This window comes from Microtus oregoni, unplaced genomic scaffold, assembly GCF_018167655.1.
Source record: "Microtus oregoni isolate MIOR12 unplaced genomic scaffold, Mior012 000012F_ref0000307, whole genome shotgun sequence".
Lineage (NCBI taxonomy): Eukaryota > Metazoa > Chordata > Mammalia > Rodentia > Cricetidae > Microtus > Microtus oregoni.
Window position 1 is genome coordinate 45,930,478 of NW_024543071.1, and position 71,247 is coordinate 46,001,724.

Consider the following 71,247-nt stretch of genomic DNA (forward strand, 5'->3'; position numbering starts at 1 on the left):
TTCCTCCTGTGAAACAAGTCTTAAACCAAACCAGAAACCAGTTGGTGACACTCATAACATTTATACCACCATTGCACACATGGCCATGTCTTGTCAGCCCAATCATTATTGCAGCTCACATGGTTCACACCCAAATGAGATTGTTGCTGACTCCCCTGCCCGCAGCAGCCTGCCTGACACTTTCCAGTACTGTGAAAGACAACCAGCAAGGTCGAAGCTCCCAGGCTGACCCTAGTTTGATTCCTTCATGTCCTATGAACAGAGTATGTTGTACCTTTAGCAGTAGAGTCTTATCAAGTTTTGTCAGGTAACCAAGAGCAATGGCAAAGGCTGTATTCTTCTGGAGGTCGTTGCGAACTCCCTGGCCAAACTGAGGGGAGGTATTCCATACCTGGCACTCAGTATTTTGCCTGACAAACAATGGCTTCTGAGAGAAACATTAATCCCCATGGAGGGTGACTCCACTTAAACCCCCCTCTCTCTCGTGTGTGTGTGTGATGTATGTCTTTTTCTCCATATATAGGCATATATTCTCCAAATATATACATATGGATATATTTGTCAATGAGAACAGTATATAATACTAATGAACGGATACATTTAAATGGGAATGTAGAGCAGACGGGGAGAAAAATAACACTTAAGAATGTTTAGAAACACCAAAGATAAACATTATAATTGGAGACATATATATAGAGAGACACACACACATGCATGTATATATTAATTTCTTCCTTTCTCCTACTGAAATAATACATGACCCACTTATTTTACAACTTTGACTGCTTTCTACATAGATATTCTAAGTGAACACTAAAGGTTATTTTATTTTCTATCATTTTGTTTAATTGATTTATGTATTATTTATCCATATAGAGGCTAAATCTCAGGCTGATTTTATGCTCATTGTGTAGCTGAGGGTGATGTTAAACTTCTCTGGGTATACTGTGTGCACGTGGTGTTAGTAGCGTACTTATGTGTTACATGAATGGGGGTCAAAAGTCTGGTTCTAGCGTCTTCCTCAATCACTCTTCACCGTATTTGCTTGTGGCAGGATCCCTCAGTAAACCTGGAGCCTGCTCATTTTGCTAGTCTGGTTGGACAGCAGGCCACAGGAATCTTCCATCAGTCTTCCCAGCACTTGGATTACATGCAAGTTAGGAGACACCTAGCTTTTGTGTGTGTATATATGTATGTATGTGTGTATATATGTATGTATGGTTTTTTTTAATGGGAGTTTAAATGGTGAATTGGAATTAGGCCCTCATGCTCATACAACAAGAGTTAACAAACTGAGCTATTCCTCAGCCCTTGAACTTCCAATCTTTCTGCTTCTTCTTCACCAGTACTTACCTTCTAATCTTCCTGTCTCTACCTCCCAAGGGACTAGAAGATTGTGCCATTATGTGCAGTTTGTGAGATCCTGGGATCAAGTTCAGGGCTTCATGTATGTTATGTAAGCATTCTACCAACTGAACTGCATATACCCAGCTATCTCTAAAGGCCTGCTTTCTTCCCTTCCCTTTCTTATCCTTCCCTTCCTTTCTCTTCTTCCCCCTTCCCTTCCTACCTTCCTTCTTTTCACAAAATAACAAATTTTCCAATGACATTTCATACATATTAAGTTTTGGTTGATATATCCCCACAAACCTCCCTCCTTTCTCCCTGCCCTGTTGCTCTATGGCTTCAATATTTCCCTTTGCTTTCATATTTTGTTTTCTTTGAAACATATTTTTTTCACACACATATAGTGGTGTGTATGTGTGTGACCAAATTTATTCAGTGACTGGAGCGTGGGGATCAGAACGAAGTGGTCAATTTTCTTCTTCTAACTTTTTCATTCCAGGGTCTGAACTAAGGTCTTTATGTTTGGTGACAAGTGCTTTTAGCTACTGAGCACTTGACAGGAGTCCTTATACCACATTTTCTATTACTCTCCTGGCCCTCTTTCCTAAAAACTCCCCTTCTTAAGGAGCCCTTTTCTGGTTTCCAGATATCTGTCCATGTTTATTCCCACCTAATACACAGACAAAAAAATTTAAATATGGCCTTTTTCTCTCATTTGTCACTTCTGTCAATATTATTTCAAAAATATTTAGTTTTACTACTTTATCGCTTTACACATTTCATGCCGAGTCACAAGCTTAAGTTTTTACCAAACTTTTTTATCCTTATATGATTTTTAAGAACCAGAAAGTAAGTTGAATTACAAAATTTGAAAACAATCCCAAACTGTATAACTCATATCACTTAAAACTTTTATCTATAATTTTCAAAAGAAGACAACAACAGCAACAAAAACAAAATCAAAAGAGGTAACTCATGTAGCATGTTTATACTGTAGGCACTTAAAAAAAATACGTTACATGTTTCAGCTTGGAGTCCTCATGTGGTGTTCCTCAGGAATCGGGGTTCCTTGAGGAGACTGGAAGGATGTGGGATCAGAAAGCAATCTCACAACCATAATAAAGCATCAGACGGCACGTTTGTTTACACTGGGGGAGCAGCTTGTTTACAAACCTTAGAGACAGTGGAGGAGTAGGTGAAAAGGGGTAGTAAGCTGGGAAGGAGCTAAGACTCACGCGTTGACAAGCTTACAGAATCCTCTCCCTCAGTTCTGTTTTCAAGATGTCTGCCAGAGTATGGGGAGGTGCTTCTCCTGCTCGCTCCCGTCACCAGAGGGTGTATTCTTGGAACACAGTCCAGATAGAGTGTGAGCTCTGTGACAGTTCGTGAAATGCTAGGCAGAACCCAGCCAGCGGATTGTTGGTATTTTCAGTTCAGATCATGTATTTTTAAAATGACCCATGTCCTAACATTAATCTTAATTAGTTAATTAAGCTCCCTAAAGTCACCCAAATCAAATCCTTCTTTCAGTGCTTTTCCTCATTTGAAATTTTACACATAGAACTGAAGACTGAGTTGCCTAATGCAGTCTCCCAGGGAAGACGAAACAAGGCCACATTCTGAGTTCCCACTAGGAACAACTCTCCTTCTCCTTGTAGATTTTGTAATGCATTCTTTGGATTGTTATGATGGTTTTGTTGATGATTTTACTGTTTAAGTGGCTTTCATGCATAATCCTAAAATCTTGTCTGGTGTTCCTAACAAAATGATGACTTATCTACCTCATAGTGAAATACATGTATGTTGAAACACCTCACTCTCATGTACACATGCCCACCCAGCTCCACAATATGGCCATAATTAAAAAGATAATAAATATTAATATATAAATTAAAATGTCAATATATAAAATATGTATATTGACACATGTATAAATATATAAATAAATCAAGATAGCAGGAAGAAAGGGATTATATCAGATAGAATCATACCCACTCTGAGGTTTTCCAGAGTTCTAACCCAAGACTGTCCACTTTAGGCTGACCTATGCGGATCTTGTCTTCTGGACCAGCAAGAATGGGGAGGACTATTATCTAATTCTGTAGACAACCATACTTCAGTTTCAGTGTACTTTATACGAGAATGTAACAAAGAGAGCAATGATCTGAGGATGGTTGTTGGAGTTCAGAAAAAGCATGTAAATAAACAGCAATCAGCACACATTGAATATTAACAGAGCAGCCCTTTCTTAGAACTTTCTTAGGACAGACAATTTAAACGCAATTGCCTGGCATGGACTATAGATTATATCTGGGGAAGCACTAATGAAAGGCAGAGGGTCCCAGATTCGGGCTACACTGCCCAGATTGGGTTCTATAGCTATGTTCTGACATCCAACAAGAATAAACTGTCTTATAAATTGAATTTAGATGTTTATCACAGGAGGCAAGAAATCACATGCAAAAACAACCAGGAGAACAAACGCACCTGAAGTAAAAGGCCCTCTGTCTTTTCCCCTGAATCCTCTCTCACAGTTACCCAAGGCCTTGTTCACCATGTTCCAACATCAGTTGTAAGTGAGCTTATTTGGATAAACGGGCTTTGCAGATATAATTGAGGACCTAGAAATTAGAATGTCATGAATTAACTCTGTGATGATAAACCTAACCGAAGGCACCCTCTCAGGACAGGGAAACAAGAGAGATGGAGGAAGTCAGGAATGAGAATGGGGTAGAGGTGGGATTACATCCTGATAAGCCCGCCCTAAATTGAGAACACTGGAAATGCATTCTGGTGCTTGGGTGCCAACTCCGGGGCAAGGAGCTAAAGGAAGGAAAGAGCCTGGTAATCAAACTGTTTCCCTCTCCACTTGTCCGTTTTACTGTACCCTAGCTGTGCTTTCGCAGCATCTCTGTATCCTCCGGCCTGTGCAGGGGCATTGTTCTAAGCTTCTCATTTCCCCAGCGACCCACTTTGGGTAAAGAATCAGAAGTCAGCTGGCTTACTTGAGATTTGCAGTAGGGAAGGAAAGCAGTAGAACTTTGGAAATGGGACCACATGGATGGATTCGAGTTGCTGTTTTGGGGTTATGTGCGTCACTGCTCCATCTCAGAAGACATCCTCCTGTTCACCATCGGCTTCCTGTGGATGTGTAGATCATTCACTGCCTCTCTGTGAAAACTCTAAAGTGGAACCCAGCTACAAAGGAAAAAGGGGAAAAGGCTGCAAGTACATTCACAGATTATTTATAGCACAATATCGCCCCCTGCGGGAGATAATCAGTAAGTACACTCTTTAAAAAGAGCCACCCTCCTGGAGAACAACCTGTTGAAGCTGATTCCTTTTTTCCATGCTTTCTTTTCGTGGTATGAAGGAATGCATCCTCACCAACTAGCACAAGGAGCATTCAAAAGGCCCTTGGCAGTTAACTTATTGAATCTACTCTGAAAAGAATAAAAGGGAGGATATAGATATGATAAAATAAAAAGGTAGGTTATTGAATCTAATTTTAAAAAGCAACTGCTAGTTTTAAATATTTTACATTGAAGTATACTTTTATATATTATATACAAATTTTGTCTATTGATACAAGTTTGTGATTAATTTTTTAAAACTTATTGTACATATATTTCTAATCTTGTTCAAGGAAGCCAGCTGTTTCTGCCATTTCTCACATTTTTTGTAAATCGCTTGCTTGCACTTCCTGCTTACTCAGTTAATAATATTGTATTATTGGATCTCCGAGGGAGTTGAAGACTAGATAGTTATAGTTTTCCTTGTTTATCAGACTCAAAAAAGAAACTCACTAAAGAGGTGTAAAGTGTAAAAGGTTGTGAGACATTAAAAGATAATTTGATAATGCAAATTAGAATAGAAAGTGAATTAGGTACAACCTTTTTGGACTCATTGAGATAGGTTAGAGATGGAGTATTTTCTCTGAATTTGTCAAATGCAAATGAACTAGACATTGTTGATGCATTTATTGCCTGTATATATTGTATATAGTTATTGTACTTACTGTATATAGTTTTTCTTATAGTTATAGCCTTTTTTTATTTTAGACAAGAAAGGGGAAATATAGTGGTATAGTATTTGTGTTTTAATAAATAAAGCTTGCCTGAAGATCAGAATGCAAAGCAGCCACACTAGTCAGCCATACGGGCCAGGGAGTGGTGGTGTGAGCCTTTAATCCAGGCACTACAGAGGAATATAAGATGGGAGGAGGGCTAGAGAGATGGCTCAGAGGTTAAGAGCATTGCCTGCTCTTCCAAAGGTCCTGAGTTCAATTCCCAGCAACCACATGGTGGCTCACAACCATCTGTAATGAGGTCTGGTGCCCTCTTCTGGCCTGCAGGTATACATACACACAGACAGAATATTGTATACATAATAAATAAATAAATAAATATTTTAAAAAAATAAGATGGGAGGAATCAGATCTCATACCCAGTCTCAGTCTGAGGATTTGTAGAGGCAGAATCACCCAGTTCCGTGTGACATGGAGGTAAGAGTCAGTGCCTTGCCACTTTGCTTTTCTGATCTTCAGCTTGAACACCAATATCTGTCACTGGGCTTTTATTATTTGTGCCACACACCTCTGTGAGGTATTTTTAAATCTAGAATATTTTCTAAAGCTCCAGGGCTTCAATAGTAAGAAGAACACAAAAAGGAGCCTAAGACATGAACAGATATTTAATCAAAGAAAATATGCAGATGGCAAATAGTCACCCAGGGACCTGTTTAGCATCCCTACTATTCAGCCCACATGGGGAGGGGTTACAGAAATTACACGCCTATCATAAAGGTTAAAATAAAATACTCTGGCATTACATGATACCGATGAGGGTGTAGTGGCATGACCAATATGTTGTTAAGAGAAAATACAAAAAGGAAAACTGACATGGTTAAAAAGTATATATGAATGGTGCAGCTACGGCAATGGAGCTTCATGTTCACTCAAAATCCTGTATGAGAATTTCATAGAAGTTTTATTTTTGATAGTCCAAACTATTGTGGGTAAACAGAAAAATAAACTGGCATACTGGTACCATTGAACAGTATTTGTCAATAAAAAGGCACATAATTGATAAACATTAGCTCAAATAAATTTTCAGAGAATTGAGCTTAGTGTAAAAATCCAACCCCTCAAAGACTAGGTGCTCAAGTTTCCATTTACGTAACATTCTTTTTTTTAAAAAGCAAAACAAAACAAAACAGAAAACCAGAGGCTAGAGAGACGACTCAGTGCCTTATAGTAGCTGCTGCTCTTTAAAAGGACCTGAGTTCGGTTTCCAGATCTGTGTCAGGGGCTCACAACTGTCTAGAACTCCGGCTTCTGGGGTCAGATGCCTCTAGACACTTTTGGCACCTGCACTCTCTTTCTCTGTCTCTCCCCCCCCCGCTTTTCTCTCTCTCTCTCTCTCTCTCTCTCTCTCTCTCTCTCTCACACACACACACACACACACACACACGCACAGAGACATACACATGTGCACGTGCAAGCACAGAGACACACATACCTACACATAATTAAAATTAATAAAATGAAATGTTTTTAAAATCACAAAATCGTACACACGGAGAGTGTGTTGACGACAGTCACAGGATGACAGTGGAAAAGAAGTGGGTGTGTTTAGAACAACATGGAAGAAGTACAACCTGGGGGATTTGCTACATATCGTGTGCACAACAGACAATATATAACGCAAGGATAGACCAATGAAGAATCATGGCGTAACATGAATATTTTAATTGTTGTTATCAGTAATAATGCCTATTATAGTTTTGTACAATTGGATATTTATAGCTTGATAAGCAAGGGGGAAGGAGATACCTGGAATAGCTCTGTCTCTTCAACCAAGGGCTTCTATCTGGCTTTTTTATCTGGGGTCTCGCTTAGCTGGAACCCAGCTTCTTGCAATGAGGATGCCATCAGCATGGCGTAGGTCCTTGGGCAGAAAGCTCTATGTGAGTAATCAGATGACAGCCTCTGTGAGTAAGGAAGCCCAGCGGACTCCAGCCCCACCCCTCTGATTCCCAGCTGCCTGGAGCTAACTTCTGCAAGCCAGACTAAGTGTCCTCAGACGCCTCCCTCGAATGGCAGATTTGATGCAAAGGAAATGCTCGCTGCTGTTTTTAGCCACTAGTTTCAGAGTGGTTTATTACACAGTGATGGATGATGGGGGAAAAGGTGACGTTTACTTTAATACTTCATGAGAGAAAAAAGTTTATGTTCATTGAAATTTGTGGGAACAATGATGGTATTTCAAAAAGCATCACCAAACTGAGCAATTCAAGCCTGATTTTATTCCATTAAACCTCAGGGAGGTTTCATTATAAACACCATAACTCCAAATTACATATTGAGTATGTCATTTGCTTAAGGAGTTTTATACCACTGATAGCTATAAGACATAATTTTGGTGATATATATATATATATATATATATATATATATATATATGGTTTGGATGTTCAAGTGTAATGCTGTTTGAATTTTAGGAGTTTGTGGCCCAGATTAGCTGAAGTTAGGATATCTTTAAAATATTTTTAGCGTATCACACATACATAATTATTATTGACTTTTAATTAGAAATTATTATTTGAAGGCTGGAGAGATGGTTCAGTGTTGAAGATGGAGAAGATGGCTCTTCTTGAGGACCCAGGTTCAACTCTCAGCACCCACATGGCAACTTACAAAAGTCTATAACTCCAGCTCCAGGGAACTCAAAACCCCTGACAAAATACTAATGCATAAAACAACAAAGAAACTGTTATTTGAAAATTGTTTTTATGAACTATAGGTTAATGTGGCTTATTAAAATACTAGTTTTGCAAGTATATTTGTGTCAGTTGCTTGTCTCGTTTCTATGGTAACATCTGAAAGAGGGAAGTGCTACTTTTCGGTTCCTAGTCCGAGGGTATAGTTCATCATGTCAGGGAAGTAACTGAGGGAGCTGGTCGGGTTGTGACCAGTAAGGAAAAGGAGGGATGGATACTGGCACTCAGTTCTCGTTCTCCCTTATGTCCCGAACTGCAGCCGGTGAAATGGCGCTGCCTATATTTACGGTGGATCTTCCCACCTTGATTGACTTGGCTCTAGCTAAGTCCTTACAGGCATGCTGGGACGGTTTTCTCCTGAGTGACTTTAGATCCCGTCAGGTTATCAATCAGTATTAACTCGCCCATCTAATTACTGATGGAAACTCCTCTGTGTATTCACGCCCTCTAGCAAATTACCCAGGCGGCGAATTCTCTCCTTTAACTTTTGCTGTAATCCCTGCTGCGGTGTTAGGATGGCAGACCCAGGAAGGCTATAGGATGGACACAGAAAGTAGGGGTCTATGCCGGGAGGTGGTGGCGCACGCCTTTAATCCCAGAACTCGGGAAGCAGAGGCGGAGGGGTCTCTGTGAAGTTCGAGGCCAGCCTGGTCTACAAGAGCTAGTTCCAGGACAGGTAACAAAGGCGCGCCCGGGGGGTCGGGAGGTAGGGATCTATCTATTTCTTTCTGTTTCATGTTCATCTTTCAAGCAGTTAGCTATTTCTTAATACTTCCTCCACCCTCACCCCCCACGCCTAGATTAAGCGCGATCCACCTGGGAATTCCTGGTTTACCTGCTCAGGAGCAGTTTTCTGCTCGTCTCCTCAAACATAAAAAGAGCATATGAAAGTCTGAAAAGGCAATTGTAAAAAAAAAAATCACAATCTCATTACCAATATAAAAATATCCCAAATTCTATCTTTACTTTATCAGAATGAATTCATTGTACGTGTGGTTTTACCCACGGAGAAAGGAAGCGTGTGTTCCCTGACAAGGTTAATATGTAATTCTCTTAGAAATGTTAACTTTTTTCTTTTTTTGAGACCTGGTCTGGATATGGGGCCTGGAATTCTCATTTTCTTGCTCAGTCTCTCAAGTGCTGAAGTTACGAGTGCAGGGTACCATGCTCAGCAATAATGTGCAATCCAGATCTCAATCCCTAACTTTAGTCAGAACGCAATTCAGAATGTTTTCCTCTTTAGCCGTTAATGATCAAAATAAGCGAGTCTAGCTTGTGTTTGTCCTGCTCTCTTCTGGTTTATTCACAGAGACACTGCAGGATAAACCAGTTTAGCCTGTGCCATCTAACTCTAACAATAGAGAAACAGTCCAACAAGACCTTTTCTGCTCTTATTTGGCGCTGGCTCCCAGTGGTCACCAGTGTGTGGCCTTTGACCTGTACATGAGGTTTCCGACCAGCAGGGGGCGAGAAAGCTCTAGCGCTCTGGTGCGAGCGGCCAGGAGGCGTGACTTCTTTATCCTTGACCGACAGCTAAGGAAGGATGCAGGCGAAGATGAGGTAATAGCAGGCAGAACGAGGAGGGCGTGGGATTGTTCGTGTGTGTGTGTGTGTGTGTGTGTGTGTGTGTGTGTGTGTGTGTGTGTGTGTGTGTGTGTGTGTGTGTGTGTGTGTGTGTGTGTGTTTGTGTGCGAGTGTGAGTGTGTCCGTGCGTGCGCGAGCCGGAGAAAAATGCGACCCCCGGAGCTCGCGCCGCAGATTCATTCGGCGCTGCGCTGAAAACGGAAAGAAAGACAGAAAGTTCCATTTTCGAAGAGATTGCAAAGTTAAGGCCCGGCCGTGGCCGCTGGGGTCGGGATGGCGCGCGTGCTCTCGGCACCCGGGGATTAGGGAAGCGTCCGCGGGAGCGAGCTCGCCCTGGCGCATTGCCGGGGAGGGGCGACTCCTTCTGGAAGGCACTGAGCCGAGCCGCAGGGAGGGGGAGCTGTGCCGCCGCGGTCGCCGCGCTCCGCACCGAGAGAGGGCGGAGGGCGTGACCGTGCGGCGCGATCCACGCGGACGCCCGCGGAGCCCGAGGCGCAACTGGTGCGAGGCGGGTGCAGCGCCGCTCGGGCCGCGCGCCCCCGGGTGGCTTTGCAAGGCGGGGCGGCGAGGGCACAGGGCCGGGCCTTTGCATGAAGCCGCTGGACCCTTCGGAGCAGCGGCGGCGGCAGCGGCGGAGCCCGGCGGAGCGCGGTCGGAGGCAGGTGGCCCCGGGGTCCGTGTCCCGGTGCCTGCGGGGCTGCGGACTCCCCCATGGGCCGCAGCTGAGGCTGCCCGCGGCGGCGGGGCGCGGGGCGGGGGGCGCGATCCAGGCCCGGAGGCGGCGGCGCCGGAGGAAGCGCAGGAGGCCGGGCCCGGGAGACGGGCAGCGGCGCGCCACAGCCCCGGGCTCGCCATGCTCCTGGCCTCGGCCGTGGTGGTGTGGGAATGGCTGAACGAGCACGGCCGCTGGCGTCCCTACAGCCCCGCCGTGAGCCACCACATCGAGGCGGTGGTGCGCGCGGGTCCCCGCGCCGGGGGCAGCGTGGTACTGGGCCAGGTGGACAGTCGGCTCGCGCCCTACATCATCGACCTGCAGTCCATGAACCAGTTCCGTCAAGACACGGGTGAGCCGCCCACAGCCCTTCTCTATCCCGGGAGCTACCGCCCTCGTGGTCGTGGGTTGTGGGCAGTTTCTCTTACTGGTGTCAGCGATCGGTGTTGAGGGCAGGTGCTTTCCTTCCCTAGATCCTCTCAGGATCCCATGACCATCTCCAAATAAATGTCCTTCCAAGTAGTTTAAAGTGTCTTGATTAAGCAAACTCAGCTACAGCTTAACAGCAGGAGACCCCTTTATACCCCCTTTCAGCCCCTAGTGCCTCTTTATGCAGGACCTTTAGGACTTTGCAGCCCCCAAGCAATGCTTAGAAAGCAAAAACATTGCTGGAGCCCCTTGGCTGCTCACACCTGGCTGACCCTGCTTTGTCTCAAGCACCCTTGTTGCTACCACAGGTTCCCCTTTTAACCTTGCTGTCTCTGGCCCTCCTCTGTGAACCCAGCTTTCCCAGTGTCTAGTCCTGGGTGTAAGACTTGGGGAGACAGAGTGATCCCCTGACTCTAATTGCAGTCTAGTGTGTGGAAGTGTGGGAATGTTACTGGGAAGAGAGAATGGAGCCAGGGGTTTCAGGGCCGGAACATCCTGGATGTGGTGGCATTCACAGATGCCTCTGCTTGTATACTCCAAGCGCTGAAGCAACAGGCCAGAGCAGATGGAGAGAGGAGGGGGAAGGACTGGGCTCTGGAATGCCTGGCAGGGAAGCTGCTCCCTTTGTCCGTGGAGGAGGAGGGAGAGAGTAGGTGGAAGGCTAAGAAGAAACTGTCCCCAGTTTTGTTTTTCTTAAGTAGCATACAAGGGCCACTCTGGCCTCCCAAGGCACTGAACTCTCGTCTTTACATAAAAACCAGGTTGCCAGCGAGACCACTAGGAATCTCCCAGCTGTGTGGCCTTTAGCCTGGAATGGAACTGCAGAAGTTGGAATATGGGTTTGGAGCCAGGAGGGAGAAGGAAATCACAGTTGCTCTTTCCCCTGGGTCTAGTGTGTTCAAGTTTAATTTAACTGATGACCTGGGACAAGTTTCTGTCTCCAGAGAGTAATCTTTTTAATTGGGGGTCATTTCTGGAATTCTGGCTGGCCTTTCCCAAGGGGGTAGCTGCAGAGCCTGGAGAAGCAGGTGTGGTGGGGAGGGAGAAGGGGAGGAGGGCCCTGTGGCTCAGGGAACAGCTGCTGGACAGGTCCTCTGAACTTCCTAGGAAAAGCCTCACATCCTGTGTGCTAATTGGAATTGTCATGGGAAAGAAGTTTAGTTCCCCCCTCTCGTTATCCGCGGTCACAACTCTGAAAAGACTTTGCCAAAAACTGAATGACCCTGGCCAATGGAAGAAAACTTTCTGGGGGGGGGGGGTTCCAGAAGTTTCAGCATCTGGCAGGCCTGAGCCTTCACGGAGAAAGTGGGGAGGAGGAGCTGAGAGGAAGAGAGGACAAAGAGGAATGCAGGGAGGTGGGGTAAGAGGATTAAATGTAGGAATTAGATGCCATTGTGCATTTGGGTAGAGGAGGTAGAAGTGAGGCATGGGGACCTCAGCTGGAGGGCGTGTGTGGGGGGTGATGGAGGAAGCAGCTGAGCCCTGGAGGTGGGATCAGCAGACCACCTGACAGGGAGTTCCAGGCCTGCTCAAAATAAAACAGCAAGTTTAGCTCTTCTATTTCAGACTGTCTGTGCAGCATATGGAGAGCCATCCTAGCCATGGGCCGGCCCCATCCCCTGCCCCACTGTTAGGAAGTCAGAGGTTCAATCTGCATTGGGGCCTATTTAAGATGGACACAGGTCTAGGAGCAGCCATGACCTGGATGTTGTTCTCGACAGAGTGAAGTTGTAGAGGACCTGAAGTGAATGACAGTATCTCCTTCCCAGGTTTTGGCTGCTGGGGGCTCTTCTTGGGATGCACCCTCTTGCCCACTGGTTATGGCAAGTTATTTAGTTTCTTCTGTTTTAGGTCTGAGGCTGAGAAATAGTCACGGTCCTCGGCAAGACTCTGCCGCTGAGCTGTTTCTTCTGCCTCTGCACCCCTTTCAAAAATATGATCTAGGTATTTCCTTCAGGCTGGCCTCAAACTGGCCAACTCCCTGCCTCAGCCTCCCAAGTGCTGGGATTGGTTACAGATGTGCACCACCTCCTCCAGCCTGAATCCTTTTAAAGTTTGCCTTGCGTGTTTCACATCCACACTGCTCTGGCGTCGTCCCTCTTTCCTGCATCAAGTTCACTTTCCTGGGCACCTCTCTCCTCCATGCCAAGTGCTAGGCTGGGATGCTAAAGGCGTCCATAAGGCTGAATTCCTAGAAAGGCTGGGCCTGCCAGGGAGCTTGTCAGTGCAGATTAGAATTCCTTCATGTCAGCGCTGACCCCCTTCTGCTGCCTCCTGCGTCCACACAAGACCTCGGTTCCTCTCAATGAAGACCATTGATGAGACCGCGACATGTTAGGAACTTTAAGCCACCAGCTCCCAGGCAACCTTAGCCAAGCCCTGGCAATGTTTAATTAAATTACTCACTGTCCCCAAGCCACACTGTAAAGCTGGGAACCAGAAAAGTCCCTATAAAGCCAGACAAGCTGGAAGTCCCCTGCCTAGAGGCAATTCCTTTCCCTTTGGTTGTCTTGTTTTTATAGGCATTTGACATGAGAGCTTTCTCTTTTCAGAGTTGTATGCCTGGATACCTAGTGAGCTTGGTCTCTTCATTCCTTCGAGCTCTTGACTGCATCCAGACTGTCTCCAGGGAGATGGCTAGGAGGTTGCAGACACCCATCTGCCCACTTCTGTTTGCCCTGGGTTTTCCTTCCCCAGACTTTTGCAAATAGGAGCTGATTTGCATTCTAGGTTACTTTGCTCTAGGCGTTTGGGCTGGAGAATATTTAAAAAGGTAAGGAGGGAAGGGGTTCTGGACCAGTCTGTATGCCTTAGTAGAGTCCTCTCTGTGCAAAGTCCTCTACTGTCATCTTCCTTTTCTTTTATAGTCAGGCCTTCCCATATCTGTCATCGATTGAAGAGAAGCCTTCAGAGTCCCTTTCCTCCAGCATAAGCATCTGCACATGCATACCCCAGACCCCCGCACCAACAACAAAGCTAATGATAATAGATTGACACAAAAGTGAAGAACTTCCAGCTCAAAGCTTGTAGTGCTAGCCTGTCTCTTTTTATCTTTAATGAGAAGGGCCCAATGGAGTGAGTGGCACTGCAAGACTGGACGGAATCCCTCCTATCGCGTACTAGCTAGTGTGGACACAGGAATGGAGGGGTTAGGCATAATGGTTACCAAGTGGGTACTAGAGACGTGTCATGCCAGGAAAGTTGCACGGGTGTCTTGTTTCAGCGTCACGAGGATTATACGAAGACTAGTCCCGTTTTATGGAAAGAGGAGCAAGTTGAAACAGCTTAAATTGCTCAAGAGTTCAAGTTACTTTGTCAGTGACAGAGCTAAGAGTCCAGTGAAGTGTCGCATGTATGCTTGTTGCATTTGTGGACATTGTGGACTAATGTCACGTGCAGTGGTAGGTATGGGAATCAGGAATAGAACATCCACAAATTTGCCCTTATGGAGCTTTCTACACTGAGGGTGAGCTGAAATCGTGCTGGTATGAGAAGCTGAGAGTTTAAAGTGTAGACTATAAAAACACAGGTGTGGGTCACCTGTCAGAGATCTCAGCCCATGCCTGGAGCAGTCTTCTAGTTCCCAAAGACAAAACATCTCCAATGCTTGGAAGTGAGAAAACCATTTTTTTCCTTCTCTTCCTTCCTCTTTGGTTTGTGAACATCCTCTATGCCTGCTGTATTGGAAACCTTCTCCCTGGGTCCTCACACCATAGGACCCAGGTGGATGGAACTCCTTCAGATTGTCTAATCCACTGTCCTGATTCTAGAATAGCCCAGGCCTAGAATATTCCAAATAGAGAAGTCTCTAGGAATAAAACATCGTCTCTCTTCTCTCAAACTTTTTGTTTGGAGGTTATATATGTTTGATTACTACCCTATAGGGCTAAACCAAATTCAGCAACTTTCTCTCCAAAAACCTAGCTCATCTTTACATCCCTCTGTTGGCTACCATTTTGCACTCTCCTTGTGGTCAACCTCAGGATTCTTTGACTCATCCTCTTATTCAGAGCCTGAGTGGCTAATATTTCCAGGAATGCAACATGTGTGCCCCGCTGGCTAAAATTTTGATGTGGATAAAGAGAACTGGATTCCCAGACCAAGGCTCTTGGGTCTTGGGGTCATTGCTGGGTCCCTGGAGGTTGTGAACAAGTGGCCTTGACACCTCATTTGCAGAGTGTTCAGCTGCCTGTGCCCAAGGCCCTCCCAGTCCTCTCTGTAGGGTCTCCCCGCCTCTCTTTTTGCTTTCTCTAACACTTGTCCACCCACTCTGAACTGATCAGGAGAGCAGCTTTGGTCTTATTACTTATACTTAATACTCTTCACTAGCTCTTCCTCACCCTGAAACAAAGCCCATCACAGCTTGGTGTTCTAGACCTTTTATGCCCTGGCTATAGTTTGGTCCTCTGTGCCGTAGGTTCTCCTGGTAGTTCTGTGGTTTTCTCCACCCCGCCTATTCATGTGATTCCCCTTGGAAAGAAGCCCTTTCTTTCCATTTGACTGTTGAAAGTCTCTGTATCTTTCAAGTCTTATGTCAGTTGTCATCTATTTCTTCAAAAGTTCTGCAAGCCATCATTACTCCATTTATTAATCACTATATTAGTGGGTCCCTCAGGCTCAATAAGTGTCAAACCTGTGGGACAGAGCTAGGGTAAACGGTTTGATGCTCACTGTCATCAGATTGAGGATCTAGGGAGAGAGGCGGATCCGCATTTTACGAGCCACTTGGATAAATACGCAAACTGCACGCTGAGATCAGTGCTGTTAAAAAGTGGGAACAGGATTTGACTTGGTCACAGAATTTTCATTGGGGTGAAAAGAGCCAACAAAGAATTTGGTGAGTGGTTAGGAAGGAGGACCTAGCATGGTGAAGGTTCCCAGAATCAGAGACCAGCAGCGGGAGAGACTGGAGGCCAGCGTGAAAGAAATATGTGTAGAGTATGTGGGGGAAGGAGCTGTAGAGGTGGGTGAAGCAGGGGTTTTTGGTCCTGGCTGAAGAAAAGAAAATTGGGGGAAGATGTAAGCAGAGAAGGTGTCCAGTCATTTTTCCTGACAACTGGAGTTCCCTTTGTCCTTTTGGCTCATTTTGCATCATAAACAATCCCTTCCACGTTTGCCTTCTCACTCCCTTTGCGATGCTAAGGAATGCCGGAGTTTTGCATTTTCCATAGCAACTAATGGAATGCAGAGCAACCTGCGATCCCTGAGTAAATCTGAGAGTAGCCAGAGTGTTCAGCACAGTTTATGGTGTTTTAATAACGCCAGACCTCGCCTTAGGGAGTGGACTACAAAGAGCCACACAGCCGTATCCCTGCCAACACTCAGCACCTACAAGGAGAGTAAGCCTAGACCTCTTAAGTGTGGACATCTGAAAACTTTCAGTCCACTTCTGCACCTAAAGCTTCCTGAGGCGTGGGGCTGGAACTAGTGAGCGGACAGTGGCCTAAGAACTAAAAGAGAGAGCTGCAATAGGTGAAAATTACAAGGGCTTGCCAGTGGAAATGGAACTGCAATGGAAGACATGAGGATTAGGTCTGTATCTGACAGAAATAGTGGGCAATGCAAAGGATAGAAGAACATAAACTAGGAACGTGTGTATGGAGCCAGGACGTGGCCTAGGGAGTTCAGAGACAATGTTCAAACTTTTACAGGATTGATAACTTTATTGGCTAAAAACTAATTGATCAAACAAACAAAATCACTGCTTTTTAAGTGCGTTTGGAAGCTCTAAACAAGTGCATTGCCCCTGTTCCCTGGAGGGCATTTTCAAAGGTGTCATTAAACTCTCTGAACTTCATTATCTTATCTGTAAATGGTGTTTTATAGGATTGCCATGGAAGTTGTGTCTGTGAGCAACCAAGAGTAAAGACTGAATAGGGGCAAGGTGATTTCATATCTTTTCTCTTTCTCCTGTGTCTCCCCCCTACACACACACACACACACACACACACACATGTCCTCTTACCGTACTTTTCCTATAACATCTCAAGAGTGAACTGCAATAATAATCACTATTTGATTGAGCAATTGCTGCATGACAAGTTCCTGCCTGTCTTCAAATCCACCTGTTACAGCTATGCATAGTCCTAAAAGATGAGGAAAGAAGGCTTTCCCCCACAGCAGGAAGGAATGGAACCTCCTCCATGGACCCTGCGCTTTGTTCCCAAGAAAGCTGACCTGCTGCTGAGGAAGGAAATGGAGGCTAACCCGGGAACTTCCCCCTCCATCCTGATACCCTAGGGCCCCTAACAGAGTCCTGGCCCTGAATGGAGAATTGTTCTGCTTCTCCCTCCTGCCTCTGAATGTTGATGTTTTGGGTTATTAAGGGGCTTGGAGATGGGGTGGGGAGTAGGTTATGACCCTGGCAAAGGCCTGAATAACCATTGTTCCTTTCTTTCCCCCTTGAATGGCATTCTGTCCCAGTCATGGTGTTTCCCTCTGGATTGGGGGAAGGGGTGGGTCAGAGGCCAGGGAAGGGGAGCCTTTTCCCACCACTTCCTCAGATAAAGTATAAGCTGGCAGGTGTAGGGACCCCAGCATCTCAGAGCCCCCTTCAGCCTTTAGCCTTGATGTTGATGCCATGAAATGAGTCCTGGTTGGACACAGAATTTGTTACTAGGGTGGGGAGAGGGAAAAGGTGTAGAGATTCTGGAGCCCAGTTCCCTTGTGGGCTTGCTGGGTCATCTGTGTGATCGCCTTATCTCGTTATCCCCTTGGTTCTTCCAAACCCATAGGGAGACTATTAAAACGGAGAGGGTGCTATCTTTAGAAGGGTTGAGTTTCTTGGAAGAAAACCTTAGATAATTATGAAATTATTCTCGTGACCATTGAGAATGTTATTACTGCTGATAAAAGACTCAGTTCCCGGGAAATAGGTGAGAGTTCTCTCAAGATGATGCCTTATCTCCCAATAACACGTTTTCATCTTAACTTCTGTTTTGTTTTTACATGTATTTGTTTGGCAGGGTAGGGGATGGGTTGAGCTGCGGCATGTGTGTGGAGGTCAGAGGGCAACTCCTGGGAGTTAGTTTTCTCTTTCCACCATGTGAGTCCTGGGGGCCAAATTGAGGTCATCAGGTTTAGAAGCACGTTCCCTCCCCCTGAGCCATCTCACTATCCCACTTTTTCCTTCTTTTAAAATGTGCTCCAAAAGAGCCGTGGTCAGCTTCATTTTCACAACTCCTGACCTTTTAGATGGAAGCGAAGTTCTTTCTTCTGGACTATCATGGCTCTGTGTTTTTTCCTCCATAGCCCTGGGTGCGAGGCTCTTCAGAGGGGCCGGGGTGGCATAAGAACTCTTCTCTGCATGAAGGCATTTCTCCCCCAAGTGAGAGTTACCAGATGGTCATGGAAATTAGTGCCTGTTTGTTTGTTTTTTGCAAAAACTCCCAGGGAGAGTTGCCTTATTCCTCTGAACAAGAGTTGACTTAAGGTATTGTATATTAGCTGGAAAGTGAATTGATTTGTCTCCAAATCAATATACCTGAACCCTGAGTTTGGAGGTCCATTCTGCTGCCTGGCAATGCTTCCCGTGCCCTCCATGTGGCTTCATCTGCTTCTACCCTGGATTGTTGTAGACTCCTGAATGAGTCTTATTCAAAACCCTACTAGGCAGTGCAGGGGCTGCCATGCAGTAGGACTGCAGTTATGCTGACCTGTGAATCTAATACACATCAATGGTGTTCTCCACTAACCCTGACGCCTCCCTCCTCTGTCTTCGGCAGGGACCCTACGTCCAGTTCGCCGCAACTACTACGACCCATCCTCAGCCCCTGGGAAGGGTGTCGTGTGGGAGTGGGAGAACGACAATGGTTCCTGGACACCCTATGACATGGAAGTGGGTATTACCATCCAGCATGCCTATGAGAAACAGCACCCCTGGATCGACCTCACTTCCATTGGCTTCAGCTACATCATTGACTTCAGCACCATGGGCCAGATCAACAGGCAGACCCAGCGCCAGCGCCGTATCCGCCGCCGACTAGACCTCATCTATCCCATGGTCACAGGCACTATGCCGAAGGCTCAGTCCTGGCCAGTCAATCCTGGAACGACCACTTCCCCCCCTGCACCATCCTGTTCCTGTCCACAGTGTGTTTTGGTGATGAGCGTCAAGGCTGCTGTGGTCCATGGGAGCAGTGGGCCCCTTCAGCCTCCAGGAACTCGCAAGAACATAGCTCCCTCTGGAGTGGGCAAGCTGCCCCCACCACCTGGCCCTGGGACGAAGCCACTAGATACTTCCGGCACCATGCGGGGCCCAGGGAAGACTGCTCCATCACTGGTGATCCGGAGACAGGTCTCTAATACACCAGCTGGGGCAACTGCAGGCTCCCCCACCAGCCCACAAGGAAGCAACAGGAAGCCTGGAAGGGTGGCACTGGCCACTTTGAATCGGTCCAACCTGCAGCGACTGGCCATTGCCCAGTCCCGGGTGCTGATTGCCTCGGGGTAGGTGTTCCCATGGCTGCCACAGAGCACTTACCCACCTTAGAGGTAGCCTGTGACTCACCTGTGGGTCAGACAGCAAGATGGACTGGCTAAGACATGCATGCCTAGTCTTGTCAGACTGAGCTGCCCCTGGTAGGTGGAAGCCAGCCTGGTGTGAACAAGGAGCGATTTCACATTAGGGCACCAAGAGGTCTGGATATAACTGAGGTTTTGCCTGGTAGTTGCCGTGTCTGAGGCACGACCCACGCGTGAAGCTCTGACTTCATCATTAGTAAACACTGCAAACATACCAATGGTACAGTCCCAGCGAGTACAGATGACGGTGCTAGGAAATCTTAGCCGGCATTAGTTGAGCTTCCACTGTGTTTTGATTTAATGGTTTTAGCTTTTCATTTATAATCTTTAAAATGTCTGGAGACATTATCCCATTTCACCGATGAAGAGAATCAGATATGTGGCAGGAGTCTGGCCTTGCAGCACCCCCCTCCCTCCACATACACACACCAGGTATTCCGATCAGTACAGGCATACAGTAGGTGCCAAGCTGGGATTGCTTCTCCCATACCCCATTTCAGCATGCTTATGACATGCTGGAGCTGTTGTAGGCGCCATTAGTGTTTCTTACTTTCTTGATATCCCTCGTCCACCAAATGAGAGTGCCCAGGTCCCTACAGTGCCCGCAGCAGCCTTTTCCTGACCTGTTGACTTCTTGTCAACTCATAACAGCCAGCCGCCTTTCTTTTGTCCTCAAAGGCCTGGCCTTGCTGCTGTCCTGTGCCGGTGGTTGAGATGGCTTGAAAGCTGGAATGGGTCCCTAAGACTGAAAATCCAGGCTGCCCTGAGTCAGGGCCATAAATACTCTGCTGGGTCTCCAGACGTCTTAGCAGAGGGAGGTCTTAGCTTGGGGGAAGGGAAATGAAAGAAAACATGCAGCAGAGGGAGGAGCACTAGGCTGGAACAGCCTCTCTTCCTGTCTCTCACTAATGGAAGCCCTAGGATCTTTGCAAGGACCAGTGTCCTTGTGTGTCAAATGACGATTCCCGGTTTACATAACCTGCTTATGGGATCATTCTGAAAACCTCTATGGATTGAGTTGACTTTCTGATAAGTCCCCGATGGGCTTGCCGCTATTATCCCATTTCTGTCACTGTTGTATTTTATGCATGGGCACTTTGCTAAGATTTATCTTTCCTTTGGAGGGTCACCCATCTCATGTGGTGCAGAGAAGTTGGAACACAGGATTGTGCCCACTGTTCCATCGTTGTTTTGGCTACAGCCACAGTGACTCGGAAGGCAGTGTATAATGCCACTTGGAGGCGTGGAAGGCTCATGACTGCCTCCAGGGTGAAGGATGGGAGGGAGGGCAAGGGGTGCCTGGATCCTGCTGTTCCTCTGCTCCTCTCTCCTGGATTGCAACAGTGTGCTAGGCGCTCTAGCAGAGTTCGGGGGTGATTGCTGGCACATAGGAGGAGGCTCTGTGTGCACACGGGAGCCCTTGATTTTTGGGCTCGATCCCGAGTTCCTTGCTGTGCCACTTGGAGTAAGTTTTGCATCCTCTGTCTTCAGTGTTCTTAGCTGCTGAGTGACATAATAGTACTTCCATCCTAGGGTTTTCCAAAGGGTTAAATGAGGCCTTCGGGTTAGAGACTGCACAGAGTCCACTGGGGGTTAGTTGCAGATGATGATGATGATGATGGTGTATCTAATGGCTAAACACTTGTGTTGTTACTGAACTGGCGTCAAAGCTGAGCTGATCCAATTTACACCTCATCTCTGTCCCCCTTGAGAAATGTCCCAGTGACCCCATGCCATCATGGAGACAGATAGCCCTTGAGCTGCAGTGAGTCTGAGGAGGTCAACAGGCTTCATTTCGTTCCTTTATTCCTCCACCAAACTGCAGAAAGGAGTTCAGTCCTGGCAGCACACTTTCAAAAGGGCTATAGAAATGAGTTGATTTTGCTCTGTCTTCCCGAAAGGGAACCCCCTCCCACCTCTGTCTGCCTTCCAGCCCTTTCTTCTCACCTTTTCCCACCTCCCACATCCCATTGCCATCTTCTTTTCCAGCTTTTCTTGGCCACTAATGAGCGTGTGTTATCCGCTTTGTCTGGCATTGCCATCAACCTTCTGTCATTACACAGCCCGTCTCCATCCTCCCTCTTCAAACAACTTTCCCACAGGAAAGAAAAAGAAAAAGAAGATCAGGGAGGGCAGGCAATGAGGGATGAAGAGAAAGTCTTGGCAGGGAACAAAAGATGCAGTGAATTATTCAGACACAAGCAGGAGGTTCTTAAAAGGGGTGGGGAGGTCTGTGCAGGGCAGCCATCACCCCTCTCTCCTCAGAGTCCAGGTTTCTGTACCTCCAGCTAGGCATGGTTTTTGGTTGCCTTAGAGACAAGGCCATTGTCCTTCATGAGATTTCCTGGTTTGGTGAATAACTCAGAAAACACGAGCTTTCTCACCATAGGGTCTGCAGGGATATCCCCCCTCCCCAACTCCATTCACGCCCCCTTTCCTGCACTGGGTCAGCTCCTCTCTTTCCTTAGTTTTATTTTATCAATGGAAATGAAAACTTGGACCCTCCCATAACTGGTAACAACCCAGGATGTGAGAAGCAGGCCTGTAATTGGATTGCTGTTCCCTAGGAGGGGCTCTGGCTCAGATAGCTGAGGCCCCAAGGGCAGAGGACAGGTTTTCTGGGGTTTTCCTTTTAACCTGCAATCATGGGGGAAGGGTAGGCAGGTGTTGCTTGCTCCTAGTCCCCAGCACTACTGGGCTTTCTTCTCTGCCCTTTATACCTGATACCCTGTGCTCAAGAATGTGAGAAAACTGGATTATTAAAGCAGGAAGTGGCAGATAGCAAGTCCTTTGACGATTGGAAAATAAAAGTATAAACAGTTGCCCAAATTTGCACAAAGCTCTGCTGCTTACCACCTACTTGACCTAGATCCTACAGCCTCATGGGGACCCTGAGGGAGCAGACATTTATCAGGTCCCGTTTACAGCTGGGGTAAAGGCAGACAGATGTGATCACAGAATACAGAGGAACTGGTCAGCACTGCCAAAAGCAAAGCAGGCTGAATACAGATGGGGCAGCCACTGTTCATTTCTCCCTCCCTGTCTGGTGTTTGGGAAAGCACACACCCTGGTTCCACTGCTGTTCACAGACTAAGGACCACATTGCCCGTTTCCTAACTCACCAGGCCAGGTTGGCCCCACCGGTTGATACCAGTGTCTCTGCGTATTCAGGGGTTCCAAACACAGACTTCCCCTATCTCTCTTTAGACCCCCATACTCCACAGTTCTTGAGCTGCTCTGAGGAGTGGAGTATTTCCTGGTTGACCAGATAGCATGTGGAAACCCGCCAGTCCAGTTTGTGGGAACAAAGGTGGCCTTTGTCACTGAGATCACAGTATTTTATCAGCTGAGGTGGAGGCCGGCTGGGGAGGTGGTGAAAGGGGGCAGGTGCAGGGCTGTAGTGTGAGTGCTGTCCCCCGGTGGGCAGCCAAGGAACTTACCACAGGAGGCAGGCTCTTCAAGCCTTTCCATGTAGAGTCTGGAAGGTGAATCTGCCTGGAGGGGGTCCAGGGCTTTTGAGTCACCTTCCTCTCAAACAGTTGAAGGGGAAATTGCCAAGGGGACACATTATAACCCTAGACCACCGAGGCTCAAGCAGTTAGCTGACTTCTTACTGTTTTCAGTGTTTGGTCATTTACAGAACCTGAAATCAAGTCTACTCCTTTTTCCCTGGTCTGGTGACTCTTATTTAAAGACATTGTTCCCTCCCCATATCCAGTCTTCCCTTATTCAGGGAGCAGTTCAGAGAGAAAAGTAGCTTTTTGATTTGGCCAGATATAGAAAAAACATTGTTTTATGAGCTTCACCGCATCTGTCTTTGTGGAAAGTGGCTTCATCATACTAAGCCTATGTAGGATAGAGAGACCTGGCTATTAGGCCTCTCTTCTGTCCTAATAATGGCTTTGTTCATTACAGCATGGGCTAGCAGACAGCTTGGCATTATGGGAGGCAGAGTGGAAGGCTCTAGAGCAGCATACTATGTTGTAATCTTGGTCTGGTTTTCCTAACCTCTGTGTGCCTAGCCCTGTTACCCATGCCGTAAGATTGACAATCATGCCTCTTACATAGATTGTTGGGAGAATTGTGTGTGGGTTTTTCTGTTTTGGACAGTTATGGTTACCCCCTAGTACGATGGAGAAAGAGCTGCCATACCCCCAACATCAAGTAAAGTGGGTTCAACAAGTTCTTTTCAAATAGACCCATAAATAACTATTGAAGTCTTCCTTCTGACTTCCCAGAACAGCCCCACCCCAGCTGGATTCTCCGGCTGCCTGGCTCCCGGAGGCTTCTCTCACCAGTCCCGCTGGCTTCTCTGAGCCAGCTGTGGAAGCCTGGGTGGCAGAAGCCTGGAATGGCACAAGTCCCATCTCTGTGTGTCCTGTATTTTCTCTGTGGGTGCTTTCACTGTGGGCGGCCTAGCTTTTCCCAGGCAGCTGTGTGGGCTCCTCTCCAGAGCTGGGGAGGACAGGACAGGAAGCAGAGGAGATTCAGCTTGTGTTTATAAGTTTCTGGGACAAGGAGAAGTGACAGCTGTTCAAGCAGTGGTTTCCAAGTGCTGGACCAGGGATTGCAGCATCTCCACTCTGAGAAACTTTTTGTGTGGGGGGTGGCGGGGGAGAAGGGGTCAGGGGAATGCAGATTCCTGTGGTGCATGCATTTGCGGGGAAGGGTTATGGCTCTGATCTTGGCTAAAGATCTGTTTTAGCCAAGGCTGAGTGTGAGTGGAAATGGACAGAAATGTAGAAGAACATCTAGGCAGAATTACTGGCATTTACGAAGGTTCTTAGGCAGGAGTGTGACTGGCAGGAACCAGGACTAGCAAGAACAGAGAGTAAAAAAGCGTCGAGGAGAGACTGGAAGAAGACGAGGAAGTTAGGGCAAAGGTGTTGGCAGCCAGCGCAGGGCCAGGAACCCTGGCATTCACGGTACCCATTCTGCATTCTCAGGTTCTAAGTGGCGGGTGTTGTGATCTGAGTTCACTTTTGAACCTCTTACCTCCCACTGATGTGTGAAGAACCTAGTGTGCTTTGGTAGGTTTAAACACTGGTTCATTTTGTTATGTTCGTCAGAGCCATATTACATTTGCCCTTTCTTTCCACAGGGTCCCCACTGTGCCTGTGAAGAACTTGAATGGGTCCAGCCCTGTCAACCCTGCCTTGGCAGGTAAGAACTAGCTGACCTGGGCTGGACTGGCCGAGGCTGAAACATCAGTCATGGAATAGCTAATGGACACTCATTTATAAAGAGGAGAGAATTTGGATGCTAACTGAAGAAAATGGGAACTTAGGAGTTGAACAAGAAGACTTGGGGTGGTGCTAAAAGCTGAGCATGTCAGAGGTTTTGTGGGGATAGCTCATGTAATAAAGTGTTTGACAGGCAAGCATGAGGGCAAAACTTTTATTCCAAAATCCCTGGTTTGTTTTTTATTTTTTTTTAAAGAAAAATAGCAATTTGGGAATAGTGATGTGTGCATATAATCCTACTGCTTGAGAGGCAGAGATAAGCATATTCCTGGAGTTTGCTGGCCACCAGTCCCCTGGTGAGGTCCAGGCCAATGATATCTTGACTCAAGAAACACGGTGAGCATCCTCTCTAACTAAGGTCCAAGGGACATCATGGAATGGGGCGGGGTGGGGAGGTAAGAAGAATGGAAGCTGTGGAAGATAGGGAGAAGGCTGTACAAGTCCACCTTCTCAGTTTAGTACAGACAGCTCAGTTAGGATCTTACATTAGCTGTGGCTGCCTACACGGAGCCTGCATGAGAGTGGGCTTGCCATTGGTCAGGCATGGACTGGGGAGGGCCACAGAGAGCCCTGCATGTCCCTGTTGAACTAGTGGCTGTTGATAGATTCTGGGGGAGGGGGAGTTGTTGCCTTCAGTTATGCACCCCACTGAACTCGAATGGATAGTTCTGTACCCACGGTCACACAGAAGTCCCTGATCAGAATTAGTGATTCCCAAAACAGAAAGACACGAATGTGGGGCCAGGGCTTTTAGACCAAGCGAGGGGGAGTTAAGAGGTGGGGGTCAGAGCAAAAGTATATTTAATTCATAATTTTTAAGTGAGATGGTTAGCTTCTGAGGAACAACTTACAAAGCTGTCTTCCGGCCTTCACCCACCTGCACACCCAAGCGTGCATACAACTGTGTATGTGTGTATAGCGAACACATGAGTTAGGAAATCTGCTCAAGGGAGAAGAGTGGGTAAATGGGAGGGGGGGTGTGGGAATCTTGGGACCACATTCTTCAGCACTTCCTCACCCCTGCCCTGCCCCTTCCAGGAATCACCGGGATCCTCATGAGTGCAGCTGGATTGCCTGTGTGCCTCACTCGGCCACCAAAGCTGGTCCTCCACCCACCCCCTGTCAGCAAGAGTGAAATAAAGTCCATCCCAGGGGTCTCTAACACAAGCCGCAAGACCACCAAAAAACAGGCCAAGAAAGGTACAGGCCTCTTCTGATTAGATACGTGGAGTGAAAGTCTGGGCTTCCAGTCCTGTCTCTGCCTGCACCAAGGTCAAAGTCGTGGCTTCCCCTCCCTGGGCTGTCACTTCCTCCTCTGCCAAGCAGGCCTCAGTGGTAGATTTTGATGAGTCGCCCAAAGTGGGTTGATTGGGTCAAAAAGAACTACCTGGAGACACATAGACATGAAAAGCAACAGTAACAGAAAAATAAAGACGTGAAGTGTTCTACAAAGACAGTATGTTAGAAGAGACACAAAGCTGGAGCCAGAACAGAAACCCTTAAGAAACCCTAACTTTGTCACTAGCTAGCTGGGTGCAACTTCTGCTTTCTTGTCTTTGTAATGCCCAATGCCAGCAGGTATATCCTGGAATGTGCCCATGAAAACGGAAAAGCAACGACTGTCTTATGTCTCTCTGGGCCTTGGGTCCCATGAACTCTCGTTCACAAATCTCTGTGTCCTGTTTGTAATCCAGCTACTAAGGGAAAGGGTGCCCTCCTTGACCACAGAGACTCTGGGTTGATTCTGTGGCTGACTGTCCTGCTGGCTGCTCTTGGTTATGAAATGATGTGCTTCTCCTCCCACACCTCCATCATACAAACTTCCTGTAAAATTTGAGTCAGAATGTCTGTGTGTAGCACTTAGCCCAGGGTCTGGCAACAGGTAACAGGCTCTCAACTAATAGAAGCCCAATTCTTTCCAGAGAAGCAGGGCATTGGTAGGGAAGGACCTGCATCTCAGCTTTTGGCTGTTGTTGGCTGAACTTCCTCAACCCCTTGTTCTACTTTCCCTGTCTGTTTCAATTTCCCTGCTCCAGTGAGCTCACATGCCTTGTTCTTCGTCCAGTCGGTCAGGACAGGAGTTTACACTTCTGCCCTCTTCCTGGCACTATTAATAGCACATACTGTCTCCTTATCTGGCCAAGTGCTATCGGGCTGTACATACATCAGCTCTTCAGTCGTCAAAGCACCCGCTGCAGTAGGTGCTATCAATTGTCCTTATTTTATGGGTGAGAAAACAGCTTGCAGGCGTCAGGGGAGTAGCCCGAGATTCCAAGGATCTCTTTGCTCTGTGATGACTTGTAGACCCATGCAAACCTATCCTCTGCCTTTGGGTTGGTCAGCTTACTTCTCAAATCCAGCTCCTGAAAATCCTTAGTTCCTATGGCCCTTAGTATGTTTGTTTCCCAGAGCCTTAACCTCTCTCCACTGCTGGGCTGCATCTGCTGGCAGCAGCAGCAGCACTATCTGAAGCCAGGGAGGATTGTCCTGAAACTGGGGGTCATAACTTCCTGCTTTCCCATAAAAATAATTTGAGTGTGACACCATGTTATACAGCTGAGCTAGGGCTTAACAAGTTTAAGAGAAATGCAAGCCGACTTCTGGTGTTTGTGGAGCGATGCAAAGTGTTTGCATTCCTGTTTTCTCCAGGGATCATTGTGCAAGTTTAGGCTCCTTGATTAGCAGGAAGGAGAAATATAGTTTTATCTCAGTTATAGTGCGGATTTACTGAAATAGACATGTCACAGAGTGGACGGGAGGAGTGCAAGACAGACAGGAGCAGCTCGTCCCTCCTCAAGCCATTTGGATTGATCTGGGACAACCTCTCCTCTGTTCACACTCCTTAAACTATTGCAAAATAATTTGACCTCCTTTTCTTGTGTGTGTGTATGTGGGGGGGGGGGGGGGCAGGGAGGAGACCAGAGGTCAACCTCAATATCATTCCTTAGATGCCATTTACCTTGTTTTTGAGACAGGGTCTCTTGCTTGCTTGGGGCTTTCCAGTCATGCTGGTTTGCTGGCTGTCAGCAAACCCCAGAGGTCTGCCTGTCTTCAGTTCCCTATCTCTGGAATTATAAGCATGTTCCACTACACTGGCTTTTTCATCTGGTTTCTGGGGACCAAGCGTAGGTCTTCATTCTTGCAAGGCAAACACTTTACTAACTCAGCTCCTCCCGTCCCCTTTTCTCTGAACTTGCACCTCACTCTCCTCTCTGAAGAACATAGAATGGCAAGGCTGGTTGATTTATCTCCTCCGTCTTGGTGATATAGTGATTGTCCTGTCCCCATAGGTAAAACCCCAGAGGAAGTGTTAAAGAAATATCTGCAGAAGGTCCGGCATCCCCCAGAAGAGGTGAGTTCAGGGGGCATAGGGTAGGGTTCACTTTCTCAACCACCAAGTGCATGTCCTCTGTCCCCATGTTCCGCAGGATGTGGCAGGTGCTGTGTTCTCAGTCTGGCTGGCACAGGGCAGATTTAGCTGATGCCATCACTTCAAGGTTCAAGGTTTCCAGCCCCATTTAGCAGAATTCTAAACGATTCTAAGCTGCTTTCCATGCTTGTCTGAGTTTAAGCTAAACAGTGTGCCAAGCTCTGTGAACTCCCTTTAGAATGGATTTGATATGGACCAGAGTTTCTCATCTGAAATGATTTGCCCCTGAGGGAACATGTGGCCTTGTGTGGGGATTCCCTGGGTTGTGGTGATTGACTAGGGAGTGTGCTGCTAACATTTAGTGGGTAGAAACCAGAGAAACTTCTGAGCACCCCGTAAGGCCTGGAACAGTACCCACAGCAAAGACTTTCCCTGCCACAGTCAACAGTCATAGATTTATTTAGATACAAGCCCCCTCTAATTTGAAATATAATATCCTTTCAGACATGCGGCGTAAGCAAAGATTTTCATGATATCTTTTGACAAGCAGCTGGAAGACACCAAGGAAGAGCAATGTAGCGTCAAGATTATAATGTAGTCAGTGAGCCCAAATTGTCAAGTATAAGAATGATTTGAGGAATTTCTCTGCTGTGTAAAGCAAGACAGCACTATATTTAGAAACCGGCCCCACCAAACACAGCATCCCTGATGTGTGGACTTTCTAGAAGAGGGGTGAACCACTCATCTGATGCCTGCCATCATCCAGGAACTATTATACCCTGGTTGTCCTGGCTGGGTGAGAGTTGATGCCTCTCTGTTCTTCACCTTCCAGGACTGTACCATCTGTATGGAGCGCCTCACAGCCCCTTCTGGCTACAAGGGCCCACAACCTACTGTCAAGCCTGACTTGGTGGGGAAGCTGTCCAGGTGTGGCCACATCTACCACATCTACTGCCTGGTGGCCATGTACAACAATGGGAACAAGGTTAGTATCTGCGGCGGTGGGGGGAGTCAGCCACGGTTTGTTCCTAGGTGTCCTTGTTCTCTCATAAAATGGTTTAGATCATGTAACAGGTACTCCAGGTATATTTGATACTTATTGCTGTTACAAACTTCTGGCAAAAGTAGTTTAAAGAAGTAAGGGTTTATTTTGTCTCACAGTTGAAGACAGCCGTATGGTGAGGAAGTCGTGGTGGTGGGAGGAGCTTGAAGGAGCTGGTCCATGTGTAGGTAGGAGGCAGAGAGTGACGGATGCCGGTGCTCAGCTCACATTCCCCTTTTTATCTAGTTCAGGACTTCAGCCCATAGAATGGAGATCATTTAGATGGCTACAGCACATTCTAGAAACATGTCCCTCACAGACGTGCCCAGAGGTATGTTTCCATAGTGAATCTAAATTCCATCAAGTCGACAAGCAGGATTAACCTTCCCATCAGGGCAACAGGAATGAGCATTTTCACTGTTTTCTTCTTTGCTGTTTTCAGGATTAATTAGCCCCCACATTGCAAAATCTGTCTTCATTTGGGCTAAGCTTCTCCTCTTCTCTAGTTTGGGTTGTATGTATGGTGGTCTAGCAGAGGTGAGCTTTGTCTATGAAGATTCTTTGGAAAATGGTCCACAGCTGAGTGACGTGGGTTCCCATCAGTAAAGGGGGCCTTCATCACAGTTCCACACCCAGAGTGAGAATGTGTTCATTTATAACACTGTACGTGGACTCCCAATAGCTTTTATTCTTCATGCGAGTGACTTAAGTTGAAATTCATCTTTGAACAATGGCAAAACACTTAGATTGTCCCAGCAAAGGTGTTGTCAGTGTACCTGGTAATCCCTGCTGTTAGCATCGATTGTTGGAGTATGAGACTAGGCCTCTTCCATTATCTCCCATCATAGTTTCACATAGCTGGGTGTTTCTCTAAGTGACAGTTTTCGCTTTTCAGTATCTGGGCTTTTCGAAGTCATTGACTTGCATTCTTGCCCATGTCTGGACCCACCATCACCCGCTTCTTTTGGGTTTGAGAATTACTCATGTCTCTGGACTCACCAGCTCACAAGTCTGAGATTTATTTCCATGGTGCCACTCAGCTTCTAACTCACCCAAGAACATGTCTGGATTTTTTAGGGGTCTTGTGTAGTGGGGGATGAAACAGTAGCTGTTCCCCACCCCGTGTGTGTGTGTGTGTGTGTGTGTGTGTGTGTGTGCGCGTGCGCGCTCACATGTACATGAGGAGGCTGGAGGACACCCTCTGGTATTATCTCTAGAACACTACCTACCTCTTTTGAGACAAGGATGTCTTGTTGCTCACGAATTAGGCTAGGGTGGCTGGCCACCAAGTGCCAGGGATCCTCTTGTCTCCATCTCTCCAGCACCAGGTTTCAAGTGAATGTCCCCACTTCTGGCATTGTAGGGATCAAACTCAATGACTGTAAACAAGCTGCTTTCCTTCTGTGCCAACCTTCCAGATCAATGACTACTTCACACATGTTATGACTGTTATTCACAATTGTATCTCTGTTTTATTATGGCTTTCATTTCCCCCTTTCATCTTTACATAGGGTTGGATGGCTAACCTCGTCATCTTGCTTGGTGTCCAGATGTCCTTTGTCATTGGTGAAGTGAAAGAGTCCATGTCCCCTTTCATAACCAAGGGCTGAAATCTTTTATGAGAGCCTGACCATTTCAGAGATCTTTTGGAGATTTTGGGGTGTCTTAGCACATTTGTTCCCCTTTGGATGACTCTCCCGAGACTGCCCAGTCATTCCATGTATGTCTGGAGGGCTCTAAACATGTTTCTCAAGCATGCCTTTTGCTCTCCCTCTCAAGAGTACTTTGAAGCATTTTTATTCTCTTAAGCACATTGAAGCATGGGAGAGAATGGACTCATTCGCCCTAGGCCATAAAGCAAATTAAGGCTAGTGGAAAAAGCGGGACCCTGGTTTCAGAGGGTGATGACTATGAATATTAGCTGTTATTTAAAGCAAGTCAACCGTGGATGGAAACATGCCTAAATATCTCTAAGAGTGTCTCATCTCCTTCTTCCTAAAATCTCCAGGTGTCTGTCCGCCAGGGCCTTGGTCCCAGCTGCCCAGCATCATGTTCTGCATACATGCTTGCTGCCCGTGCTTGCTTCCTTCCCAGTTACTCCCCTTCCTTCTCTCAGAACCTGACAGTTCCCTATGCTGCCTGGGACCTCTTGCAGGTTATTATTAGCCCTATCAGGTGACTCTTCACCAGATCCTGCTATGAAACTACAACCGTTTACATTACTGTCTCCACAACCAACATTCAATTTCTGTGGTTGTCAGAATTCTTTGTGGGTTTGTGATGAGGCAAACCGTGGCCACAAGCACATGAGGTGTGGATGGAAGAAGTCTGTCACTGAGGGCAAGCCCTGCTTGTGTATATCATGTAGCCTCTGTGTGTGTCCACCTCTATCCCTCCCTCCCTCACCTCCTTTTCTTCCTGCCCTTCACACCTACTGGCTGCCATCACATCCCTCCACCAATTGCTTAATCTACTGAGGAGGTCTAGCCAGTCACTCTACAAAAGCTCCCCAGGGAGAAACCAGTTCCTTAACCCATGAGCCTTGAGGGACAAACTTGTCATGACCTGCTGTGTGGTGTAGGGCAGAGACTGGGGAGATTTAGGGACTTCATTGGAATTCCAGCCCTTGCTGGTGGCAAGTACTTCCCTCTTGATGTCCCTCAACTTCCTTTTCTCTGGGGGAATCTCAGTTCCTTCCCCGCTGGAGCCAATTTATAACTGTTTCTAAGAGCCTTGTTTTTTTTGTGTGTGTTTTTTTTGTTTGTTTTTGTTTTTTGTTGTTTTGTTTATTTGCTTGTGACAGGGTTTCTCTGTGCTGCACTGGCTGTCTTAGAACTTGCTCTGTAGACCAGGCTGGCCTCACATTCTCAGAGATCCACCTGCCTCTGCCTCCTGAGTGCTGGAATTAAAGGCATGCGCCACCACCGCCCAGCAAGAACTATTTTCCTTAAAGTCATTTTTGTTCTTTTCCAACACAGGACCCAGGCATTAGTCTCTCCACAGATATGAGCACACTGATAGCATTTAAATATGACATAGGCTAAACATTTTCTCTACGTATCTCACTTAACTTTCATTAGCACAGTGAAAGAGGAAGTTTATATTTCTTGTTCTGCAAGGAAATGGAGACAAATTAACTTGTCCAAGGCTTCAAGGTAAAGTTGAGACTCAAATCTAGAAAGATTTACTTCAGAATTCTACTCTGAACCTTCTAGGCTGCCAGTTCTGACTCGGTGGGCCTGATGTGGGGTCCCACAGTTTCCCGGGTGAGTCCGGAACTCAGCTCTAAAGCAGTTACCATGTGTTCTACCCATATAGGTATTAGTTAAATTGTGATTCCCCTTGTAGGCTTCCTGCCCTGGTTAGCGCTTCCTCTCAAGGACCAGTGTCTCATCTGTGCGCCTCAGTTGCTTGAGCCATTTTCTTCCTTATATTTTAGAGAAAGCCAAAATAGCCTAGGTAGCTTGAGAGGGCTTCAGGCCTGTTATTGGTTGGGTGAGTTTTGTCTGTTGAGGCCTTGGTCTCTGGTGCCTTAGGAGGCTGAAGGAAAGGTCATGACCGAAGCAGTTTCCTAATTTGACTGAAGTGCAACTTGTTTCCTTAGGATGGGAGTTTGCAGTGTCCAACATGTAAGACCATTTATGGTGTCAAGACAGGCACCCAGCCTCCAGGAAAGATGGAGTACCACCTCATTCCACACTCCTTGCCTGGCCACCCGGACTGCAAGACCATCCGAATTATCTACAGTATCCCACCTGGCATTCAGGTGAGCCCGCCCTTGGATGGTGCCGTTTATGATTGCAACTGTGAGTGTTTGTGGGTAAAATGTTAGACTAGGAAAAACCTCCTTTCCATCCTTGTCCCGGTCCTGCGTCTCACGCCCCCTGGCTCCCCCTTCACCACCATTGTTCTTAATTTTCTGTATCCTTCCAGCATTCTTTGTATCTACTCCGTGCAGACCACATCCTCCCCTCCCATATTTGCACAAAGAGCTACATTTAGGCGCATTGTTTCACACTCTGCTTCTTTCAGCTAACAATATGGACCTTAGATTTTTTTTCTGTGTTCATATAAAATGTCCTCATTCTTTCTTACATCTGTGTAATAATCCAGTCTATACATAATGTATTTCAACATCTCCACTCGCTGTTTAGATTGTGGTCTTCTGCTTGAGCAGATATGGCTATCACTAATAACATAGTACACCCATGACCACGTCTGTAGGATAAGTTCCTGGAAGCAGAATTTCTTGATCAGACAGTTATTTGCATTAAAAAAAAAATAGATGGTTCTGCCTGGCTTTGTCTTTGGTGGCATTTCTTTCCTCTCTGGTTCAGGAACATTCTGGGTAATAATCCCATGAGTCAGTGCGACGTGGCCCTTCCCTCATACAGGGGAGCCTTTCCTCGGTGTTCTTGGGAGCAGACTGGACTCATCCCTTAGCCAACATTGCTTAGCTCATTCTCTCTCACCCCCATCCGTGTCTTCCTGCTTGTCTTTGGTCTGACAATGTTTGCCTGTCGGTTACGCCCAGGTGTGTGTTAGGTACGGGTGAAACAGTGTTAGAATTGGTTCAGCCTTTGATCCCTTGAAGCCAGTGGGGTCAGGAGGACGGTAAACAAATACATGGCAAAGTGCTTCCAATGTTATGTCTTATGAGGAAGTAAAACAGGGAAGTGTGATAGTTCATAAAACACACATCTTCCCTGGGGCACGTGGGAGCCAGGCAGAGTAAGATAATCACCTCTCCCTTCTGATCTGGAGAGCAGAGACAGATCTGCACCACTGATGAAAGTGACACAGATGGGGGGGTGGGGTGCGGGGCTTCAAAGTCTCATGACCCCGGGTCCCACTTCCTGTCTTCCAGCTGCCTCCGTTTTTTTCATCTGTACTGCTGGGAATCTGCTAGGCAGAGAGCCAAGTGGGGGAGATCTGTCCGAGTGCACTTCTCAGGACCCACTACTACCAAAGGGCTCAGGACCTGGCTTCCTGCTCTCTGATTGGCTGAGATGTTAGGGTGAGGAAGAGGTGCTTATGTGTGGTCTCTCTGGAAGCTGGGAGGAGACTTTCTGGTGCAGGGCACTCTCTAGTGAAGCCATGAAAGACAAAGAATTGTCTGCATCTGTACTCTGTACATTTTTATCTGGAGGAGGTAACAATTGTTGAGAAAAATTGCATGTTTATGGACAGTAGAATATACTCAGTTAGGAGGTTGGGAGCTGAGACTTATGAAAGGCAGGGAAGAAGGAACCTGATGAGGTTCTAGGGGACAGGTCCCAAAAGGCCTTAAATGTGCGGGCCGCGCACGGAGACTGGCTATGAGGAGCCCCTGGAGACTGCTTGTATGATTAGGATTAGGAAACATCATGTAAATTTGTAGTGGCATTTCAATTGTATTTTAATAAATAAAGCTTGCCTGGGGATCAGGAGTAAAACAGTTAGGCGGTGGTAACACACACCTTTAATCCCAGTATCCGCACTAGTTACCATAGAAACCGGGCAGTGCATGCCTTTAATCCCAGTGGTGCACACCTTTAATCCCAGAACTAGAGAGGAATATAAGACAAGAGGAGACAGCTCTAAGTCACATTCTCATTCTGGATCGCCATTGAGGTTGAGGTGAGAGCCAGTGGCTGGCTGCTTTGCTTTCCGGATCTTCAGGTTGAACCCCAATTTCTCTCTGTGAGTTTTTATTAATCGTGCGTCAGTAATTGGCATTATGCTTTAAGAGGCCAGTGTGACTTAAGAACAGGAGATGAGTAGAAATAAGACCACTGCAACATTTCAGGCTCCCCCATAAAGGGAGGGCCAGGGTAAGAAAGTAAGATGTGGTTGGCTATTGCTCAGGGGAGACTTACAGAATGATTCTGGGGCAGCTGCCGCAGTGGTAGGGAAGAATGGAAACGTGGGAGTGGGCTGGCAAGATGGCTCATTTGTAAGGATGCTGCTGCCAATTTTGACAACCGAGAGCCAGTCCCGATAAACCAAGTTCAGTCCCTGAACTCCATGAGTGGAAGGAAAGAGCTGACTCCTGCAGGTTGCCCTCTGACCTCCATACATGCACTGTGGAACACAAATACACACTAAAAAGAAAATGAAAAAAGCCCAGCAGGGGTCAAAAGATCGAGGAGGTGGGGCATCCATTGAGAATGCCACACTTTTTTTTTTTTTTTTTTTTTTTTTTTTTTTGGTTTTTCGAGACAGGGTTTCGCTGTAGCTTTGGAGCCTGTCCTGGAACTAGCTCTTGTAGACCAGGCTGGCCTCGAACTCACAGAGATCCGCCTGCCTCTGCCTCCCGAGTGCTGGGATTAAAGGCGTGCGCCACCACCGCCCGGCGAGAATGCCACACTTTTAAGTCTCCAGAATCAAGGGAGAGAGAAAGCCTCTGCAGAGGGGCCAATGCTGCCTATTCAGGGCCCCAGCACCTCCAGGAACACTCTGGCTTGTGAGCGGAAATAATCTCTAAACAGTCAGATGCTCTGCAGACTCACTACTTTTGAGTCAGTGGCAAGATGTTCAGTGTTGTGTCCCTTGAAGCTCCAGGGACAGTGCAGGCTTGGGCTTCGCTGAGCTGAGATCTTCAAGCTCCACTTTCACTGCAGAAAGTGAGTCCCTTTGGGAGAAGCTTTGGGCCCGGCTGAGGCAGAGTCGTGACTGCTTTACCTGGCGACAGGCCCAGACTGCACAGCCTGACTGGGTCAGTGCCACTCAGGCTGAGCTGGACGCACACACAGCAGCCCCAGGCATCAGAGAAGCAGTCAGAGCTGTGGTCAGGCTTGGTCCCTCAGTGAGGAAGCCTACCTTAGAGGAGTGTGGCCCTGGGGAGGCCGCACATTTGTAGAGATTTATTCTGAATGTGAAGTCAAGTCTGTCAGACTCTTTTACTCCGAAGGAACCTCACTGCTTCCTTTGGCTCACAGTGACATTTGTTTATCTTTTAACATTTTTTGTATGATCAAAATAAAAAACTGTATACAGATACAGAATTCCCAAGTAATAAATAAAAGCATACTTTAAAATTTTTTAGTGTTTTTACTCTTTGGCATCTTTTATACATGTGCACACTGAGTTTGAGTGTTTTCAACCCCTGTTGCCCTCACACCCCTCCCTCTCGCCTACCAAAATCCTGTCCCCCGACAGCCCCTCTCCTTTTTCTGAGCCAGTGAGTTTAATTTCATTCATTCACTCATTTGCTCACCCGATACCCAGCTGGCAGGCGTTTATCGATCTGCGGGAGGGTGTGTGCCAACAGTTGCATAGTACTGTCAGTATTGTGTGGCTTGCACTCACAATGAGCTTTAACTAAGGTTCTACTTCCAAGGGGGTCAGGAATGTTCAGAAATGATAGACGGGCATGTGTATAGGTGGAAAGTTGTCTTACCAACCTCCGTAAACTTCTCGTAGGGACCAGTGACTCTGATGAGCCCTGTGATAGCTCTGTCAGTGTCGCACAATTTAGAATCACCCAGCAAGAGAATCCCATGAAGGACTGTATAGATTGGTTTATAGGTGTGCCTGTGGGGGATTTTCTCAATTGCATTAGTTGAGGTGGGAAGACCTGCCCACTGTGAGTGACATCATTCCCTAGGAAAGGGGGCTCTGTCATGCAGAAGAGCAGAGGGGGTGAGACTGCTGTGCATGTATTATGCTATTGCTCTGTGCTCTTGACTGTGGGTCAGTGTGACTGCCTGCTTCAAGTTCTCGCTACTTTGACTTCCCCACAAGGATGGACTGTAACCTGTAATTGTGAGCCAAATAAGCTCCCTTTCCCTTAAATTCTTTGGTCGGGATATTTTGCCATATTAACAAAAATGAGACTCAGACAGACACTAATGGGGAAGCCTCTTACCTTGTTCTTTTTTGCTGTAGCTATAACAGAATCTCTGAGCTGAGTGATTTTTTTTTTAAAAGAGGTTAATGTAACTCATGGTTCTAGAGCATGGGAAGTCCGAAAGTTGTGCCTGGTAGCGTTGGGCAAATGGGAGCAAATAGAAAGCAGATGTGTTCAGAAGAGGAGGACACAAGGAGCCGCCTTGCTTTGTAAGCAGCCTGCTTTCACAACATCAGTCAGTCCCCTGAGAGCAAGACGAGAACTCTCCGAAGAAAGGCATTCATCCCTCCGACAGCCTCATCACCGCTTACACGCCACAGCTGCCCACAAGGCTGCAATGGAGGCCAAATTCCAGCAAGAGTACCCTAGCATCTGGGTTCAGACTCCGTTCTCTGTTCATGTCTTTCCCACTCGGTGTCCTGAGATGACTTGCATAATAAAGTATTGGGTGATGATAGTTTAAGTGCCTCAAGATTTTCGGTCCTGAACATTGCACTCGGTGTTGTTGAATAAGGAAGCAAAACCCATGAAGACCAAGGAGAAGATCATGCGAAAAACTCTGACCGCATGGCTTGTAGCTCAGAGAACTTTATTATTTCGAGTAATTGGTTTGAAAGTCCGGTGCACAAGCCTCAGAAAACATAGGATTAAGTCAGTTTGGGCAAAGGCAATAATGTCTCGCAGCCAGTTAGCTTCTGTGGGCTGTGGTCTTCACCATTCATAAAACAGTAGAATAGGTGGTGTTGGTACTGATGCTGATATAATTTCCTGTGCTCTTTCTGAAGATCGGCCCCAAACTCACAGAGCATGGGCAGCACCCCTTAAGGGGGTGCTCCAAATCACTCCTGCCAAAGGGGAATTCTATGTGGTCCAGCAGGGAGCTAGCAGCTGCGGGCCAAACTCAGGTCACATAATGTTGACAACTTAGACTGAGCATTTTTTTTTTAAATTTGTTATTATTATTTTGGGGGTGGGAGGGTTGTCCTCTGCCTGAACTCTGTGGCTCTTGTTATTGTCCCACCAAGCCTGAACTAGCTTCTCATCAGAAATGTTTTGCAAGATGCCTTTGTTTTCTTTCTGCTTTCAGGGACCAGAACATCCAAATCCTGGGAAGAGCTTCAGCGCCCGTGGCTTCCCACGACATTGTTACCTTCCAGACAGCGAGAAAGGGAGAAAAGTAAGAGCAGATGTTCTATAGTAGGGATGGGGGTTGATTTTGCTTTTCTGCAATGCACAGAGAAGAGGGACCTGGTTTAACTGTGTATATGCAGTAGTGAGGTCATATTGGAGTATACCATTGGTAAGAATTGGTATCATTAGGATGTTTTATTTGATTTTTTTTTTTAAATCTCTTTCTCTGTGTGTGTTACATGTGTATGATATCTGTGGGATTTCAGACACTCATATTCCACGGTATACATATGGAAGTCCAAGGACAACTTTCAGGAGTTAGTTCTCACCTTGTGCTTTGAGGCAGGGCCTCTCTTGTTTCTTGCTGCTGCGTTGCCTACTACAGACTAGCTGGCCTGAAAGCTTCCAGGTGATTCTTCTGTCACTACCACCCATCTCTTCACAGCAGTGCTGGGATTCTGATGTGAACCACTGCACCCAGCTTTTAACGTGGGTTCTGGGGATTCAAACTCAGGTCATCAAGCATGCATAGTGCTTTCGCCCACAGAGTCATCTCACCAGCCTGATAAGAATACTTTTGCAGATAGTTGGGAGTGGAATGGTTTCTTCTCCTCTCCTCTGAGTAATACTGGCAATAATTCACCTATGTTAGGATCTTTAGCCAGAGCCCTGCTGTTTTAAAGCTGGTCCTGGGGAAACACTAGTGTTAACTCCTAAGAGCACACCAGAAACTCAGAACTGGAACCTATTTCATCTTCTCGGGATCCCTGGTTGATCTAATCTGAGCACTCTTGAAAGCATGAGCAGAGTATGCTGGGATCTTTGTTGGTGGGAAATTATTTTGTTTGTTTTCTGGATATCTCGTAATTCATCATCAAGACTTCTCAATATTTTACTTGGAAGGACTGGATTTTCAGAGTCTTGCCTGATGTCAAGAGGGCTAAGAACATTAGTCTTGGGGACATATTGGGGAAATGTAAGAGGCATGCTTTTTTAGTCAGCCTACTCAACACATGTCTGTCTTTCTACATTTCCAGTGTTAATGGCTATGTTGCTGCGGTGGGTTTAAAGCTTGAGCATATGCGAGCGTGTTTGAGTTCCAGCAAAGTGCCACAGACCATAGAGTGGCTCATAAACAGCAGATGTTTATTTCTTGTAGTACTGGGGTCTAGGAGGTCCAAGATCAAGGTGCTGGCAGAGTCAGAATCTGGCAAAGGTTCACTTCCTGCTCATAGACAAAGCCTCTTCTCTCTGTGTCCTCAACAGGGAGAGAGGGCAAAAATTCTCTTCCCAGTCCCTTTTTATTAGAGTGTTGATCTCATTCATTGGCATTCATGTTTGTGACTTAATGAACCTCAGAAAGCCCCATATTCTAATGTTTACTTTGGAGGTGGTGATGAGAAGTTCACATGAATTTAGGGGGTGCATAAGCACTTACCCCCAGACTCCCCATGTGTCTTCCCGTTTTGGAAGCCAGACTGAAGAATTTCCAAGAAATGTAAATGAGACCATAGAGTGGTCCTACAGGACCTCTGACAGGATTCCAATTGATAAGGAAAACGCTAGACCATAGGGATACAGGAAGGCAAGATGTCTTCACAGTAAACAAAATGAGCAGTTTGAGAGTCCCAGAAAATAGGAAAAGATTCCTGCTCAAGCTTGTGTACATGCACCCCTTAATCCTGGCTTATTGCTATTTTAAAATTCTTATTTGAAAATATGCCTGTGCAAAAGAAATGTCTCTGTGTGTGCAGCCTTTACACCAAATGTAAATTGTCCTGGAATTATTCATTCTCAGCTGCCCAGAGATTTCAACCCGACTCCAAAGTGGAGGCTTCCATTTCCCCCTCCTGTCTCCTAATACGCCCTATCTTTCCATAGGGCTTCAGTGTCACGGGGTGTGGGTATATTCTGTCCTTCCAACAAGGAAAAGAATAACAAGGACAACACCAAGAAAGATGCACGAGGGCCCTGTCCTCAAACTGAAGTGAGAACTAAGGCAGCCAACTGTTCTCCACCAAGAGACAAATTTCTGTGCCTCAGCCCGAGATCTGCAGCTGAATGTCCCCACTGTGAAGTCTGCTGTTCGGACTGCAGTCATGGGCTGGGAGTGTGGTTCAGGGGGTAGAATACTGCCTAGAATGTGGGCAACCCTGGCTTTCATCCTCAGCACTTATAACCGAACACCTTACACTTGCCTGTAGTCTCAGTGCTGAACCTGTTAAGTTTGAGGCCATGCAGGGATGAGTGATACTGTCTCAAACAAGCACCCGACTACACCCACATGGCTGAAGGCTACCCTCTTTCTAGACCTTCCTCTTTGTGTAGCAGCAGACCTCAAACCCTTGGAAGCCAGACTGTGCACAGTCACCGTCTTGAATTCATGCTTTCAGTGACCAAATACACTCGGCTCATTCCTCCCCGCATTGCCTTTCCAGCCTCTTACTCCTCTGCTAGTCCTACAGGAGGCTGCCTCATTTTTTTTTTCTTGACACCATGTCAGTTATCCCAAAATACAATTTCTGGCATCATGTGCCTTTGTTTAAAAGTAATTAATTTTTCAAGCAGCACATGATGCCTCAATGGCCTTTCCCTGCCTTCTTTACAAGGAATACTTGTCTTGACTTAGCATGAGTCCCCACGGGACAGGATGCATGTAACCCATCTCCTCTCACCAATTCCTTTAGCAATACCATAATTAGTCGGTGCCCTTCATCCCCACAGCTCCATGATCCTAAACGTGGGCTTAGTTGTGGGTTTTTGCAGCTGCGCCATACTTTTTTGTTCTGCCCTTCCCAGTGATTCAGTGAGAGACCCCGTCTCAAAAAAGAAAATGGGTGGAGAGCCCTCCAGCAAAACACAGCTCCTCCGGTGGCTTCCGAGTGCGCACACATACAGTTGCATGTTCCCACACATGTGCATATGCTTACGCTACACATGCGCACCATCTTTGGGGTGGGTGATCCTATTGGCATTTTATAGATAAACAAATTAAAGCTCAGAAAGATGTTTGAAGTTGTCGGAAAGTGACAGAGCTGAGATTCACTGTAGAATGCCCAGACTCCAATTTCAAATCTCTTTCTCTTCTTCTGGGTTACTTAGAACATCACGATGAAGGGGCAGGCGGTTGGGGATGTTGGGATGAATCCACCATCTGAAGACCAATACGGAACAACAGCCTGTGGTCTCTCCACTCTGTTGCCCTAGGTTCTGAAGCTGCTTCTGGTGGCCTGGGATCGCCGTCTCATCTTTGCCATTGGAACCTCCAGCACCACGGGCGAGTCCGACACCGTCATCTGGAATGAGGTGCACCACAAGACAGAATTTGGCTCTAATCTCACCGGCCATGGCTACCCAGATGCCAATTACCTGGATAATGTGCTGGCTGAACTAGCTGCCCAGGGTATCTCTGAAGACAGCACTGCCCAGGAAAAAGACTGAGGTGGGGCGGGGGGACCTGAGGGACTACATGGCAGGAAGTGAAGAGAGTCCCCTGGAAGTTGATGCCATGCTTCCTGACTCCCTTGTTTTCTTTCTTGTTCTGTCTCCACCTCGCACCCCTCTTGGTCACAGAAGGAACTAGATTAAGGTGATGTCATTCATAAGCTTTATCCAATACAAACAGGATGTGGGATGAGGGCCATCCCCCCTTTGTCCCCATGGAGTTTTCAGTGCTGGGAAGGCAAGAACCTGCGCCTCTCCTTTCCCCTAAGTTGGGGATGTGGTCAGCACACTTAAGGTATGGGCAGTGTCGAGGCACTCCATACCCTGGCCTTGTGAAGCGGAGATCCCGTGCCTCAGCTGGCTTCTTGCTGCTTCCTCTCTGCTTTGATAGCAGAGTTTCTGCTTTTCCTTTTTCCTCCACTGGAGTCAGGGAGCTCTCACTGTGCAAGACTGGGGAGAGAGGTATAGACTGCTGTGACATCAGAAATTGGATGCCTTGGTGTAGGTTAAAGGAAGCAGTTCATGCCAAGAGGGTCAGAGTCAAAAGCCTCTGGGAGCGTGTTCAGCTCTCAGTGTAGTCCCTGGCTTCTCTGGGCCCTGCCCTCTTCTTCCTCATGCCGTTGACCTGTCCGTAGGCATCTGGTTCTCTCACGTGGATGGAAGGACTCAGGGATTCCTCTCTGGGGTGGCATTGTGTGATGCTGTTTCCAGCCCCTGTCTGATCAAACCAGAGCCTGCATCCCACTGAGCATCTGCACTATCCTCAGGGAGGGGAGCCCATAGCCTTCTTCCCAACTCATCTCAGACCAGCTCAGTTTCATCAAGTCACTGTGAGTTGGAGCCCATACTTGTCTCTGTGTTGTCTGTGTAGGCACTTATGTTTGTGTGGGTGGGTGTGCATCACTGGGCTAGGTTGTTGGGAAAGTCCCATCATGTCTCCGAATTCTCTTTCACATATCAAATCTCAGTTCTGTTGGAGATCCAACAGTGAAGGTGTGGCCCCTCCTTTGAGTTTTCCTACCCTTTACCAGCCCATCTCATGATAAACTTGCACCCTGATATGCACAGACCTGCACATGGGAAGATCAAGAGCTAGATTGACCCTTCTCTTTCTTATTAATATTAGATCAGGGCCAACCTCCATCCAGTCTTGTTTATATAAGAGCTCAGTTCATCTCCATGCAGATTTGCTAATTCAAGGCCAGAGATGCTACCAGTCCTCTTTTCTTCAGCCCCCATCTAATACAGGTTGACCAAAAGCATTGTGGTGGGAACCTCTTTAGTTCATTCCTAACATGGTTAGGAACACATTGTAGTCTTCTCTAACCTACATCTGGGTGTTGTCCCAAGATCCAGTCTGTCCCCAACATCTTCTCACCTTTGACTCCATTAAAGAATGGACTAGGTATCTGGTAAGAGAGAATGAAGAATCAAAAAGGGAAATCAGTATTCCCTTTGGAAGTGGATTCTTTGAACTGTGTTTGGGGAAAGTTCCTCTGAATACTAATTCGAATTTATATAACTCATGTTGTGGATTTGGTGTGTATTTGTGTATGTGTGTGTATATATACATATATACGTCAAATATATGTATATATATTCATATATAACTCTTAAGATTTGAAAGGTTTTGATGCTTGAAGAAGAAACAAAGAGAGAGGAATAAAGCAAGCTTCCACAGTGGTACTTAAGTTGTAACTGGAGTCCACACTTTCACAACACCCTGCTCCAGACATGCCTCCTTTGGGGCCTCCAGCATTGTTGATAAGGCTGTGGCCAGGAGAATCAGTCCAGTTCCCTGGAACATACCGGTACTGAGTTTTCTTTCACTCTACAAATGGCTAATGGAACTGTAATTGCTTCCCACTAGGGGGAGCTGAGGTAGGAGAGAGTGTTTGGCCATCTTTTTCCAAGGCCTTCTATCAGTGGGAGGCCATTTTGTCTTACTTAGCAGACTATGAAGGAGACTGTTGAGTTCACTGAGCCTGGGGAAAGTTTCTGCCATAATAGAGAAAGAAGCATCAGAACTAAATGGAAGACATAGCTCATGGAATTTAAAGTCACACCCATGCCTTTTATCAGGTTAACATATTTCAGAAATTATCAGAGCCTCATTCAGGGCTTACATAGTCATTTTTGCCTTCAGTGCCCTTGGTACCTAACTGGCCCTGCTTCTTGGCAGCAAGGATAGGAAGATAGATGGGAGTCCATGGGTAGGAAAATGAGGCAGCGGGAAGCAAAGAGATAGAAACAGGCTCTGAGCTGTGGAATTGGGCAGTGGGAAATGTTCTCACAAGGCAGAGGAGAGGGGTAGCTCAAGGCAGAAGAAAGAGAACCCAAGAGGACTTCTAAGGGAGTGATTGTTCTAGCGGGGGAAATGAGAGTTAGTCTTCATGCCTTCAAGAATTCCTGCAGAGGACTTTGGAATGGCTGCGCGTCGTTTGCTTTTGCTCTGAGGGGCTACCTCACCCTCATCTTTCAACTCTTTGGGCTGAAGGAAACCTGGAAATTGCAATAGTGTACTGTCAGTCAAAGCGATTGCTTTTACCATGTTCTTTCTCTTATGCCAACCCCAAAAGGTACAGAATGGATTTCAATGCGATTGTGCCCTGGGCACCAGCTACATTGACTACAGTTTTTACCCCAAGAGAAGCTCCAATGTGCTCTGCTGGGCCAAGCAGGGGACCCCATGTTTTTCCTTTCACAGTCTCAGCACCAGCAGCCATGTTCTCTCTGCCTGGGACTCCAGGGATGACAAGTGGGATTTGTCACACCTCATGAGACGCTGGTCCCTTGCAGTTATGTGGTATATCTGTGGTAGTCTGTGCCTTTGTGTTCCATTCCCCTCTCCTTTTGTAAGATTCAGACTTCTCTGTGGTTTTAAACTTGGTCAAAAGTACTTGCCCTGATATTGCACTGTTGTGTGCATGAGAGGATGGAGAGAAGGCTGCCTTGGCTCAAGAAATAATCACTGCCCCCTTTGCTTATTGGTGGTCACTTATATCTCAGTGGGGGTTTCCGGGAGAGGGCTGGTGAAGGTCCAGAGGTCAGGTGTTCAGTTTGTAACTGTTGTGCTTTGAAGTTCTTGGTGTTGCTCCACGAGAGGACATCGCCCCCTGGTGCTCATGAGGTGTATTGCAGAACAATAAACAGCAAATGAACAAGCACAAACTGTGGTTACTCTGAAGGGCCTGCTTTTGGAGAAGTGCTTTGGCACCTGTCTCAGAAGCATGTGGGTTACTTCCTCTATGTGCGAGCAACCTCAGTCCGACTAGCTAGATAAAGGGAAAACCCCTTTATTTTCTAAAACTTTCCACGTCTCTTCTACCCACACATTTGACCCGGCTTGATTCTAGGTTCCCCTCAAAGAGACAAACCACATGGCAAGGGAAATGAGTGTATGAACATTGCGGGGGGGGGGGGGGGAGGTTATTCAGAAAATGGACATTGGCTTCCTGTGTGTGAGGGGTTGTATATGGGGGTGCATATGTGTGAGGGGATGCATATGTGTGAGGGGATGCATGTGTGTGAGGGGCTGCATGTGTGTGAGGGGATGCATGTGTGTGTGAGGGGATGCATGTGTGTGAGGGGATGCATGTGTGTGAGGGGATGCATGTGTGTGTGAGGGGATGCATGTGTGTGAGGGGCTGCATGTGTGTGAGGGGATGCATGTGTGTGTGAGGGGATGCATGTGTGTGTGAGAGGATGCATGTGTGTGAGGGGATGCATGTGTGTGTGAGGGGATGCATGTGTGTGAGGGGATGCATGTGTGTGTGAGGGGATACATATGTGTGTGAGGGGATGCATGTGTGTGAGGGGCTGCATGTGCGTGAGGGGATGCATGTGTGTGTGAGGGGATGCATGTGTGTGTGAGAGGATGCATGTGTGTGAGGGGCTGCATGTGTGTGAGGGGATGCATGTGTGTGTGAAGGGATGTATGTGGGGCTGCATTGTGTGAGGGTATGCATGTGTGAGAGAGAAGATGCTTGTGTGTCTGCGGTGGGGGATGCATATGTGTGTGTGAAGGTGTGCTGGTCTTGGAACTCACACTAAGGTCAAAGGTTGACATTAGATATCTTCCTCTGTCTTTTGCCTTATAATTTGAAGGAGGGTTCTCAGTGCACCTGGAAATGACCATTTTGGCTAGAATAGTTTGGCTGACCAGTGAACCCCAAGAGTCACCTGTCCCTACTCGCCAGTTCTGGGGCTATAGGGTCATGCCATCATGCATCTTTTTTTTTGTTGTTGTTTTGTTTTGTTTTTTGTTTTTCAAGACAGGGTTTCTCTGTAGTTTTGGAGCCTGTCCTGGAACTAGCTCTTATAGTTCCAGGCTGGTCTGGAACTCACAGATATCCGCCTGCCTCTGCCTCCTGAGTGCTGGGATTAAAGGCGTGCGCCACCACCGCCCGGCACCATCATGGATGGATGTTGGGGATACATTCAGATTCTCATGATTAAATAGCAAGCACTTTACTGAACAGTCTTCTTGTTCCGGAATACTGACTTTCACTGTCAGGCAGGTTTTTTTCCTCAAATAATTATTATTAAGCACCCGAGTAATCATAGGAACACAAAAATTAGAATCAGCTGTCCATCCTCCTTTGTCACCAAACTGTGGCTCCATCTCTGAAATCCTATGGAGTGTGGCTTTCTCAGAAACCAGCCCTGGTGTTTATGTAGACCCCAGCCTTAGAAAGTCAGAACCCAGCGGAACCCCAGAGCCCCACCAAGGGCTTCGTGAAGTGGCTTGAACCCCAACATTCCGGCTTCATACAGATGAGCACCCAAACAGAAGGTTGCTGAGTACACATTTTAATGCATATTTGCACACATTCTTGCTAGTAGAACTACATGTTTATAGAACAGATATTAAACATTTCCATAGGAAGTTGGTGCCTTAGGTCTAGGAGTCTCCTGCTGTGCTTTGCTGTACAGACTCAGTAATCCTTAAAGAATTCACAGAGGAAAGTCAGCACTTTAAGACAAATTCTTAGCTTGACTGAGGCAAAACTCACTCAGAAATCCACAAGGCATGGAGGAAAAAGTTTTAATATTGAACATTTTAATACTGAAAAGGGCAGATTTGGTGAAAAGGTTATGGAATCACACCCCTCCCCCTTGGCTGGGCAGGAGGGAGGGCAGAGTTCAAATTCAGCTGTTCAAATTCAAGTTCATCTCAGCTGGAAATGAATGAGTAATTCTTCCCACATGCCCAGAGGCTGAGACACTCAGAGCTCTTCAGAAGGCCTACTGTGTGCACAGCCCTTGACTGTAGACAGTGAGGAGAGAACACATGGTCTTTCATAGAAAGTAGCTCACTGGTCACGTGCTGTGGTGAATAGGTACACAATTTCTGAGGCAGATGAATTAAATCATGTATTAAAATTGAACAAAACCCCAACTATTGTCCGGTGTCAATCATGTACCCTGCCAGATGCCCCATAGAAGTCATCCTGCAGCTGAAATAAATGTCACGGGTGGTTCTGGAGGCCTTTTGAAGTTAACGATGTAAGATTTTTGTTTTGTTTTTAATCACATCAGCCTTGTTTCTAGCAGTGAAAAACAGCAGAGCCTAAAGGGGTGATGATGCTTTCTATATAGTTTTAATTTTAGGGAGGAAGTGAATACTTCCATGGGGGCTTATTTTGACTTTTGCATTTTTCACCCCTAGGAAAATAAAAGCTTCTTTTTGGAGAATAGGGGTATTAATGTGTGTGTGCTCCACACACGTGATGAGACGATGGGAAGGAGGAAAGTAGAGAGAAAGAATGAAGGAAAGAGAGGAAGGGGCTATATTTTTGAAACACAAACATGAAACCATAATGCTTGATCTATCCAAAGTACAGCACCATTCAGGTCCTCATTTATAATGCTATTAGTTGACAGACAGAAGAATTCAATTCTGGAATAGTGGCTTTGTCTCCAGAACCCCAGTCCTTATCCTTAGTTACTTGTTTCCCTATAGGTCCTTTATCCTTCACTCCCTAACAGAAAATTGTAAGTTAAAACATTGTCTGAGGACTTGTTCACACTGTTCAGAAGCCCAAGACTGATCTAGACTGAGTCCTAATTCTGGGGCAGTTGGGGAAAGTGGGAAGTAGAAGAATTCCACTGGGAAAGGACAGTCTGTACATCAACACAGAGTCCTTAAAGCTAAAGAGTAGTGGTCACTTAGGCCTCTGGAGGCATGTCAAGGTCACGCCTGCTGCATGGTTTGTGAAACCCAGAGAGCTTCTTTAAAAACATAACAGAAGTAATAAGGTACTCAAAGCACAAACCCCTTCTGCTCACAAACAGGAAAGGCTTTCGAATTCAGACTAAATTCCTAATCTCCAAATCCAGTCTCTTCACATCTCTACTTTGCATACATATGCATTCAGGTAAAGACAACCATGAGAATGGATACATACCCGCTTCATGCTTGGTCCCAGTCCATCCAGCTTTTTCTGAATGAAACATCCCCCTCCCCCCCCCATGCCCTTTTAAACAGCCCGTTTAATTTCCTGGTGCAGAGGCCTAAACAAGAAGTCCCACAGCGGTAATACCTGCTTTTCGTGGCAACAGTCACTTCAGTACTTAGGAAGGTAGAAGTAGAGAAAACCGAGAGAAAAACGTGCTTGAAGCTGTGGCTGGAAACGACGAGAGACTGTTTTCTTCGATGACAGTCAAGCTGGACTGGGATCCTGTTCTCTGTTGCAGGCCGATACATCTGTGGCTAAACTTTCAACCAGACTCTCTCGCTCATCAATTGCCTGGTATTCCTTCTTCTTGTACTTCCGGGTACCATAGATGGCCAAGGCAATGACAACTCCAAGTGCCACGATGACTGCCAAGGTGATTCCAGCAGCTTCTCCTCCTGACATACCACTGCTGTCCCCATGGATAACTGTCATGGCTCTACGCAGCTCCAGCGGCTCTCCCAGCTTCCACTGGTTGGTCTGGGGGTCTTTAATCCAGGATCTGGCAGTCTCACTACTGGTCACTATGACGGTGTTGGTGGCGGCTTGGCTCATGAGGGGTGGTTTGGTGTAAGGTGGGAGTCTTACAGGGAGCAGAGCCCCTCCTGTAAAGATGCCAGCTTTGACACAGTAGGACACTTGGCATCCATCACTGATAACAGCTAGGTGTTGACTGAAGCCCCCAGGACATTTCTTTAGAGATGGTGCCCCTGCGTTTTTGGATGCATTGGAATTAATCAAAGGGTTCCCCGTTATACAGCTAAAGAATCCACCAAAGGGGACTGAAAACCTGTACCCCAACTCGTAATCCAGAGAAACACATACCTTGAGGTTCTCAAACAGGCTCAGTGGAATATACCCAGCTGGGCATGACTGTGCATTTGTCTTGGGGTTGATGTTTTTGTCAGTGAAGACTCCGCCAAAGAGAAGTCCTGAGTTTTCAGGTACCTGGCCAGTGGCTGCACACCAGTAAGCCCTGAATTCAGCCTTGGCCACTCGGAACACATCTTCACACACTGTCTTGCAGAAGATTTTGAGGGTGCACTTCTTTTTACATTCCAGGCGACTGTAACCCTCCTCATGGGTCTGAGACAGCAAATGGACAGGGGTGTAGCCAGAGGGGCAAGAGAAAGCACCAGTGAGCAGATTCTTCTGCTCCAGGTATTGGCAGAGAACATCTCCTGACAGTTCAGTGCATTCCTGGTAAACGCCACCGAAGGTGAAGTTGGTTACTTTCTCATCACAGGAGCCGTCATCCATATTGGCTTGAAAATCAAAGTTGGGGGAATTGACATTTGTGCATCCAGGGTGGGTGTTAAAAGTGTAATAGTGTCTCACAGCGGTTTCCACTGTCTTCGACAGCTTCTTCACCAAAGGACCTGGCAAGCCAGGCAGCTTGTCAGGCTTGATGAAGAAATGCAGAGGCAAACCCTCACGGTCTATTGCCACCAAGTGGTTAGTGATGCCCTTCTGCCAGGTTTCTAAGGTGATACCTGGGTAGAATGGAACCCCACCCATGCTCTGCACCCTGGAGTTAGTTCTGTTAGAAAGATAGCTCTTGGTCAAAGCATTCTGGGAGGTGTAGTCCGCCTCAAGTTTGAAGTTCACGATGTTTAAGAAGGCAATCCCAGCAGAGGCAGTCACTGCGTTCTTGCTGTTCTGGTTGTCCAGGAGGAAGGAGGACCTTATGTGGTCCTCCTGAACGAGTGCAGCCCCAGCATCCACACTGGTGATTACGTGTGTGCCATAGTTGAGAACCAACAGTTCTGCCAGGTAGGTGGCCATCTTTGTCTGGTTTTTCTCTAGCTGGTCACAAATGTCCATAAGTGCTTTCATAAACCCCAAGCTGAGTTCTGAAGTTGGGCTATTTTTGACAGTGTAGACCAGGTTTCTTACCTGAACCCTGGTGGTTACAGCTTGGTCCTTTACTTGAAGGTTCTTCATCCTTTGGAACTCAGAAGAGAACTTGCCGTTGACTTTGGAGAAAAGGGAGAGTTCCGTGTTGATGGACAATGAGGTGGTGCTCTGGTAATTCACCCAGGAGTCCAGGATTTCTGAGTTCATCTCCAGGTTGCTTTCTTTCTGAGGAATAGTAAAGACTTCATCGGGGATGATGTACTGTCCATCTTCTGTGGTCTTACAGTTGGTGTATGTCAAGTCCATCACCCTTCCCATGTCTATGTTTCTCAGATTATCCCAGCCGCCTCCTGGCAGGACCTCCAAGACAGGTAGTTTCAAGGTATCCTTGCATGTTTGAAATCCAGTCTTAACTGTCTCTCCAAGAGGCTTGTCTGTTTCTGCATGTGCTGTCGTAGTCCAGATGATGACCATGGCCATGAAACTGTTCATGGTGCAGACAGTTCCAGCCATGTTCATGCCCCAGGCATCCACCAGCAAGACTGGAGAAAGCAGAAAGATGGGAAAGAAAACTGTTGCTGAAATAGAAATTTCTATAGTTCTCCTAAAACCATCAGTTCCTCTTTATGCTGCTCTAGTTACAAAATAGAGAAATGAAAGCTGGTTGGAATATTAGAGATCATTAGGACCTTGTAAAAATAATTCTACACTGGATATACAAAGATACCCTCTTTATCATTTAGTTCCCTGTGTCCCCCACCTTGCCAGTAAAAGTGACAGATAGCCAGTAAAAGACACCTACCTCTTCTCTATCAGAAGGCTCTGGTCTGATTTGACTGGTTTCGAAACTGCCTGACTCTTGGCTCTTGTAATCACTTTACTAGTTTCTTTTTACTGGAAATGCCAGTTAGTAGCAACATTGCCCTTATTTGCATACCCCGCCTCCACTAGACAGGGTACTCCATGTCAAGGACAAATCGAAAGATCCCTCTAAGGAGGAAAGGGTAAAGTAACTCAGATACTTTTGTTTTGTGAGATCTCATTGTTAAAAGTTACCACAATCCTGCTTTGGATGTGGAGTTATCTGGGGCTGAGCTCAAAGGTCTAGAAAAGCATTCCGTTTGCCTTATGCTGCGAAACCAGTCTGTGCTGTCCTGAGCAGTCTGTGTGACGGTGAGGGCTCCCACTCTGGGCTGTCTTTCTGCTTTCAGATCGAAATATTCCAGAGGAGACAAAGCCACACTATAAATTTTGTTTGGTTCAAAGCATACAGTGTCCACACATTTGTCTGCTCTTCCCTGTGTGTGAGATTTTAAAGTAAGCCATAACTGAGCAAGCCTTTAGCTTTTCCATCCCATTATTGAGTCAGGAAACATTCCTGAGTCATATACTCAGGAAAGCTGTTATTTATTACTCGGCTTAAAAATATTAACATTCATTTCTTATATTGCCAGGAAAACATACCCTTAGGCATTTTCTTTTCTTGTTCTCCCCGCTTTTGGCAGGTACTGACACCAGCTCCTTCAGATTTATAATTCAGAGAGATGTATTCTTTCCCAGTGATCAAGTATTGGGATTAAGGGAAGCTCAGATGAATTACATAGTTGGAAAAACTGGAGTGGTCTCAGTACATTTTGCTGGCAGCCAGGGACTCCATAATAGATTAAAAAGTTTCACATGACACCCTCATGACTCCCCAGATGATTCTATGAACAGGATACAAAGCTAAGACTTTTAAAACAGAATCCCGTTTCAGCCACAGGTTGGTGCTGTCACCTGTGTACAGACTATGAAGATCCCAAGGAACTGAATTTTCTCAGGCTGCCAGTGAGACAGCAGAGAACATTTTTAGAAGGGACAAGGCTGCTCTTCACCGACTGAGTTTCCGTAGTCACTTTTCAGGCTCCAGTGGTGCTCTGGAAATCCAGAAAGGCCTCTCTGTGGGTCTGTTTATGCCAAGGTGTTTGAGGAAACCAACTCACACCAATCTCCAAAGATGACTGAATTTGCAAACAATGTCCAAGCAGTCCTAAGCTGGAGAACACAGCCCAGCCACTGCAGAGGATGCTCTAGTTCATAAAAGTCAGGCTATATACACCTCAGAAGAGAGCCCAGAGTTAAGAGGCTTTAGCACTTGGCAATAACTCGGTATTTATACTTCCTTTGTTTTTAATTGTTTCATGTACACTCGTTTGAAGAAAGGCTAGCCATTTCTCCTTATTCTCTCTTTTCTAGATCTCATGGAGAGCTAGATTATGGTTCTGTGGGTGCAGGGTATTTTGTGCAGGTATGAGGACCCGAGTTTGGATCCTTAAAACCCACCTAAAAATATGGGTACAGCAGTGCGTGCCTGTATCCTCATGCTGGAGGATCCCTTGAGCCTCTAGCTAGTGAGTCTAGTCAAGATGGTAAGCTTCAGATTCAGCGAGAGACCCTGTCTCAAGACTGAAAGTGGGGAAGCAATTCAGGAAAGATCCTGATGTCAACCACTAACCTTCATATGTACCTGCACGAGGGATTTTATCAACACATACACCTGTATATCACACACACACACACACACACACACACACACACACACACACACCTGTTGGGACCTTGATGTCCTGAAGGGAGAGGACAAGCAAAGTAACCACAGACAGTTCTACATTCAAGTCTCTCTAAATTACTAAACTTTCTACCACTTTTTTTCATCCTTTTTACTATTAGTACAGTTTCCCACTCAACGTTACAAACACTGAAGAAATTATACGACAATATTCTACAACTAACACAATTTTTTCAAACCGTTTTGATTTAATGAGAGGTCATTGTGTTATCATGATGTGTAAAAAATGTGACTAGACCTTCAGCATAACTCTAGTTAAGAACAAATATATAAAATTAGAGGCTTCAACACAAACCCATTGACAGCAGTTATATCTTTCTGCTCAGGAGAGTTTTTTTAAAAAATCATTTTTCTTATTTTTCCAGAGATTCTTTGGTTTTTTTTTTTGCTTTTTCAACAGAGGAATATCTTACCTATTTGAGTTTTTTGTTTGTTTGTTTTTACTGAGTATTTGCTAAGTGCCAAATAACTGGATATAATTTTGTACCAAGTAAAATAATTTGGGATGTAAAGGATATATATTTTTAAAATTTGTTTTTGTGATTATAATTAAAACATTTCTCCATTCTTTTTTCCACTAATTGTTATCATATATATATGTGTGTATATATATATATATATATATATATATATATATATATTCCTAAATGTAATTTGTTCAGTCCATATAATGTTACTTGTGTTTATGTTTTCAGGACTGACCATTTGGCACTGGACAACCAATTGCTGCTCCCCCCTTTTTAACGTTTCCAATGATTTTTGGCATTTTCCTATGCTCGGGGCGGTTTGAACACATGGATTTATTATTCCTTTGCTCAAGGGAGCTCTCCTTTTAGTTGGTGGGGAAGCACTGAAAGGAGAAGTGAAAATGGCAAGAATCTAGGACACAAGCTCCACTTCTGTGCCAGGGCTGGAAAGTGGGGCTCGGAATAGGCAGGTGAGGATTTGACTGCTGTGTCTCACGCTCATTTTTCCTGTCTTACTCCTCCCAACAATTTCCTTGCTTTTTCTTGTACTTAAATATGCATGCAAACACATGTTTTCTCCAGATGGCTGCCTGGAGGGACTGAGGACTGAGGCTAACCACCGAACTCTGACCTCTTGCAGAGAGAGGCCGTTCTCCCATAGAAGGTATGCATCCGCGGTGCTGAAAATCAATTTCACTTCCTCCAACAAGCAGCAAGGGGGAAGTCACAGAGCTTCTTTCTTCCCCAATCTGAACACGTGTGCCACTTCAGACACTGTCATGAGTTAAGCCGTGATTCATGTCTGAGGTTCACTTCTGTGTGGGCTTGGAGCCTGTCCAGGTGTTTGTGCCGTGTGTGTGTCACCAGCGGTCTAAGGTGGTTGCACTAGCCGGGATCAGCACACTTGGTTTGTCGGGGATCTAAGAGACAAGCCTGAGCTCTGACACACAAAGGATTGCTAAATGGAGCCAAGAGCCGTGACTTGTGCAGACCCTGGAGTAAATGCTGGTGAAAACGAAGGACCTGGGTGGCACAGAACACAGTGATATATATATATATATATATATATATATATATATATATATATATATAGTATATATATAATGTATATATATATATTATTTCTGAGCAGTTGACTTCTAACCTGATATTCGGAGCATTGCTTTGTCATCTTAGAAGAATTTCTTTGCACCAAGTTTGTCCACTAACCACAAAAAAACAAGAACTCAGTGTGTCACGCTCCCCTTTACTCTGGAGGGCAAACCAGAAGCTCCGTGGGAAATTCTGCATAGTCATAGTCAACGTGAAGCCAGAATTTGGCAGCCCAAACCGTTTTCTTCTGTTCTTTTCCTGAGACAGGGTCTCACTGTGTAGCCCTGGCTGACCTGAAATTCTCTATATAGGCCAAGCTGGACTTGAACTCACAGAGCTTCCACCATATTAAAACGCGAGGAAATTTTGACGCAATCTATTGAAGCAGAAAGCACAGATCTCACCTCAAAGAGAAAAAGACATAGTTTATTCTGGGTTCAAATATGAGTAACCTGGAAACACATCCAGATTAGCCAACGTGGTAACAATTTCATGAAGTTTTTCTAGAGAAAGAACGAAGACATTTATTTAGGAGTCAAGGTGTTTCTAAAATGCTTTGGGGGAGAACACCAGGTAGTGGGCTTCGGCAAAGCTGCAAAGTCTGGGCTCTCAGGCCCAGGTGCTGTCAGATGACACTTACCCTTTGGGTTGGTGGAAGCAAGGGATCTGTTTCTACCTTCCATAAAGGATTTTACCTGATAGCCAGAGGGATTAGGTCAAACATGAAGGTAAGCAATAAATGACCGCCAAGGAGACTAGAGATAGCTCAAGATAATCTGACTGTAGTCAGGCAACTTTGCACTGCTTACAATTAGAAAAGTTAGTCAACTATGTGGGTTCCTCAATGCCACCAGTGCAGCCTTTGTTATGGGAACTTCAGTTTACTGTTTCTGGCTTTGACCAAACGTCACATTTTTGCGTGGCAAGGTCAACTACGGAGTCATGCCCCATGGTGCTGGGAAAACTGATGTCTAAGAGCTGATATAGATGAGATTGAATAGCCAGGAGGGCAGACTTCTAGAGAGGGAAATAGTTGGTAAAGCCAGTAAGGGAGAAATCCCTGGTCATGTCAAATCCAATCCAATCCAAATCCATCACGATCCAAGTCTGATTTTTTTCCTCTTTTTTTGCCTTGTGTATCTGATACTGCATTTTATGTGATGCACAATAGACATACTACACCTAAAGATAAAATAATTAAGAACACAGGATAGCCCTAAGATGTGACGAGGGAAATACTTTAATCAATTGAAAACCTTCATTTAAAGAAAATTAATATCTTTTTACCCACCATGAGTGTGTAGGTGCCCCAAGAGTCAAGAAGAGAGTGTTGGGTCCCCTGAGTGACGTATGTGCTGAGAACTAAGCCTGGGTTTGGTGCAAGACCACCAAATGAATGCTTCTAGCCATGGAGCTCTTGCTCTAGCCCTCAGAATCTCCCTTTTAAACTCAATTGACTTTCCCCTTGTATCTACAGCTGTTTGTACGATGTGACATGCTTTATTTGATGTTTGCTTCATTTTCTTTCAGTTTCCTGTTGACAAACTTGATTTTACAGCTATAATCTCATAAGGAGTGGCCTGTCTTGACTTTAGAAAGTACTGGTCTTTGATCTGAGTTATTATAGTTGTACCTTGTGGATAATAACTAGATCTATCTTTAATATCTTGCTATTGTGCCAGATTTTAGTTTGAGAAAGGAAATAAAAAGTCACATTATGGAAGACGTCAGTAACAATGTACTTCTACTTTAAATATCCTTTTAACAAATGGCCATTCCACCTACCAAATATTTTCAGTAACAAGGATAGAAACAAGAGGTCAGGCATGCTAGAAAGGAGGATCCAGAAGTTTTGTAGGTAAACCAAAGATCATTTTTTATTTTATAATCAGAAAAAAAATGTTGAAGTCACTTCATAATTTTTCTCTCTTTTATTGGCAAAATACTTTTTTGTGTGTGGGACTGAAGAGAATGCTCAGTGGTTAAGAGTACTAGCTGCTTGATGTGCCAGGCTTTGTCCAAGCCCGTGGGAGGCCTCCCCCTTTTTGACTGGGGATGGAGGAGGAGTGGATGGGGAGGGGGAAGATGGGAGTCCAGGGGAGGGAACAGGAAGAGAGAACGGAGGGGGAACTGTGGTCAGTATGTAAAATAAATTTTAAAAAGTACTAGTTGCTCTTTCAGAGGGCCTAAGTTCTTTTGCCACAATGCACACAACGACTCATAACTGTCTGGAAACCCGCTTTCAAGGAATCTGAGTCCCTCTCTGACCTCAGTGCACACTGCATGCTTTTAGTACATTTACGTAATACAGGCAAAGGCCTCATACACTTAAAATATGTAAAAATATTGTTTAATTTTTTAAAATGCCTTGCTAATTGTATTATAAGATACCTTAAATAATGCATTAGAAATATGTGTTGCTAGTGTGTAGCACGAATAATAAAAACCCAGAGACAGAAATTGGGTTTCAACCCGAAAACCAGCAGATCAAATCAGCCAAGCAGCTAGAGAAATCCTTTACTAAGGCTGGGTGGCCACAAACTAAGCAGACTAAGCCTCTCTCTCCTCTCATTTTATATTCCCTGGTATTAAAGGCAAATGACTCCCTAGGACTGGGGTTAAAGGTGTTAGCCACCACCACCTGGATTTGTTTCTGCCTTGATCTTGTATAGTCCAGGGTGGCCTTGAACTCACAGAGATCTATCTGACTCTCTTTCCCAAATCCTGCGTTTAAAGGTGTGTGTCACCATTGCCTGACCTCTAGTGGCTTTAGCTTTGCCTCTGATCTTCAGCAAGATTTATTTATCAAAATACAAATAACATTCCACTGCATTAGGGAAATCCAAGAGACATAGATTATTGCCATTGTCCTCAATTATCTTCCAGAAAAGGAAGCTAAGACTCTATTGCTAAAGATACCACACATGCTGGACACAGAACTTAGAGGAACTGATATGGACCCGACCAGAAAGCCTCCACCCTGAGGAGTATAAAGCTCTTACAGCAGCAGAAGGCACTACAAAGGCTGTCAAGAAAGCAGTCGGTAATGTGTAGCTGTAACAATTTCAAACCACAGTGATCATCATTGCAGGATATCCCAAAAGGTCCAATAGTGGCACTTATGTCATGGAGGCAACCAGCAGTCACCTGATAAGACTTAAGGCTCACTCAATAGGAGAGAATTAAGATCAGATTTAAGGGTTTTGAGTCAAAATAGAGGTCCTTCCCCTGGTGGTGTTCCTTTTGGAAGATTTAGAATAAGTAATCAATGAGAAAAAAAACTAACTAAAAATTTAAATCCAAATTATACATAATAATGAGAGACACTACTTTAGGAAGGTTGGGAAAATTCTTGAGTCTTTTCAAACTTTATAACCTTGACCAACTACCTGGTCCTTGGTGAAGGCATGAAACCTGAAGGGGAGTTTATTCTCTTGGTATTGTGACACACTTTAGTTTGGGAAAAGAAATGGAAAGTCACGTTTCCTCTTTTCTAGCTGAATTCTAAATACTTATCTTTATACCCACAGATAGGTGTAGCTCTCATTCCTCATCTAATAAGCTTCATTTTGCAGCAGGTAGAGATCATGACCGAAAGCCACAATTGGACAAGACACAAAAAACAACTGTAGAGCACCCAGACACACACACACACACACACACACACACACACACACACCGTTGATACACAACAGTTACACCTCAGGCTTGGGGACATTACAGAAGAGGGAATAGAAGGGTGTTGTAAGAGTCAGAGGGCCAGGACTTCTGCTGTAAGATAGTGTCTCCCAAAAAGGAAGTAAAAGGAGAACAGGAAGTGGAGGAGTAGCGGGAGGAGGGTGTGTAGCTGAGAGAAGTTGGGGGAGGCATAGAGGTGGAGTATGATCAAACACACTGTGAAATTTTCAAAAAATTAATATAAGGATTAAAAAATAAACAAAGGGGGGCTCTTTTGAGGTATAAAATACCATATTGTGCCACTGGACATTTGTATAATTTGGATAAGAAATTTTAACTCAAATTCAACTATACCTAACAGGAGTCAGTTTTAAAAGTTGAAGCTATTTCAAGGTACTCAAAGATCTGAATATATTCCAGGGTTTTTAGAGCTTTCAATTTGTCTTATCTTAATGTTTTATGCTCAATTTGTATTATCTTAATGCCTTACCTCAATATTAAGGATTTATAATCCAATTAGTTGGATCCAGTTAATCTTCTTTTTTTTTAAAAAAAAAAGTATAAAGATTTAAGAGTTTTGAGTCAAAATAGAGATATGTCCTCTGATGGAGCTCCTTTTGGAAGATTTAAAATAAATTATCAACCAAAAAGAAAACTAACTAAAAATTTAAATCTAAATTATACATAATAATGAGGGACACTGTTTTATGAAGGTAGTGAATATTATTGAGTGTTCCAAACATGGTGGCTTTCTTCCAGTAAGGTAGGAGGTCTGGGTAAACAACATTCTAATAAGAATATTATTATTGTAAAAATGGCAACACCCTTATCTATAGCGTCACTAAAGCCAATGTTATTAAGTATTAATTCCATCACCTAGAATTACACCAAGTAAGTTCAAACATCGCAGACAATTTAAAATATATCTAAATAAGAAAAGATTTAATAAATATAAAATAGAGGATTGGTAAAAATACTGTCCGAGAGGGTTTAAGTCCAGCCACCTGGAGCACTCAGTTGCTGGTGTAGGCAAAGACAGGTGTCATTCATCTTCTTTGAAGTCTCTGTGGATGTGTTCTCAGAAGTTGGCACGAGTTTGAGATGAGACATATGAGTTTAAGAATTTATCTCTTGAAGGTTTACAGCACAAAAGTTAATTGAAAGTACCTAATGCATCCCCCGCCCCCCAAGCTAAAGGAGATCTCGATGTTATTTACTTATTTATTTATTTTTAGCAAATTGATTAAGTTGTTTGGTGTTAGTTCATTTTCTAAGTTCTTCATCTTTCAGGAGTTCACAGTGGATTGAATTTTTAGGAGTCACCTTGGAGTCCCTGATACAATTTTATGACATCACCTTTTAGTAGAGATGGCTCATGATTCCTTTAAAAATTCTATAGGCCACCAGTACATATTCTGTAAGTAAACATGGCCTCCTTTCTTCCTTCCTTCCTTCCTTCCTTCCTTTCTTTCTTTTTTTCAAGACAGGGTTTCTCTGTAGCTTTGGAACCTGTCCTGGAACTAGCTCTTGTAGGCTGATCTAGAACTCACAGAGATCTTCCTGCCTCTGCCTCCCAAGTGCTGGGATTAAAGGCGTGCACCACCACTGCCCAACTACATGGCCATCTTTCAAACGGGGTGGTGGCGGTAAATCTTAGCTTCTTCAGAACTAAGAGCAGTGTCTTCAGCTAGGCTGAAAGCTTTATTTAATTTAGACATTTAGTGACATTTGTTTATTTATCCATCAATACAGAAGATTTAAGATAATAAACATAATAAAAAATTTGTGTAATAGGCCAAATTTTACAAATAGATTCAAACATTTGCTCATAAAATAGCTTATGATCATTATGTAAAGGAACACCCCAAGTGAGAATAATTTTATTTATTTATTTATTTTTATTGAGAAAAGAAAAAAAAAACAAATTTCCTCCTCCCAGCCTCCCATTTCCCTCCCCCTCCTCCCACCCTTCTCCCCCTCCTCCCACACTTCTCCCCCTCCCCCCACTCCTCTCCCCCTCCCTCTCCAGCCCAAAGAGCAGTCAGATGTCCCTGCCCTGTGGTAAGTCCTAGGTCCTCCCCCCTCCGTCCATTTCTAGGAGGGTGAACATCCAAACTGGCTAGGCTCCCACAAAGCCAGCACATTAAGTAGGATCAAAACCCTGTGCCATTGTCCTTGGGTTCTCATCAGCCCTCATTGTTCGCCATGCTCAGAGAGTCCAGTTTTATCCCAAGCTTTTACAGTCACAGTCCAGCTGGCCTTGGTGAGCTCCCAATAGATCAGCTCCACTGTCTCAGTGGGTGGGTGCTCCCCTCGTGGTCCCGACTTCTTTGCTCATGTTCTCCCTCCTTCTGCTCCTCATCGGGACCTTGGGAGCTCAGTCCAGTGCTCCAGTGTGGGTCTCTGTCTCTGTCTCCATCCATCACCAGATGAAGGTTCTATGATGATATGCAAGATATTCGTCAGAATTGCTATAGGATAGGATCATTTCAGGTTCCCCATCCTCAGCTGCCCAAGGAACTAACTGGGGACCTCGGCTTGGGCATCTGGGAGCCACTCTAGGTTCAAGTCTCTTGCCAACCCTAAGGTGGCTCCCTTAACTAAGAACCGTGCTTCCGTGCTCCCCCATCCAACCTTCCTTCATCCCAATCCTCCCCCTTCCCCAAGCTCCCCCCATTCTTTCCCTATCCCCCCTCTCTCCCCATCTCCCCTTACCCCCGTCCCACCCCACCCCCAAGATCTCAATTTTCTCCCCGGCAATTTTGTCTACTTCCCATAGCCAAGAGGACAACTATATGCTTTTCCTTTGGTTCACCTTCTTACTTAGCTTCTTTGGGATCACCAATTGTAGACTCCGTGACCCTTGTTTATGGCTAGAAACCAATTATGAGTGAGTACATCTTTTTAATAAAATTTTCCTATTGTTAAAGTAATGTCTATCCAGCTCTCCCCAATAGGAAAACATACAAACATACATAGCCCCGTTCAGTAAAAAAATTAAACATAAAAGCCTTGACTATGGAGAGATAGCTAGTGGTTAAAAGCATTTGTTCATAACATGGATTTGGTTCCTAGGACCCTCGTGGTGGCTCACAACTGTCTGTAACTCCAGTTATAGCAGATCCAACACCCTCTTCTAGCCTCTGTGGTACACATACGTGCATTCAGGCAAAAATACTTGGAAAATAAAAATCACTAAATCTAAAAATTTGTAAAGAAATTATTAAGAAAACCTTTGATCTCTAAGCTAGTTTTTCTGTAAATATCATTAAGAGGAAATCAATATTTAAGAAAACATTATTGTTTTAAATAGAGAATCAGGCACCAGTTTTACATAGTATAAAGTTTTGACCTTCGGAATTTTTAATGGCCTTTAATTACAGCAACTGAAAACATCCGTTGTATCTTAAATATCTAGAAGTTATAAATAAAGGCAAAACAGTGAGCCTTTTCTGTGTTGTTGTAACAAATTTAAACGAGCTATTTCTTAAACATTTAAATCATATAGCAGGCATTTAGAAATTGCTTTTGTTTCAAAAGATGTGTGTGGTGTGGGGGGAGGGGTAATCAGGCATTTCTGTCTCCACCCTGTTTTCATCTCTTTCACTTTAAGTCAACTCTCTTCCACCTTTGTTGCAAACATATTAATCGTTTTAACAGGCAATCTACTCAAATGTTTCTTTTCTTCCTCAAAGCTAAAGGCGGCATAGAAATTAGTTATTGTCCCAAATACATTGTAAAAGACAAATTACATTTACGAAATATTAAAACACATTGGGATCAGCTGTAAGCCTTAAGATACATTCGTAAGCCTTTATGTAGGTTAAATAAAGCTTGAAATGATCCTGGTTTTCTTTTTTTGCCACCAAACTTTAGAGTTATATCTTAACTAGGTTTGACTAAGATAAGGATCTTGAAAAACCTGTTTTTAAAAGAGCCAGCTGCAGTCAAAACACACCCTTAAAAGTCTACATTCTCTCTCTCTCTCTCACACACACACACACAAACACACACACACACAAACTCACACATACACACACATGCGCGCATCTTAAATTAGACATGCCTATGCCAAGAGTGGTAATTCTAGAGCAAAATAACTTTTAAAATGTAAGACAAAGTGGGCATAGTTTTTTTTTTTTTTTTTTTTTTTTTTTTTTTTTAAAAAGCTATGTTTAGGAATTTTAGAGCAGGGAGTATCATTCTTCTTAAAAAAACAAGTAGATTATCATGAACACATGTAATACAGCCAGAGAGTACTTCTTTGACAAGACACAATAGTTCACACCTCTACATCACCCAGAAGAAAAGCCTACCCAAAGGAAAAAGATCACAGGGAAGTGTGTTGTTGAAATTGGATTCTTGTATTTCTCTGTTTATGAACAAATAAGCCAAAAGACACTTACACAAGTGGAAATTGTCACTATAGCATGGAACTTTCCCCCTCTAGGTTTTATGCTAGAGGCCATAATAGTCTTTTCCTTTCATAGAGAATTTGTTCTGCTTGGAGGTAAGAAAAAGGCAACATTCGAGAGTACATGAGAATAGGGAGCTAACAGTTAGACCTCAGAATTTGCCTTTGGTTTTTGACAGAACCTCTAAGATTTTCCTGATTTCCTTCCTGGTTTTAACATCACCTTTGAACTTATACTTTCCAAAGCTCTTTTTAAATATAAATTACAAATTTCATTATTTCTTTAGATATTTTAAAATTCTAATTAAGCTGTCCAACTATAATCCTAGTGTCCACCGAGGACTTCTCACAGTTACCAAACAAAGGCACATGGAGGCCCCGAAACAGGTTTTCTTTAGCAGTTCCTCTTTGGGTTTCAGTCTCCAATTCTCTCCTGAAAGCTGCCAGCTTCCCTAAGCTAGCTAGGGGATCTTAGTTTTGTTTCAGGTTCTTTGCTGCCTGAGCTGAAGACAGAGAAGTGACATTAAGCAGGGGAGGTGGCAGAAAAATGCTAATTAGATATTGGAGTGATGGCAGGAGAAAAGAACAAAAGCCATCAAGCTAACAATCAAACATTCTAAAAAACAATCAAAGACAGATGCCCCCAAACAGAACACTCTGAAACAAACAAAATACAACAAAGAAAGCACACCCTACAACCCCCTCCCCAAGTATCGAAACAGAATCCCTCCAACCAGCTCAGAATAAACCTATTGGGTACTAACCAAAAGACAGGGAGGCCCAGGCCCCAGAGAGAAGTTACCAGAATCTACCAGAAGAGACAACGAGGCACAAGTGGGGCACATGGGTCCTTTGATGGTATGTGGTTCTGGTTTGGGTGACTCTTACAATGAATATGGACCATCCCTGAGTTCTCATGTTCAGGTACTAAAATTGTCCATGCGTAAACAGAGCTTTCACATGAAAGATAACACAAGAGTTTATTCTGAAGCTAAATCCAAGTTACCATGTGCTAGGGAAACAGATTCAGCTTTCCTTAAGTTCCATTATGATAATGATTTCACGAGCTTTTTATTTTGAACAAAGAAGGCCATAATTAAAGTTGTTTTTCAGATACATTGGTAGGAACATCGGATAGGTAGATATGTGGGCTACAACAGCTTTAAGTTTCAGATGCTGTCTGAAGATGGTGACGCCCTTACCCTCTGAGTGGGTGGAAACTGGTGGTCTGTATGCACATTCCAAAAAGTATTGCACCAGATAGCCACAAGCATGTTAGGTCAAAAGCAGAAATAAATGATAAATAGGAGCTGAAGAGACTAAAGATAACTTGGATCTGGACATGTAGCATCATACATATTCTTACACAGTCAGCAATGTAGAATCTACAACATGGGTCCTTTTATTTGTTTTCGTTTTCTAAGATCTTAGGTTCGCAGACTTGAAGATTTAGTCTTGGTTGTCCCTCCATGATTCCAATAGCACATATTGCTAACTAGACTTTCGATTTCCTCCGAATTCTCAGGCCGCCTCAGCGCAGTCTCAATATAGATTTCCATAACATTCCAATGGAGACCTGTTTCATTGCTCTGTGAGGTAAACAGAACTGAATATCTGTTGTTGGCCAGACATTCATTGTAGGTGCTATTGCGCAATAACCAATGTCAGATTTAATATTGTTGCAAAAGTCAGAATGGTGGGACACCCTTACCCTTATTTTTTCATATGCATGTATGTGTGTTTGTGTGTTGTGTGTAGAGGCCTGGAGCTGACTTCAAGTCCTTTCCTCACTTGCTCTCTACTTAGTATCGAGGCACGGTTTCCTTTGAACCCACAGTTCACTGTTCTTGCTATGCCAGTTAGCCAGTTGGCTGTGATGACCCCTGTCTCTGGCTCCTGCACGCTAGGATTACAGATGAGCCTCCACATCCTCTTGGCCTTAATGTGGGTCCTGGGGGTAGGAATTCTGGCCTCACACTTGTTAGCGCTTTCCTTGCTGCTCTCCCTCCCCAGCTGCTTCCTTTTCATCTCCCCTGCAAACTCAAGTATACAAAGCTTGAGCAAGTATGACTAGCTCTTTCCTCCCCACTTTTCTTCAGGCTTCTGAGTGATGACTCTACCGTGAAAGGTCTATTGTATCTTCCTTCACCAGGAAACAGGACCTTGGCCTGGAGAGCTCAGCACAGAATTTTATTCTGTTTTCCTTTTTTACTCATCATACCTTTCTTGCTATGTGACTTCTTATTTGAAGAAGATTCAAAAGATATGATTGAATGGCTTTGAGTTTCTCTGAGTTAACTATTGTTAGGTTTCATAATTCCATAATTGTTTTATCATCAGGTAATACAAAAGAAAATTCAGAATAACAGTCAGTGTTTCTAGTAAATGATTTTTTTCATTTATTACAATCGATATGCTTTGAAATATATAAAACAATTTTTGATTAATACATGGAAATACTCTGAACCATAGCAAATCTGCTTTGTTACATCCCTTGTTGCTATAGGATTATAGTTCTTTGCATTTTACTTGTTATAGTTTTTTTTGTTTTAAACAATTTTTTATTAATTTTTTTTTATTGAGCACTGAGTCCTAAATAGGACATCGCTGTCAATACCACTACCACCCAGGCCCAAGGAACACGGTAAGAGAGTGGGCAGGGAGAATGTAAGAGCCAAAGGACAGGGAAGATGCCATGAAATACCATCATCCAGAAATGACATAGCCATTGCAATCATGAACACACACCAGCAACAAATACCTGCATAAGACTGGACCCTTCAACATTCCATCATGAGTAGAAATGCCCATGAGATTTCACCCCTCCCCAAGAAGCTATTACTGACAATTAAAGGTTCCTATAGGAGGATGGACCATTCTCTTCAATGGCACCATTTTTTTTTCTTTTATCGTCGTCTTCCAATGGGTCTTCAGATGAAGCAAAGTCAAAGTTACCACCATTTTTCTTTCTGCTCAAAATATTCATGATTAGATCAAGAAGAAAACAAGAGCATTCGCTTAGGTTTTCCTAGGTGTTTCTTCCATCTCAGATATATGTACTTGGGAGATTTGAGCCCTCTGTTAAAATAGAGGTGTGTGTGTGTGTGTGTGTGTGTGTGTGTGTGTGTGTGCGTGTGTGTGTGCGTGCGTGCGTGCATGCGTGCTTATGTATGCACACACACGTATGCACATATATGCACGTAAAACAAAAATGAACCTAACAGTATGTGCTGGGTTGAGGGTTTATTTGACTTCTAGACTTTTTGGGTTTGACATAGTTACTCCAGTTTCTTAATCGTTATTTTGACAAATTGGGATGTGAAAAAGATTTTAGAACTGAAACAACATAAATATCCTAGGGCTGCAGTTGCCATCACACAAGTTCTGGGTTTCCTCTAAACTTTCACTTCCACAGCAGCGAAGTAAATAATAGCACCTACTTGCAAGGAATAGATTGCTCAGAGGACTGGCTTTGGGCACCAATGAACGTTCACATGGTGTAGGCAGGAGCTTGATGGATATCAGCTTTTGTTTTCTGACCTTGCTAGGAACTCTGATAGTTGTTTTAATAGCTCGTTCCTTCTGTTAAAGGATCTGAAGATCCTACCTTTTTTGGTCATGACAATATGGGAAGCCATGTTAACTCAGAAGGATGCGTGAATATTTTATTAGTATCCTAAAGAAAGGGAAATGGTGAGACTGTGGTGACATTTGGGTTAATGACACAGGCTGCGTAAAGTGACTGATGGCTTGCTTTTCCAAGTAATTCATTCTAGGCTTCCTTTAGAAGGGAGCAGACAAAGTTGTCCTGTAAGTGGCCAACCAGCTTGTAAGTATTTAGGCCATGCCAACCAGTGCTCTCTTCAGCTTTGTCTTTTTGAGCAAATGTAGGTGATATGTAAATGCACAGTCACGGCTGTGTTCTAGGAAGTTACTATTTTAAAAGCTGCATCAGAATGGACTTATCCTTGATTCTGTTGCTTACCAACCCCTTATTAAAAATAACAGGATTATAAAATATCAAGATTTGGGCATGAGAAAAATGTTCAATTCCACTCATCTATCATGAGAGAAATGAAATGAGTCAAGGTCTCATTTCACCCTCGTGACAACATTATCATTAAAAGACAAGAAAGAAATACTGACAAAGATTCAGAGAAATGAGACTCTTGTGCTGTGGAATAATAATTTAAGATGTGCTACATTTATGCTGTGAAATATTTGTTTAATGATGCAAAGATGTGTTGTATTCTTTTATGTTGCATTTGTTTAGCTCTGTGAAGCTGTGTTAGTTTGCCTATCTAAATCTAAAACACCTGATCACTCTATTAAAGAGCTAAACAGCCAATAACTAGGCAGGAAAGAGAAATAGTTGGGGTTTCCAGGCAGAGAGAATAAATAGGAGGAGAAATATAGGCTTAGTAAACAAACAAACAAACAAATAAATAAATAGAGGGAGAAGCGACAAGCAAAAAAAGGAGAGGAGGCCATCAGGGACCAGTCACAAGCCATCCATGAGTAAGAAGGAAAAAAAAAATATATAGAATAAAGAAAGGTAAAAGTCCCAGAGGCAAAATATAACTAAAGAGAAACAGCTAATTTAAGTTAGAAAAGCTGACTAAAAGCAAACCAAGCTAAGACCGAGCATTCATAAGTAAGAACAAGCCTCCTGGTGTTTATTTGGGAGCTGGCTGGTGGGCCCCCAAAAGTAAAAGAAACCAAAAAACAAAACAAAAACAAAAACAAAACTAGCACTATTAGTGAGAATACAAGTTAGTACAGCTATATAGAAAATAGTATGGATACTTCTCAAGAAATTTGAAGTTTCTCGAGCAGACCAGGTATACACCCGAAGGAAATAAAATCTTTATACCAACAAGATGCTTGTGCCCCATGTTTGTGCAGCACCCCCACCATAACCAAATCATGGAGTAAATCCTGATGCCTATCACTCAGTGGATGACCAAAATCAGATAACTCCTCAGACAGCATGAGATCGTGTCCTCGGCAGCAACATGACTCGAACTAGAGAACACTGTTCTGAATCCAGATGGACACAGAAAGATGAACAGCCTAAACCCTCAATCGCTTATGAAAAGCAGCAAGCTTGTAGATGCACAGAATGAATGGTAGACACCAGGAACAGGAAGAGTCAGAGGTAAGCAGGGCAAGAGGAGATTAGCAGGGCCTTTATCTTATTTAAAAGTTTTATTCTATGCCAGTTTCATACTCATATATAACACATTCTGGTTGTATTCACCCCTATACCCTCTCTTGTCTTCCATCAATCCTCCCCCTCCCCCATCAAGTTCCCATCCCCATTCTATGTCTTTTTATTCTGTTTTTGCTTTTGTTTTGTGACCCACCCAGCTTAACCAGGGTTACTCATGTGGACTTGGGTGCAAAAATATTCACTGCAACACAGGAACTCACCAGTGGTTCCTTCACGAAAGGCAACTACTTCCTCTCTTCCAGCAATCCCTAGCTACCCTTCGTTCCCTTGGTGAGTTCAAGTGGGGCCCATGAGCTCCTTCCCCATCTAAGACTGAATATTTACTGTCTCAGTCTTGTGTAGTTCCTGTGCTAGCGAATGCAGCTGTCATGAGTACATCAGTGCCTTGGTCATGCCATGTCCCTAAGACTGTTTCAAGACCCTCCTCCCCATCATTCAGCTTTTCTAGGCTTGTCTGCACAAGAGGAAGTTACAGAAATGGGAGCGGGTCTAGGGAGAGGGAGGGTATTAGCATGGGAAGGTACAACAAGGACTCAATATATACAGTGTAAAAATATCACAGTAGGTTGGGGAGATGACTGTCAATGGAGTGTCTGCCATGTCAGTATACAGACCTAGGTTTGGCTACCTGACTCCCAGTATTGTATCGGTCAGACTGGGTAGCAGAGGGGCACAGGTCTTTAGTCTCAATGCTGAGTGAGGAGTAGGAAACATACGCCTGGAACTCACTGGCCAGCCAGCCTATCCAAATGGTTAGCATCAGATTCAGTCAGAGACTTGACTCAAATAAATAATAAGAAAGAAAGAAAGAAAGAAAGAAAGAAAGAAGGAAAGAAGGAGATGGAGAGAGAGACTACCCAATACCCTCAGTTGGCCTCCACACAGACATGCACACTCATATACACTTGAATGCAGCCCCTCCCCTTAATACACACACAAAGTAACACAGAGCTAGCTGGGAACCTGGAGACTGGATTCAATTCCTCATTCTGCCACTAAGCTGCTGGTGCCCTTAAGGAAGTCAGTTCTGTCTTTGAGTCTCTGTTTTCCTATCTGCAGAATCTGCTAACGTAGGTTCCAGCATCTCTAGGACACACGGCCCAGGATCTGTAAGTCAGTTATAGGAATCTTCTTGACTCCAAATTATGGCTGAGATAGTCCACTCGGTCAAATTAAGGATAGTCTTAATTTATGTCATGCACATCACCGTTAGCGCACCTGCTAGCGCTTCCTCTTGGTGACTTGTCTTTTGTGTGATGTGTGATTTATGCATCATACTTTTATTTCCACCAGAGCCGTTTGTGGTGAGGTGGTTTGCCCAGCTTGTGGTGGTAACTCTCCCTGAGTTTTTAGTTTTGCCTCTTGCTGAGAGGCCTAAGACACTCACATGATGTTTATGCCAATTCCTTGGTCTGGGTTAATGGGAACTAGAGTCACATCTGTGTTGAAACAGGTTTTCGTGACTTTGGGGACAGTTCTTCACCCCTAGAGCACTGAACGTAAGATCAGTGGCCTGTGTCCCTCCCACATCATTTAAGGCCCCGGTACCCAGGCTTGGGCTCAGGAAGCCCCTTAAGGTTAGGGGAAATCTCTTGCCTCTTCTCTTCTGCCAATACATAAGAGTATAGTCATGATTTGAAGGAGGGCAAACCCTGGGTACTAGCCACTTTGCTTTCAAAAGAAGCTCCAATGTGCTCTGCTGGGCCAAGCAGGGGACCCCATGCTTTTCCTTTCACAGTCTCAGCACCAGCAGCCATGTTCTCCCTGCCTGGGATGCCAGGGATGACAAGTGGGATTTGCCACACCTTGTAAGACGTTGATCCCTGAAGATGGGTAGTATATCTGTGGTAGTCTGTGCCTTTGTGTTCCATTCCCTGTGGTTTCAAACTTGGTCAAAACTACTTTTCCCCCATCTTGCCCCGCTCTGTGCTCATGTTGTGCAACCTGTTTCTCATGCCAGATGTGGAACTGGTGACCAACCACCTTCGGATACCTCCGAAGTACCTCCTGGTGAGTCAATGAGGTTTTTTTTTGTTTGTTTATTTGTATTTTGTTCTCATTTTCTTGTGGAAATATGGGTGAGGGGTTACTTTTAGAATCAGAAATGACACAAAGACGGTTGCATCACCAACAGCCTACCCTAGCATGAGTAGGCTCACAGAAGTTGGAAACCTAGAGCACACTGTACAGCCAGAAAGGGGCTCAAAAGTTTGGAGACCATCTCTTCCAGCCAGCTCAGGTAATGTGAACTCCTTCCAGGTGACTCTTCAGGGATCATCTTGCATCTTCTAGGCAGCTTGGCTGGTCTGAGCCTCTTCTAGGCAGTTCAACTTATCTGAGAATGTCTCTCAGCAGTCCTTTCTATTTATACCTAGCTAGTTGTCGTAGGGTTTTGTTGCTGTGAAGAGACACCATGACCACTGCAACTCTTGTAAAGGAAAGCATTTAATTGGGGCCGACTTACAGTTCAGAGGTTTAGTATCATGCCAGGAAGCATGGTTGCACACGGGCAGACATAGTGTTGGAGGGGCAGCAGAGAGTTCTAGATCTATAGGCAGCAGGAAGAGAAAGAGACACTGGGCTTTTGAGATGTTTATTTCCCAAACTTAGGGAGTGTCCTGTTGAGGTTTTTTTTGGTTTTTTTTTTTGTTTTTTTTTTTGTTTTTTTTTTTTCCCAGCTTGACATAAGCAAGAGTCATGGGAAGAGGAAAGTCATCTTAGGAAAGTGTCCCCAACAGACTGGCCTGTGGGCGAGCCTGAGGAGCGTCTTCTTGGTTAATGATTGATGTGTTAGGACGCACATTGATGTGACTGAGCAAGTCATAGGGAGCACAGTAATGAACAGCGTTCCTCTATGGCCTCTGCTTCAGCTGCTGCCCTGAGTGCTTGCCCTGATGCCCCAGACATGAGTGTGACATACAAGATGGAATGTTTGCTTTCCCTTGAGAACATTCTGTGTCTTGAGAAGCTTCCCTCCGAGATGGAAAGTTTTTATCTCAGAGGAGCTTGGTATGCAACAGCGTGAGAGCTTTGAGAACATTCACCCAGCATAAGAAACAATCGCTGCCCCCTTTGCTTGTCTGTTACCAACAGCATCTGAATGGGGGTTTCCGGGAGAGGGCTGGTGAAGGTCCAGAGGTCAGGTGTTCTGTTTGTAACTGCTGTGCTTTGAAGTTCTTGGTGTTGCTCTACGAGAGGACATCGCCCCCTGGTGCTCATGAGGTGTATTGCAGAACAATAAACAGCAAATGAACAAGCACAAACTGTGGTTACTCTGAAGGGCCTGCTTTTGGAGAAGTGCTTTGGCACCTGTCTCAGAAGCATGTGGGTTACTTCCTCTATGTGCGAGCAACCTCAGTCCGACTAGCTAGATAAAGGGAAAACCCCTTTATTTTCTCAAACTTTCCACGTCTCTTCTACCCACACATTTGACCTGGCCCGAGTCTAGGTTCCTCCCAATTAAACAGACCACATGGCAAGGGAAAGGAGTGTGAATTTGTGGGAAAATGGTTATCTTGAAAGCCAGAAATGTTAACTTTTTCTTAATATTAATTTGTTTTGATTTTATGTGATTAAGAGTGTTTTGCCTGCAGTGGGTCCCCTGGGACTGGAGTTGTGGAGGGTCGTGGGCTGCTGTGTGAGTGTTAGGAATACAATCTCAGAGAGCAGCAAGTGCTCTCAGCTGCTGAGTCAAGTCTCAGGTCCTGAATACCAACTTCTTGAAAGTGACTTCACGTGACTACGATGGAGTATAGTCTTTAATCATTTGCAGGTGGGTTTTCCCCTTCAAATAAACGTTTAGTTTTAATGATTCTAACACTGATTAGAACACAATAAGAAAGTAATGAAGGCTTCCAGTACACATTTTAACAAATATTTATATGCATCTTTGTTAGTAGAAATATAAGTTAGTGAGATACTTTTGTCTCAATGGGAGGTTGGTGCCTTTGGTCTAGGAGTCTCCTGTTGTGCTGTGCAGGCTTAATAATCCTTAAAGAATTCAC

At 45.1% G+C, this 71,247-nt stretch overlaps 2 protein-coding genes across 3 annotated transcripts; one reads left to right on the forward strand and one right to left on the reverse strand.

Annotated features, from left to right (window-relative positions):
• The first annotated feature begins 9,624 nt into the window (after positions 1–9,624).
• Dtx4 (deltex E3 ubiquitin ligase 4) lies at positions 9,625–44,601 on the forward strand. Of its 2 annotated transcripts, none has more exons than XM_041661995.1 (9): positions 9,625–9,687; positions 18,577–19,300; positions 24,477–24,538; positions 25,657–25,818; positions 27,909–27,970; positions 28,821–28,973; positions 32,635–32,796; positions 37,949–38,038; positions 41,200–44,601. In XM_041661995.1, exons 2-9 carry the CDS (start codon positions 18,684–18,686, stop codon positions 41,431–41,433), a joined length of 1,542 nt encoding a protein of 513 aa, XP_041517929.1. In that variant the 5' UTR covers positions 9,625–9,687; positions 18,577–18,683; the 3' UTR covers positions 41,434–44,601. The 2 variants fall into 2 exon arrangements, with proteins under 2 accessions (XP_041517929.1, XP_041517928.1); XM_041661994.1 differs by lacking the exon at positions 9,625–9,687 and adding an exon at positions 9,751–10,775.
• Positions 44,602–46,240: 1,639 nt separating this feature from the next.
• Positions 46,241–50,593, reverse strand: LOC121454583 (macrophage-expressed gene 1 protein). Its single transcript, XM_041661993.1, has 2 exons — positions 50,554–50,593; positions 46,241–50,293 (listed from the first exon to the last, which is right to left on the reverse strand). The coding sequence occupies exon 2, from the start codon at positions 50,268–50,270 to the stop codon at positions 48,102–48,104; it is 2,169 nt and encodes a 722-aa protein (XP_041517927.1). The 5' UTR covers positions 50,271–50,293; positions 50,554–50,593; the 3' UTR covers positions 46,241–48,101.
• Between the last annotated feature and the right edge of the window lie 20,654 nt (positions 50,594–71,247).

Bases quoted from the DNA above. Each gene is read 5' to 3' on its own strand.
- LOC121454583 (XM_041661993.1), bottom strand. From the start codon at position 50,270: ATGAACATGGCTGGAACTGTCTGCACCATGAACAGTTTCATGGCCATG.
- Dtx4 (XM_041661994.1), top strand. From the start codon at position 10,565: ATGCTCCTGGCCTCGGCCGTGGTGGTGTGGGAATGGCTGAACGAGCAC. The intron at 19,301-24,476 runs GTAGGTGTTCCC...TTCTTTCCACAG, and splicing joins CGGGTGCTGATTGCCTCGGG to GGTCCCCACTGTGCCTGTGA. The intron at 38,039-41,199 runs GTAAGAGCAGAT...CTGTTGCCCTAG, and splicing joins ACAGCGAGAAAGGGAGAAAA to GTTCTGAAGCTGCTTCTGGT.